Below are 71,840 nucleotides of genomic sequence, written 5' to 3' on the forward strand. Positions count from 1 at the left end.
AGCGAAGTGAACTTCCTTGGACACATAGTGACAGCAGAAGGGATCCGAGTAGACCCTGCTAAAGTTGAAGTCGTGCAACGTTGGCAGTCGCCCAATGAAATTCGGAGTTTCCTAGGACTCGCGGGCTACTACCGCAGATTCATTGAAGGATTCTCTAAGATAGCAAGACCAATGACTCAACAGCTCAAGAAAGGAGTTAAAGTCAATTGGACCCCAGAATGCGAAGCAAGCTTCCGGTTGCCTAAGGAAAAGTTGACCACAACGCCAGTTCTAGCCGTGCTAGAAGTGGGAGTCGACTATGTGGTGTACACAGATGCATCGAAGGTCGGACCCGGGTGCGTGCTGATGTAGAAGGGCAAGGTGATTGTATACGCGTCACGTCAGTTAGGGCCGCACGAGTTGAACTAGCAGCAGTGGTACACGCTTTGACGATTTGGAGACATCATCTCTATGGAGTTCGATGTGAGATATTCACAGATCATAAGAGTCTCAAATACTTCTTTGAGCAGAAGGATTTGAACATAAGGCAGCGCAGATAGCTAGAATTAGTCAAGGACTACGACTGCGGTATAAATTACCACCAAGGCAAGGCCAATGTGGTAGCAGATGCCTTGAGCAGAAAGACTACACCTCAAGTGACTACTTTCCTCACACAAGAGGAGGAGCTTATCCGGGAATTCACCAAAATGCGACTGGAGATAGTAAGAGCCCCGGAAACAGTGGATAGCAGAATTTCCACCTTGGTCATAAAACCAGATTTAAGAGCCAGAGTCATCGACGCCCAGAGACGCGATGAGGCCCTAGAAAAGTTCCGTCTCAAAGTGAGGACCGGCAAAGGAGACAGTTACCGCGAAGAGTCGGATAACGCTCTCACTTTCGAAGGAAGACTATGCATGCCCAACAATGAGGCACTGATAAGTCGTATTCTAGGCCTTGGTTACGGGTCAGTATGATGTGCTTAATTGATTATATTTGCAAAACAGTTGTTTAAAGTGTGCAGGTTAAGCATTCTAGCCAGTAGGGAAGTTTCGGAATGTTCAGGTGAAGAAGGCGCCAGCATGATCTCATACTGGTCAGTATTCGTGCTAAAACGGCTTGAGATGGAGAAGACGGATAGCTGGGACGGATTACCCACAATTAAGGGCAAAGAAGTCAAATTGCAATGAGGATTTACCCTAAAATCAAGGGTAGCCTCCCTATAAAAGGAAGCCAAATTGGAGAGAGACGGGGATACATATTCACTCATTCACCACCATCTTTAGGTAGAAAGTCCTCTCGGTAGTTTCAGTCTTTCAGCCGTGTCCCGCTTCTTGCCTCGCCGTAGCCATGATCACTTGACGTTCAGATGTTCCCAGAATTCCAGTCATCGTCCATTCCAGCCAGCAAGATCGTAGTTTAGAGTCTCATCGCCCGGAGTGGCAAAACACTTTTACATTGCTTTCGTAGTTTTAAATTTCTCGCTTTCCTTACGTTGGATCTTGTTTGCCTTTGGATATTTTTCTGCTTTTGAAGTACTTTGTTGAAGATCCGAACGTGTTTATGCTATGAAGTTGATTTCCGTTTCGTTTATTGTGGTGTTTCTTTATTCCCTTGCCTAGTTAGCTTAGATCTAAAGTTTCTCGGTGTTTAAAGTGCTTAATCTCTCAATTCCGTTTACGTAACAAATTTCTTTAGGATAGATAAACAAGTACTGTTTGATCGGAAAGTAGATCGTTGCATGCAAAGCTTAGTTTTAATTTCTGAATCGTTCTTTCATGTTGACCAGTATGCAGAAGTCCAGTTTAAGTGTTTGATTTCAGATTTGATTCCTTAGTTTTGGATCTGTGTTTGTGAGTTGTTAATCTGAGTTTTCCGTGTTGAAGCTGGAATTGTTATCTGAATTTTGGAAGTGTTTGTTGAAGAAGATGATGTCTATTTCAATTGGAGGGGACCACTTACTTTTCGAGATGCTTTTGCTTTTGTCCTTCACTTTTAGTTAAGCCCTGTCAGCCTAGTCATCAAACTTCCACTACACTCTGAATATTCTGTTTAGCCCAAAATAGAAACCCGTACCTTCCAAATATTTTTTCTGTTACAAAATTGTCTCTCCATTCCACGTACACAGTTACATTCCAAATGTTTTCCTTACCGTCCGACCAGTAGAACACCTCCTTTAAGTTCCAGTCTAGGTAGAAACTCAACCCAAGCGTGGTAGCTAACCAAATCTTCCGATTGTCACCGCGGTAGTTTAAGAACGCACCATCTCTGTGGGATTCGACCCTTACCATCACTATACTGATCAGTAGAAGTGGGTTGAGGAATTTTTGAAACCAAGGTCTAGGTTAGTTAGGATCTCTATCCTGATCAGTAGGATATATCCTTGCTTGAACGACACCTACGCACCTTAGGACCTTTCAGGCACTTAGGAACGAGATCATGAGTGAAGCTCATGAGACGCCCTACACTGCCCATCCTGGAAGTACAAAGATGTATCAGGACTTGAAGAAGCAATTTTGGTGGGATGGCATGAAGAGAAGCATAGCATCGTTTGTAGAAAGATGCCTGGCTTGCCAGCAAGTGAAGGCTTTACATCAACGACGCTATGAGAAGTTGCAGCCTCTCGAGATTCCATAATGGAAATGGGAGCATAGAGCAATGGATTTTGTGACAGGATTGCCAAAATCACAGCGAGGAAACATTGCCATCTGGGTGATTGTAGATCGCCTAACCAAAAGTGTTCATTTCATACCAATTCGTATCACATATAGATCAGACAAGTTGGCACAGATTTATGTGCAAGAGATCGTGCGCCTGCATGGTGTACCAGTAACGATCACTTCAAATCGAGATTCAAAATTTACTTCCAGATTTTGGATAAGCCTACAGCGAGAGTCAACACTCAGCTGAATTTCAGCACAACATTCCATCCACAGACGGAAGGACAATCCAAAAGGACGATTCGGACATTAGAAGATATGTTAAGAACCGTAGTGCTCTACGTGGAGTAAGCTGGGAGCCAGTACTTCCACTTATAGAGTTTGCCTACAATAATAGCTACCAGGCAACCATCAATGTGGCCCCATATGAGGCACTCTAGGGGAAGAAGTGTAGATCACCGCTTTACTAGGATGAAGTTAGTGAGAGAAGCATTCTCGGACCAGACTCGGTAGAGGAAATGATAGAAATTGTCCTACAGATCCGAGAGAGAATCAAAGAAGCTCAAGATAGACAAAAATCCTATGCAGATGCCCGCAGAACGGATTTACAGTTCAAAGGAGAAGACAAATTCTTCCTGAAAGTATCCTCATCGAAAGGGATAGCCAGATTTGGCGTCAAGGGTAAGCTGAAACCGCGTTTTATCGGACCTTATGGGATCCTAGAAACAGTCGGCCCTGTGGCGTACAGATTAGCACTCCCGCCAAGCTTCGGGAATATCCACAACGTGTTTCATATATCACAGTTGAGGAAGTACGTGTTCGACCCCAAGCACATAGTACACCAAGAAGAGATGGTGTTAGAACTAGATTTGAGCTATGAAGAAAAGGCAGAAGCAATTCTGGACATAAAAGTTAAAAAGTTCAGAAATAAAAGTATTGTAACAGTTAAAGTCCTATGGAAGCATCACGGCCGCGAGGAGGCGACGTGGGAGCTCGAGGACCAGATGAAAGAGAAGTACCCACAGCTTTTTGCCTAACCGAGACAAAATTTCGGAACGAAATTTTTGTTAAGGGGGGTAGAATGTAATAGCCGAGACTTAGATTATCGAGAGTTATGGAATAACATGCGAGAAATTTTATTAAAGAATGAAGGAGTATTTTTATTTCTTGAATAAGAGTATAAATACAATGTCAGAACTTTAAAGCTATTAAATTACAAATGTTGGCAAAAGAAAATATTGGAAATAAGCTTTTCCTACACTATTACAACATGTGACTTCAAGTAGAAACACCGTCTTGATACAACCGAGAACTACTAATTTCGGGCCTCTTCAACAAAAGATTTCAGCCCAGATTTCTCAACAGTCGTTGGGCCGAACTGGAAGGGGTGCAGCCATAGGGAATATGCCCCCGCGTGGCTGTCAAACACAAACAAGATTAGACCGAAATGAATAAGGAAAAGGGGAAGCATCACCTTATGTAGAGGGGACCGAGAACCCAGCTAAAATGAGAAAGAAACGAATACAGAAAAGTACCTTACATTTCAGTTCAACAACCCTTACTCCAGATAGTACCTGCTAGAATCCCACAAAAGTCCAGTGAAAATGCAACAAGAAAAACAAAGAGAACAAAGGCTCTGCAGTAAAGCAACGACTGGGGGGGTACAATGGCACATTTAATTCACGAGTATGCAGCCTATAAACTGCAAGGAGATCAACCAACATGGAGCAGCCTTAGGGCCTTTTTCCAGCCAAGCAACAAGTAGTTGCAGCTTTCAGTTATAACACCATCCTATAAATACCACTCCCTTGGTTCCACTTCCTCCCACCACAACATATCTGCTCAGTCACATTGCAAATTGTAAGGTGAGGGAGGATTTGAAGCTAGGAGTTGGAGCCGAGGAGCTAATCAGAAGTATCAGGAAGCTACAGTCAGCAGCGAAGGTAAACCCAATCTTTTCGGAACTCAGTTTGAACACCATATCATCAACTTAGGGTTTAGAGCTTTTTTTTAGGCCAACATCATTCAAAATGGACAGCATGATAGGGTAAGGTGAAGTAGTGAAACCTCCACATACCCCTGCTCAGCTAGCTCAGATATTGCATAAGAAATAGAAGCTTATCGTTCACACGATGATAGAACTACCATATACCAACGCTAGATCAGTATCATCAAAAACTAATTAAGAATTTGGCCAAAACACAAACTCTGCTCAGTTTAAGATGTTACTAGGTCTTGAACGAACTTTTAATAGAACAAATCAAAGAAACCGGAATGAGGGGAGGAATGGAGACTTAGCTCTGGCCGACAAGAACGGAGCTGCAATCGGGTATCCGAAGCACGCGCCGAAGGCCCAGAAGGAGACCGCGTGGTCAGATGTCGTACCGAGTGCGCGACGACGGCTACACGACCGACCGCGGCCAGGCTCGACGGCGATACTCCCTTGCTTGCTCCGATGGCGCTGAGTCGCCGAGAGGGAGACAGTCTCGCCACAGCGAAGACGGCTGGAGAAAGCAGCAAGCCGGCGGCTCACCCTGACGACGGTGGTGGCGTTGCGTTTGAACGCGAAAAAGCGCGAACCGTGAGCAACGGAGGGAGTGCGAGGTGAGGAAAGAGGCGCAACAGAGGAGCGCTACCACAGCGGTCTCCGACGATGTCGCTGCTCCTTCCCGGCGATCGAGCCTCCATCTCAACCTAGAAATCGAGCTAGGGTTTGTCTTCCCCCAATTTTGGGAATTTTGTGTAAGTTGGAAGAAAAGAGAAGAGAAAGAGGGGAGAGAAAAGCAATAGGCGGATAGGAGTATATTTGGGCCTCACCAAATTATGGTGTTGGGTCTGAATTATTTAAGAAGGAGTAGTATTTGGGCCCTAGTATTTTAAACTGGGCCACATCAGGAAAATAAAAAAAAGAGTATGAAGAAGAGAGTTGGGCCGAAAATTAAATAGTCTGGGCCAGAAGAATTAATCCCTATCCGGGCCTAAGAACTTACTTCTTGGATTAATATTTTAGTGAGAGCCTTTTTATTAAATTAGTTTCAAGAGTATAATGGGATTAATTTCCTAAGCCACGGAAGAAAAGAAATATTAAGCCGTGTGAGATGATATTCGAAAAAATATTTTAAAGCGGACTTTATTAGTCACAGAAAGTATTTTCTCAAAATACTTAAGACAATGCGGGAAATGCTAATACCCGAACAGTTCGGCCAGTTCCGCATAATTTAAATCGCCGATTTAATTAAAGAATTTAGATCTCTAAGATTTAGAGAGAAAGAGATAAAATAAAAGAGCACACGCTTAGGCATGCATGCATGCAATATAAGCAATTATTTAAAGTCTAATTTAAGTATATTAAATTTTGTAAAGGACCGTCGTCGCTCGACGCGTAGTCTCAGGACAGGAAGCACCAGTTTTGCAAGAGTTTAAGCAATTGAGGTGGGCTTTCTCTTCTTTCTTTTAAAGCGTGTTTTATGTGAAAACATGATTATTTGAATGAGTTGTCTTGCCATGTTTTGTGTATGATTACCTATCTGTTGGCTATGCCAACCAATTAAATCGAATACGGGTCCCAGTAGGTCAGTAAATCGTACTCGGACTAGTGTACACATACGGACCGTGAGCTAGCGCCAGGTTGGCCGGTCCAGGGGTCGTGAGCTAGCGCCAGGTTGGCCGGCCCTGGGATTGTGGAATGTGGCCACATTCCCGATTCACGCATGGAGATATGGTATATCATCAGAAGTTTAAAAGACTGCAGTCTATTTTTCAGAAAGAAATAACAGTTTTAGTGACCGGGACTTATTTTCAGAAAAACCCCGTGTTCACTCAGCTTGGCTGACAACTAAAAGAAAACAGTTTTCGGCATAAGCTCACTGAGTATATCAAGTACTCAGCCCCGCATATTGTTTTCCTTAATGTGCAGGTTGATCAGTCGAGGCAGAGGAGGTGTTGGGACAGAAGACTAAATAAGTAGAAGGATAGCTGGTGTAGTATGTCTTCATACATATTACATCTGTCTTGGAACTCTTCCGTTGCGCAAATTTAGAACTTGCTTTTAGCAAAGACAATTGTTCCATAATTACTCTGATCTAGTAGGATTTGTACCCTCAACACGTTTCAGACAATGTTTCCTTTGATTTAAGCATCATATGATGAGTTGAGACAGTTTCAGTAAGTTCTGGTCGCGATATAGCTACACTTTCTTTGACTAGGGAGATGTGGTCGTGACAAAGAGGAAGCCATCTCGTTGCACGATCTTCGAAATCAAAGACAAAGACGAAGCCGATTTGGAGAGCCACGATCTTCACTACCTTCCGCTCACATACCCTTTTCGGAAGCACACCAGTGGAATGCACAGCTGCTAATGGACTGCTTCTTTTTCACCCCGAAAGAGATTATACTGATAATCATGTTTACATATGCAATCCTCTCACTCGTGAATATATTGGGCTCGTCTATGAAATTGTCATCTAGTTAATGAAAGAATACGGATTTGAGGAAACTTGGACCATAGAGTACAAGTTAAGTTATATTGATTTTTATATCAATCGAAGTTGGGTTTATCCTTTCAAAGATGGCGACATTTTGATGTTGCTGCATAGACGACGACTCATCTACTACTCCAACAAAACAAGAACAACTCAACAAGTAGCAGGGTTTTACTTTACCTTTGCCATAACCTTCACGCATATCCTTTTCTCACTAAAGAGTTTCGAATTCGAAAATGTGATCTCATTCTAAATCGCAGTGCTAGTCTACATTTGTGTTTTGTCGTTACCTAGTCGTGTTCGCGTACAAGGTTTCTTTATTACGGGTTTTCCGGCTGGGCCTTGTAGGCTTTTTTTGTCAGTCCTCTCAATTAATGGAAATTGACTTATTTTTAGGCCATCCACAACGCTGTCTCTATACCGTCTCTTAAACCGTCTCTTAACTACTATTTGAGCACTATTTGAGGGCCCCACTGTCCTTTTTTCCTCCATCTCTTAACTAAGAGACGGAACCTGCAACGCTCCGTCTCTTAACCGTCTCTATACCGTCTCTTAATTACTATTCATTCAATTTAATTTATATTTTTTTTAAAACCCAATTCAATTTAAACAAACACACTTTATTAAAATTAAAACAATATTACAACTTAACATTAAAAAAAACGAAGACATAATTAAAATTCTAAAAAAATAAAAATGACATAATTTAATCTTCTCCGCCAAAGTGTCGTGGGGGTGGTGCGGCTTCCTCCGCCTCTCGTCGTCGATCTTCTTCGAGTGATTGTTCCATTAATTGGCGCATTTGCTCAAAAGGATCCATTTGTTTGAGTTGATTGAAGATGGAAATTGGAGTGATAGAGAGGATTTGAGAGGAATAGATGTGTGTTTGTGTTTGAAATGAGTATGGAATAGAATTATTTATAGAGTAAAAAAATTAAAAATTTAAAAAATGAAAATAAATATTTAACGGTAATATTACCGTTTGAAAAAAAAAAAAAATTTTTTATTAAAAATCGATTTTTTTTTAAAAAAAATGAATTATTGCGTCATCAGTGACGACGCCCACTCGCGGGCCAGCGAGTGGGCGTCACGCACGCATGGGGACGTGCCACGTGTCTCGGGCGCGTGGCGAGACAGCTCGTCTCGTGTCTCTCCGAGACGAGCTACGCGACGAGACGGTCGCGAGCTGGAGACGAGATGGGCGCTGCAACGCGTCTCGCGGGGGTCTCGTCTCTCCGAGACGAGACGCGAGCCCGGCGCGAGACGCGTTGTGGATGGTCTTATAGATGTACAAAAAATTAACGGGTGTGCTGATACATGGCATTGCCTTACCTTCGCCATGATTTTCACTCCTAACCTTTTCTTTCTAAAGAGTTTCAAATTAGAGAATCGGATCTCGTTCTAAATCATAAAATGTCAGCTTAAGATAATCTACATACTAATAAAATAATTAAAAAGATAATGGAGATTTCTTTTCCGTACACTAACAGGAAAGATTTAAACCAATAAAGGAAAGGTATCTAGCCATCATAGATTCATAATTAGATTTATTAAATCCCCAATTCTTATTCACAGCTGCTCTGCCTCTACTACTTGTGTATGAGTTCTCCACTAATGGGGCGTGATTTCTTCCAAATTCTGCCATCAGAATTAACGTCCAACATTCTCTCGCGCCTCCCATTCCGAAGCATTGCAATCAGCAAATGCGTTTGCAAATCATGGCTCGATCCCGACTATTTCGAAATAAAACCCCCTCCCGCCCTAGTTTGCTTGAAGAGTAACCAATCTCGTTGCACGATTTTCGAGATCAAAGACAAAGACGAAGCCGATTTGGAGAGCCATGATCTTCACTACATTCCTCTCACGGATTTCAATATCCCTTTCAGAATCAGTGCAATGGAATGTACCGCTGCTAATGGAATTGCTTCTTCTATACTCGTATACCTATAATCCTGAAACTCTTCGCGTATGCAATCCTCTCACTCGTGAATATATCGTGCTCTGCTGTCCTAAGCAACACACCTTATTTGATTATATGGTTGCTTTTTGTGTGAGCAAAATAAGTGGGCAATATAAGGTGGTCTGCTTCTGTCGGGCCTCCTCTGAATACGACTATTTTCAAGTATACACCATCGGAACAGGAATATGGAGGCTAGTTGAACCCGGCGCCGCTTATGGTTTCATATTGTTTCATTATGGACACGTGGAATATAATGGCAACCTCCATTATATTGTAACTGATTTTGTTCAACCCTCCTTTCTGTTTTGTTGTTTCGATGTCGAAACAGAATGTTTTAGCATCTTCTCTCCTCCTCCAGCTCTAACTCCAGCTCTTCTTGTAGATGGAGACGAGAGGTTTTATTTTGAATTGACTGTTTTTAGGGACTATCTATGTATTTGTTACGTACAGGACTATGAAATTATCATCTGGTTGATGAAAGAATACCGAGTTGAGGAATCTTGGACCATAGAATACAAGTTGAGTACTATTGGTTTTGAATTTGATCGTGGTTCGGTTGGAAATTTTGTTTATCCTATCAAAGTTTTCAAAGATGGCGACATTTTGATGCTGTTGAATGGAGATCGGTTCATCTTCTACTCCAACAAGACAAAAACTATTCAACGAGTAGGTATGTTAATGATGCAAATGCAGGGTATTTCTTTAATGCCATGATTTTCACTCCCTGCCTTGTCTCACTAAAGAGTTTGGAATTCAAGAATGTGATCTCATTTTAAATTATAATGTTAGTCTACATTTGTGTTTTGTCGTTATTTGGTTGTGTTCGTGTCCAAGGATTCTTTTTTGTTCGGTTTTCAGGCTTGGCCTTATTGTGTCGGCCCAGCACGCACTATATGGCAGGCCTTGCTAGTATATAACTCCTTATTTACATTATACTCCCTCCCTTTTCTAACAAACATGAATTTTTGAAATAAATCAAGTTTTAATACGAAATTAAGAAAGTATGGGCACTCACAATAGCGTTGATCTTTAGCCCCTAGAGGGTCCTTACTGGTTTCATCGGGTCAAGCATCGAGTGGAAGTGGCATCAGGCAGCAATGGTGGTGCTGGCACTGATGGTGATGGTGTGTTTATAGCTTCGTTGTCGTTGCTGTTGGGGTTTACAGCGGAAGATCTATTCAAGATGATTGTTTGATTTACATCTAAACATTTATATTTGATATAATAACATCCGCAATTAATTCATATAATCACATAATGGGTCCCATTATTCACAAATCCAGTCTTAAAGACCGAACTAGAGACCAAATTTGGGCCCTTAGATCTTAAATTTGATGGATAAGATTAGACAATTAAGAGTTATTTTTCGTAGTTCATTGCATACATAATTTACTTCAACGCGGGGGTATTTACGTCAATTTGTAATTAGGGTAAAAAATTTGAGTTCACAGATTACAAAAAATTAACTCATTCACATTCCATCTCCTTCCCCTTCTTCTCTAAAAACCTCTCTGAAAAAGCAACGATTCTTCATCTTCATCCATCATCTCCGGCTGATTCAACTGAAATCAACGACAATCATCCCCAATTCAGCATCTCCATCGGTCGATTCAACATCTAAATCCGCCGATTCAGCATCTTCATCTTCGCGGTACAGACGTCGTCGCCGGCATGAGACAGCATGTGCTGTCGCCAGACTCTCACGGCTGTCGCACCCCTTCAACGCCGTCACCTCACCATAGCCGCTGTCAGTGAACCATTGTTGCAGATTTGTCGTCGCTGCCACCGTCGATTTGCGCTCAGAGTTTTCTTACTCCATCGTTGTCTATGTCCGCTCGAAGCTACATCATAGTCATCTCCTTCGCGCTAGCTCTGCTCACTGTGTCGCTAATGGTTGACACACGCAAATCGTCGACCGAAGGTGAAGGACGCCTATTACATTTTGGCCGTACGTCTGGTTCAGGTAATACACATTTGATTTTTTGGCTTTGATTTTTTTTAGGAGAGATTACTTCAACATTTGATTGTTGCATAAATCGATTATTTTAGGATAGATTACTTCACATTACTTCTCTGATATTTAAGAGAAATATATCAAAAAGTATGGCTACAGAAATCATCGATTTAGTTCATTTCATGAGGATATTATTTCATTTCATGAGGTTATTACATCATTTCATGAGGCTATTAATTTAGTGTTTGATTTTTCATTTTTTTCGAATTTATGTGGTTAATGTCTGCTTCTGGCTCATTTCTGGACTCATTTGAATTTTGTGGCATAAAATGATATGCATCTTCTAAATGTGATTTATTACTTTATAATTTGGAAACATTGCTTCATAATTCAGATTTCAAAGCACAATACTTTAGCCGCTGATTTTAATGGTTGACACAAAAAAATTGTTGATGGAAGATGGACGACGGTGATTGCGTTCTGGCAGAACGTCTGCCTCAAATAATACACTCTTTTGAAGCTTTATAGTTTTTGAAATTCTAATTTATTTCATCTGTTTTTAATTTGGTTTCTGATTTTCGTCCAATTATTTCATAAAGCATAGCGGAGGAAGGTCAACGTAGGCGTCAAATATACTCGTAGGTCAGTAGCTAAATCACAACCGGTGGATAAATCAAAACACAAGAAAAGTCCGTTTGATGTTCAGTACTGCAAGCCAAATAAATCCATTGCCAGAAGGTAAAAATAAATTTATGACCTAGTCCTAATTCATGAGATGAAGTTAACTGTGTTGTATGAATTTTATTAACTGTGTTATATGCATATTTTGTGAAGAAATAACAGTTGAATGAACTAACTAACCTATTTGATGAAGTAATATAAACTAACGTGTTTTGTATGCATATTTTGCTAGGAAATAAGATTGAATGAACTAACTAACCAATTTGATGAAGTAATAACCTAATGAAATGAAGTAATATAAACTGACTTGTTTTGTATGCATATTTTGCTTTATAATTACATTGAATGAACTAAATAACTTATTTCATGAAGTAATAACCACATGAAATGAAGTAATATAAACTGACATGTTTTGTATGTACATTTAGCTGGGAAGTATACTTGTAATGAACTAAAGAACCTAATGATAATGTTACAAACTATTTTAATGATGATATAAACTATGTTTCGAATGTTGAATTGTGGTTATGTGTTTCTTATATATAGGTGAAGATAACACAGGGGAAAATCCTCTAACTCACAACGGGGTGAAAAATCAAATGGGAGGAGAGGGATTAAGAGTTTCGGAAGATGTAGTTGAGGCATGGTGACATGGTGATGAGGACATTTGTGCAATCACTTGATGGGCCGTCCCCACGCCCTAACAAATGGGCGGTGCCCAGAATCACGGCTCAGCCCATTGAGATGGGTTGGTGTGTCAAATTTGGATGATTTCTTGTATTGGACAAGTTTGTAATTTTTTTTTTTTTTCAAATGGAGAGTTTGTATTTGGTTATGGGGTTTATACAATGAGGATGGTGTGGTTTACCAACTTTCTCCTACAGTGGAAATAGTTGACTATTTTGGAGAAAATTCAAATGATTTTATTCATGCACAGTAGTTTAATGAATAATAAACTACTACAATGATGTAATGAATCTCATGGGATGAACAATAAATACTAATAAATATTTGATTACTAAAACACTTCACACAATCTATTCAATTTAAAGTTTGTCAAAAATTTAAACAAATTCAAATTCAGAGTGTAATGAAGTAATAAAACACATGGAATAAAGTAAATAAATACAGTAATGAAGTACGAAACCTTTTTACAAAATTTGAATTACTTCATTCCAATAGTTAATTACTTCATTCCAATAGATTATTACTTCATTCCACTTTGAATTTGAATTTGTTTAACCTTTTTACAAAATTTAAAGCGAATAGACTGTTTGAAGTGTTTTCAGTTTATTACTTCATCCAGTAGATTAATTACTTCATTCCAATAGATTATTACTTCATTCCACTTTGAATTTGAATTTGTTTAACTTTTTTACAAAATTTAAAGCGAATAGTAATAACTTAGTCAATGAAGTAAAACAGAAAATGAAGTAATAACTTAGTCAATGAAGTAATAAGAAAGTTAAATAATGAAGTACTTAATAATATAACTGAATGAAGTAATAATCTAACTGAAAGAAGTAATATCCTAGTTGAATGAAGTAATAATCTAACTGAATGAAGTAATAATCTAACTGAATGAAGTAATAATCTAACTGCAAGAAGTAATAATCTAACTGAATGAAGTAATAATCTAACTGAAAGAAGTAATATCCTCGTTGAATGAAGTAATAATCTAACGGAAAGAAGTAATATCCTAGTTGAATGAAGTAATATAGAAATCTAAATATTGGCAATATCCTAGTTGAATGAAGTAATATAGAAATCTAACTATTGGCGATTTCCACACTTGTTCTTCTCGAATTGGAAATGCCTTCAATCAACCGCGACGATTGAGGAAGACAACGCTGCTCTGCAGCTTGTTCCTCTTCTCAATTTTGTATGTATCGTGCTTGTGTGTGTGTGTGTCCGTGTTCCAAGTGCAATTTACATAGCTGTTGTATCAGTAAAAAAAGAAGAAGATGATGCCTTTAATAAGTCAGATTTGGTTGCATAAAGGTTCAGCTCTTAATCAAAACAGAAGATTTCCAAATTCAGCAGTAAAAAAAATGCACAAGTCATGCATGAACTAGCTAAATCTGCAAATTGAAGTACACACGCAGCTCATTATCCACAAACAAACACATAAACACAATAAACAACAAATCAACAACACAATCCCCAAATTCGACCAGATCGAAGCCAGAAGCAGTACAGAGTAATTGAAATCCGATGCGGTTTCTACAAATTGTCACAAACAATCACATCATTACTAATTTTACAAGCACCGATGCCAATTTTTCTCATATTACTTATTATCACAAACAATCACATCATTACTAATTTTTCACAAACAATCTGATTTTCGGCGAAGCGCTTGGAGGCGAGCAAATTAAGGGATTGGTAGGGGTAGTCTCTGTCTGGAATGACGGAGAGAAACTCTTGGCTGACGACACCAATGACTTCAATTATGGCGACAGAAGGGCAAAAGATGGAGACGACGGGGCAATTGATGACGACACTAGTGACTCCGATTCAGGCAGATCGCGATTGAGGCAATTGAGGTAACAAAATTGTCCGGTGATGGAGATCAATGAAGATTGAAGAAGATTACGAGAAGGAGATCGGTGAAGACGAAGGAGATTGCAAGAAGGAGATCGATGAAGATTGAATGAGAGATCGGCGATTGAAGAATTGAGAGATAGGAGTAAACACGTATTTTATGTTTCATAATATATTGATTTCCCAAAATACCCTTCAGCAAGTTTTTTTGGGATAAAATAATGAAATAATGGTAAATTAATCCTAACCACAAGATTAAGAAAATGGATGGACAATATTTGGTCTCTAGTTCGGTCTTTAAAAAAGTTCGACATTGATCACAACCCATCACATAATTAATCAATATATGTATTTACACGTAAAGCGTAAACTGGATTCAATCACCACTTCATGATCTTTGATCTTGATCTCGACCACAAATCTTTAGATCTCGACAACGGAATCTTGACCCCTCCTGAAGTGAACAAATAAGCAAGTAATCCCTCTCTTCCATTCAAGATCCCACCCAAGATGTTAACTTTTTAGTTATGAAAATAAATCTCTTTTTCCTCGTTAAAATATTCTAACTACTTTTTCCTCTCTACTTATTCTCCATAACAATTCCTTCTAAAATCTCGTGTCACTCAAGAATGTGGGATGAAGTGAGTTATTATTAATCTTTGTGTTTATTACTCCCTCCGTCCCAACTAAGATGACACGCTTTCCTTTTTGTTCCAACAAAGGTGACAGAAACATTTGACGTCTCCATCCAAAATGGACTAAATTCGTACCGTTTTCATTTGTTCAGGATGCAATAATTCAAAAGATAATGTTCTGGACTAAAATTGTAAAATGATCATATGTTTAGGACCACAAATGGCCTTTAGTCGTCAAAAAACTAACGGTCGATGCTTACCGCACAGTGGCATAACCGTTAGTTTTTTTACAGAACCGTTAATAAAAAGACCTCTCCGACAAGTAGTTCATTTGTTATGGATCTATTTTTCAAAAAGTAAATATTTTGGACCAAATTCGTATTTTGGTCATATGTGTACGACCAAAATTAACCTTTATTCTTAGATAATATCATGTAAATGATTTTTATATTATAATAATAATGAAACTAAAATAGCAATTATTATTATCATTATTTTCAAATACTATAATATATTTATACCTAAAACCTATAAGTATTGCAAGTAATATACTCCTTTAATAAAGCCCTAATTCTCATTCACAGAAATAAACGCTGCTCTGCCGCTTCTATTCACGACTAATGGGGCGTAATTTTTTACAAATTTTGCCATCAGAAATCATCACCAACATCCTCTCACGCCTCCCATTCCGAAGCGTTGCAATCAGCAAATGCGTTTGCAAATCATGGCTCAATCTGCTCAATTCCGATTATTTCGATATAAAATTCCCGCCCGCCCTAGTTACCTTGAAGATGAACTTATCTCGTTGCAAGATATTCGAAATCGAAGAAAAAGACGGAGCCGATTTGGAGAGCCACGATCTTCACTACGTTCCGCTCACGGATTTCGATAAGTACTTAATTCGTATTTAATTATATATTATTTTATGAAATAAATTTTCTTAAATTAATATAAACATTATCTATTTTAATACATGAAATATTAAATTATTTATCTAGACTAACTAATATTAAATATATATATATATCTGAATATATTTACTAAATATTAGTATTATTTATATTTATACATCACTAATTATCTATAAGGTTTAATGTTTTGTGATATATTATTAATTGTAAATCATTTACTAAATTTAATATATTTTTATATATATTTGCTACAGTAAAACGGTTAGACCGGTAGTTCGACCGGTTGGACCGGTCGAACCGTGAACCAATAACGCCGCCGGTTCGCTTGCCGGTCCGGTTTTTAAAACATTGGATGGTTGGACACATTTTCCATTAATAATATTTGAATATCTTTTTTTATTTCATATTTTACTAATTTCGTTTTAAAATATATAGGTCCCCATAGTCCTAAATTGGTCTAAACTCGCTACTTAATTCAAATTTGAGGTTTACATATACTCTCTCCGTTCATGAAAAATATAGCACATTTGCTATTTTTGGTTGTCCATGAAAAATAGAGTACACTTAAAAAAAAATTCAGCAACTTCTCTCTTACTTTTTTCCCTTCTCTATAGACCACACATTCCACTAACACTAGTTCTCTTTTATTTTTTTCATTCTCTCTTACTTTACCAATTCTATATTAAAACTCATGTCATTCACAATGTGTCCTATTTTTTATGGACGGAGGGAGTATTATTTTGTATTTATAATTTATACTAAAATTTAGTGTGCATATAGTATAATAGATTATAAGTGAAAATACCTATTGAATGTTTTTTAAATCATTAAGTACTACACATATTTATAGTAATATTTAGATAATGAGTAAAGGTCAATTTTAGTGCAAAACATAGGATCAAAATATGAATTTTGTCCAAAACATTCACTTTTTTGAAAAACAGGTCCATAATAAATGAAAATGTAAAATGTTGACGAAGTAGTCCTTTTTTTTAAAGTTCTGTCGAAAAAAGACTAAAGGTCATTTGTGGTCCTAAACATATGACGATCTTACAATTTTGGTCGAAAACATTATTTTTTGAATTATTGCATCTGAACAAATGAAAACGGACCGGATTTAGTCCATTTTGGATGGAGCCATCAACTTTTTAACTGTCAACGACAATTAAATAAATTTTGACTGGATTAACAACTTTTAATTAAAATATTTAAGACCACAACTGGCCTTTAGTCTTGTTTTTAACAAAACAATAACAAATTTAGGTTGTACTAGTATTTAAAGAAAATTGAAGGGTCTCCTACTTCATATTCTAATTAAAAGTTGTTAATCTAGTCAAAATTCACTTAATGGTCGTTGACCGTTAAAAATTTGACGGCTCCATAAAAAATGGACTAAATTCGTACTGTTTTCATTTGTTCAGGATGCAATAATTCTAAGGTAATGTTCTGGACTAAAATTGTAAAACGGTCATATGTTTAGGACCACAAATGGCCTTTGGTCGTAAAAAAACTAACGGTCAATGCTTACCTCACAGTGGCATAACCGTTAGTTTTTTTACGGAACCGTTAATAAAAAGACCTCTCCGACAAGTAGTTCATTTGTTATGGATCTGTTTTTCAAAAAGTAAAAGTTTTGGACCAAATACGTATTTTGGTCATATGTGTACGACCAAAATTAACCTTTACAATAAGATAATATCATGTAAATGATTTTTATATTATAATACTAATGAAACTAATAATAGCAATTATTATTATTATCATTATTTTCAAATACTATAATATATCTATACCTAAAATCTATAAGTATTGCAAGTAGTATACTCCTTTAATAAAGCCCTAATTCTTATTCACAGAAATAAACGCTGCTCTGCCGCTTCTATTCTCCACTAATGGGGCGTAATTTCTTCCAAATTTTGCCATCAGAAATCACCACCAACATCCTCTCACGCCTCCCATTCCGAAGCGTTGCAATCAGCAAATGCGTTTGCAAATCATGGCTCAATCTGCTCAATTCCGATTATTTTGATATAAAATTCCCGCCCGCCCTAGTTACCTTGAAGATGAACTTATCTCGTTGCAAGATATTCGAAATCGAAGACAAAGACGAAGCCGATTTGGAGAGCCACGATCTTCACTACGTTCCGCTCACGGATTTCGATATCCCTCACAGAAGCAGAAAAATGAGAGTTACCGCTGCTGATGGCTTGCTTCTTCTATACTCGTATATCGATGATCCTGAAACTCTTAACGTATGCAATCCTCTCACTCGTGAATATATCGTGCTCTGCAGGCCTAAGGATAACACCTTATTTGATTGTATGTTTGCTTTTTGTGTGAGCAAAATAAGTGGGCGGTATAAGGTGGTCTGTATCTGTCGGACCTTCTATGAATCCGACTATTTTCTAGTATACACCCTCGGAACAGGAATATGGAGGCCCGTTGAAACCAGCGCTGCTTATGCTTTCATATTATATCATTATGGACAAGTAGGATATAATGGAAACCTCCATTATATTGTAACTGATTTAGTTCAACACTCCTTTCAGCTGTGTGGTTTCGATGCAGAAACAGAATGTTTTAGCATCTTCTCTCCTCCTCCAGCTATAGCTCTTCCTATAGATGGAGATGTGGGGTTTTATTTTGAAATGACTGTTTATAGGGACTGTCTGTGTTAAGGACTTTCTCCCCTAACGCTGAATTGCCGATGATAATCGGCGATCGAGAACAGATAAACGGACGTCCCGGGCTCTCCCCGAGATCAGCTCCAACTATGGTTTTGCGGAAAATAAAGTAAACTATAAAATTGAGGGAAAATAATATGTTATTTCTTCATTGAATGGGGAGGATACAATGACACATATTTATAAGACTCCTAACTTAATAAACAAGAAAATAAAGATACTAAAATATATGGAAAGATATGCTAAGTCAATACTAAACCAAATAAGATAAATAATAATAATTGTCTCGTATCAACTCCCCCACGGTTGAAATCCACCTTGTCCTCAAGGTGGAAACCACGAAACAAGAAGGCGATCCAGCTCCGAAATTTGGCAACCATGAAACACTTCAAGAAGCTCTATCCCTAGGCTTGGAAGTTGCCCATACAATTGCACGACATCTGCTGGTGCAATCATCAATCTCAATCCACAAAAATTCAAGTCAGCCCCACTAATTACAACCACTCCATTAGCACCCATGAGACCATAGTACACGCAATAGGTCTTAGCTCCAACTACGGGCAATATTAGAATACTCCATATCTCCTTAAATATATTCTTTATTGATGCACAAATAATACTACGGCTAACAAGACGCATCCCCTCTGTCAAGTCCTTGCTGCAAAGATGAAAAATTTCCTCATCAAGTTCCATGACTGCCCCCTTAGCAACGAAACCTCCAGCCTGGTTCAACTCTACTCCTCTGTCAAGGTGCAACGTTGACAACATTACATTGGCATTAAAAGGTTCAACTCCAATAATTTTCACTTGTTTATGTACCCACTGAACATAGGCTTCAATCTTCTTCCAATCCCGAGCAAAGTTTCGTGAGATACTTCCTCCTGGATCAAAAATGTTGAGAAGAAACTTGGGAAGAGCAATTTCCACTTGAAGTCCCTGTCTACAATTAGAATGACAATATTTTTCATAATTCCCTCGGGAGATAGGATCTGCACCTGGAAGTTGAGCCAGCATGGAGGACATATAGGATTGATTTGCAAATATCTTATTCGCATCATCCGGGTTTGATTGATCACCTTGACCATCTTGCACAGACAATTGAAGAGCAAGTTGCAGATCATGGTCATCAGCAGATGCATCGGACATGTCAGTATCCCTCACAGCAACTGTGGAAGAAGAATCATCCATGGACATAGCTAGGGCTTGCTGTAACAATGCATTCTCATCATCCGTTAGATCATGGGTCTTTTTTTCGGGTTCAGAAGTTTCAGGGATCACATTCTCAGTCATGGTTACATCCTGTGAAGTGGATTGCTCTCCTTTTTCCCCCTTTCCAGCTTTTTCTGCCGCCTTCTTTGCAGCCACTTCTTGTCTTGCCCTCTCCTCTTCCATCGCCGCAAAATCGACATTCGCCGCAACCACCCCCACAGTCATCGGCTGAAACTGTTCCTCAATTTCCACCGCCCCTATCTTCTGATTCTCATCGACATGAACCCTAATCGCCGGCAAATTCGCCGCCTCAGATCCATCGAAACGGGGGGCTTTCATCTTCTTCCCTCGGTAATGATCAAAACGAGGTTGATCCGCCATACGACTGACCTCCTGTCTGCTCCATGCATTATCCCACTCCGTCGCAAGTCGCCCCGGCTGATCGACGACCCTATGCGCGGGGTTATCCCAGGCCGTGAATCGGCGCCCCCGAAACCCCTCAACACCAGCGCCGTAACGATCACACGGCTGCCGCTCAGGTCTCAGCGCATGAATCGCGTTTCTGGCAGAATGGTCGACGAAGCCAAGCTGCTGATGTGAAGCGACGCACGCCGCTGGAGACATGATCGGGTGATGCCTCGCCGTGTCGCCTCGCCCCCTCTGCCACTCCTCGTAGGGCGGCTGAGGCTTGTCCAGCCTATGCGCCGGGTTGTCCCAAGCTGTTGGGCGTCTCCCCCGAACTCCCTCGCCTCCGGAGCCGTAACGATCGGACGCTAACAAATCAGAATTCACCCGCTGCTGTGTAACCCTAGACGCGGCGAACCCGACATGTGGCTGCGACGCCACTGTTGTGGTTTCCAACACCACCGGACGGTGTCTCCATGCGTCGCCTCTCCCTCGCAGCCCATCGTCATAAGGCGGGTCAGGATCGGGCCTAGGCGGCGGCTGAGCGATGACTTGCCGCCTCTCCAACGCGTCGAAACGCGCTTCCAAACGCGCCAACGACGCCAACAAGTGCTCACACGCCAGCAACGTGGAATCCAGCGCTCCACTCGCCGGCGGAAACTGCTCCAGATCGCGGATTACTCCGGCGCACGTCTCAACGATCGATTCTGTGCGGCTCCCCGCACAAGTCGTCATGGAAAATCTGAGACTCTCAATGAAAGCACCACTTGTTAAGGACTTTCTCCCCTAACGCTGAATTGCCGATGATAATCGGCGATCGAGAACAGATAAACGGACGTCCCAGGCTCTCCCCGAGATCAGCTCCAACTATGGTTTTGCGGAAAATAAAGTAAACTATAAAATTGAGGGAAAATAATATGTTATTTCTTCATTGAATGGGGAGGATACAATGACACATATTTATAAGACTCCTAACTTAATAAACAAGAAAATAAAGATACTAAAATATATGGAAAGATATGCTAAATCAATACTAAACCAAATAAGATAAATAATAATAATTGTCTCGTATCAGTCTGTGTATTTGTTACATAAAGGACTGTGAAATCATCATCTGGTTGATGAAAGAATATCGAGTTGAGGAATCTTGGACCATAGAGTACAAGTTGAGTACTATTGGTTTTGATTTTTATTCTGGTCGGGTTGTAAATTTTGTTCATCCTATCAAAGTTTTCAAAGATGGCGACATTTTGATGTTGTTGAACGGATATCGGTTCATCTTCTACTCCAACAAGACAAAAACTATCCAACGAGTAGGTATGTTTAAAGAAGCAAATGCAAGGTATTTCTTTAGTGACATGATTTTCACTCCTAGCCTTTTCTCACTAAAGAGTTTCGAATCCGAGAATGTTTTCTCTTTCTAAATCGTAATGTTAGTCTACATTTGTGTTTTGTCATTATTTGGTTGTGTTCGTGTCAAACAAATTCTTCATTGTGCGGTTTCCAGGCTTGGCCTTATTGTGTCGGCCCAACACGCACTATATATTTACATTATAAATGTAAACTTCTTAGCTAAACATATGGAAATTTGTAAATGTATATGTCAAAAAATCGAAAATTTATTTTCAATGATGGCAATAATATTTCACAATTTAAAACTCGCAAGTTCAATTTTATTTTTATGGCTCTCCATTCCAAACGCTAGATCATCCCTCCAGATATCTACTCTTTCCGTTCTCAAACAATAATTTCCTTTGTCATTTTGATCTATCACACAAAACAATAATTTCCGTTGTCAAACAATAATTTCCTTTGTCATTTTGATTTATCACACAAAACTATTCAACTTCCACTTTCGATGATAGTATTGTGTAAATAATTTTTGTATACTAATAATGAAACTAACAGTAGTAATTATTATCATTATTATTTTTAAATATAATATATTTATGTCTAAAATCAATAAATATTGCAAGTAATAATTTTTAAAAGTGCGTTTGCAAACCATGGCATTGGTCTACCTCCATCAAAATTTTTTTCTCTTTTTTGAAAAGTGGATTAATAATTGTTATTAAACTTCACCTATTGAATAAAGGAGAAATATCAAATATATTAGTGTTGATCTGTGCTTCATCATTACCTACCACTATCAAATTGAATGTTATGTCTATGAATATTGAATATGGACCTATGGACTCCTTTGTACATAATAATAATAATAATAATGTTGAGAAATAATTGTTGCGTGGTTAGTTGGTTGCTATGCAGTATTAATATGACGATTGCTGGTATGCTCAACTATTTTGAAAATATCTAACTCCATAGAGTATTTTTCTATTTTTCACAATAGTACGACAAATAATGTAAATTATTAATTCTTTCCATCCATCTCATACTTTCTTCGTTCACGACTTAACGATCTATTTTATCATTTTGAGAGGTCCACGATTTAAAGATTGATTTTACCTTTTTCCACTTTTTGTAAGTGAACCACATACTTTTCTTTCCGCAGTTAAACAATTTTTAAAATCCGTATCGATTCAAAATGACTCTTTAAATGATGAAAGGAGACAGTACTATCTTAATTATTTGTAATCATGTGTCATATTTAATTTTTTTTTATCTAAATCTCAATATGTGATCCAATCTATAAAAGGGTAGGAAAGACTCAATTCCTATTCACTAAATAGACACATCGCTTCCGTTTCCACTTCTTTTTTCTTTGTGTTTGAGCAGTGATTCAGTCTAAATCTGATGGAGATTAATTTGTTCACAAATCTACCATTGTAAATTGTTAGAAGATCACACGGAATCAGCACCAAATCAACGGAGATTATTTAGGAGAATATTAGGCTACAATTAGAAGATAGCAATAATGATATTTTTAGGTTTACCTTATTTGTAAATAGCTTAGCCTATTTAACCGTGTATCATCTTTGTGAATAATCAATCAACAAGAATACCTTTATCCCATTGAGTTTTAACATGGCATCAGAGCAAGTTTTCGAACTTGGCTCAGAGAAGTCTCATCATAGCCGATAATACCTTTCCCGACCCTTTTTTGGCCAGAAGTTAGCCACCCGAAATACCTTTCCCGACCTGTTTTCCGACCAGAATCAAGCCAGAATTCCGACCTAAATCAAATATGTCAGACACAGAAGATACCAAGAATGGTGATACAAAAGGCACATATCAGACCGTGAACCTCAGGAATAGCAAGAGTATCACAGTACCGTTCAAGTTGAACGGCAGGAACTACCCGCTATGGGCACGACTAATCAAAGTAAAGATTGGAGGCAGAGGTGCATACCCGTACATAAAAAACGATCCCCCAGAAGTGGGGAGCAAAGGATATGATGAATGGGAGGAGAACAACCTCGTGGTGTTCTCGTGGATTGTCGATAACATTGAAAACGACATAATTGCAGACTTTGCACACCACCAAACGGCGAAAGCATTGTGGGACAACCTCGCCGTGACGTTCGAAAGCAAGGCCGACCGATATGTCATCTATGACCTGGAGGAAAAGGCAATCAACATCAAACAAGGTAATATGGACCTTGAAACATACTACAGGAAGATCCACGGATTGTGGATTAACATAGACCGAAGCCAGAAACAACCAATAAGCTGTTGTGACAAGGGGATTGAGCAATTCAGAAACTACTCAAGCTCCAAGAGACTCATCAAGTTCCTGACCGGATTGAACCAAGAATACGATTCGATCCGACGGGAAATTCTGAAGGAGGATCCTGCGCCATCAGTGGAAGCGGCATATGGGTGGGTGAAGACGGAGGCGGCTCGACTGAGAATCATGCCACCGACGTCGTCCTCACCCACCGGCGGAACCGAATCATCATTTGGCGAAATCGGACAGGGGCTTATCACACAGAACCAACGACCGTCGCAACGGAGTAACGCGACACCGACACGACCCTCCGCCACCAGCCGACCGGGAAACAGGGTCGACACATCAAAACTTTGGTGCTCCCATTGCGGAAGACAGAAGCACACTTGGGAAAACTGCTTCAAACGGATCGGATATCCGGAGTGGTGGGAAGAACGACAGAAAGCCAAGGGTTTCCCAGCCCAGGCAAAACTCGTCATTGGAGTGAACGGAGAAGGAACTCCTCGGCGAATGGAAGCCGGGAATCATGGGGAACAACTGGAACCGGAACCGGGGTGCGACAAGAGTCTCCATCGGTCGGCGACAACGTGAGGGGAGCCGGGAATTTCGCCGAATGGACGGAAATCGGTGGAGGCGAGGTAATTGACCTATGGACTCCTTTGTACATAATAATAATAATAATAATAATGTTGAGAAATAATTGTTGCGTGGTTAGTTGGTTGCTATGCAGTATTAATTTGACGACCGCTGGTATGCTCAACTATTTTGAAAATATCCAACTCCATAGAGTATTTTTCTATTTTCACAATAGTACCACAAATAATGTAAATTATTAATTCTTTTCATCCATCTCATACTTTCTTCGTTCATGATTTAACGACCTATTTTATCATTCTGAGAGGTCCACGATTTAAAGATTAATTTTACCTTTTTCCATTTTTTTAAGTGAACCTCATATTTTTCTTTCCAAAGTCAAATAATTTTTAAAATCCATATCCATTCAAAATGACTTTAAATGATGAAAAGAGAGAGTACTATCTTAATTATTTGTAATAATGTGTCATATTTAATTTTATTTTTTTTATCTAAATCCGAATATGTGATCCAATCTATAAAAGGGGTAGGAAAGACTCAATTCCTATTCACAAAATATACACATCTCTTCCGTTTCCACTTCTTTTTTCTTTGTGTTTGAGCAGTGATTCAGTCTAAATCTGATGGAGATTAATTTGTTCACAAATCTACCATTGCAAATAACAGCCAACATCATCTCACTGCTCCCTATCCGAAGTGTTGCCATTAGCAAATGCGTTTGCAAACCATGGCTCAGTCTGCTCGAATCCGATGATTTTCTCAAATCCAAAACCAAAACACCACCCGCCCTAGCCTGCTTGATGCCGGTGAAGTGGAACTCAACTCGGTGCAAGATTTTTGAAATCGAAGACGAAGCTGATCTAGAGAGCCATGATCTTCACTACATTTCGCTCAAAGATTTCGATATCCCTCACGCATACTTTGAATCAATGGAAGCTATCACTGCCAATGGATTGCTTCTTCTGTACAGCTCTCTATGTTTCAATTATCAACAAAGTAAAGGCACTCTTCATTTATACAATCTGATCACTCGAGAATATACCGAGCTCTGCTTTCACAAGAAAGACCTATCGTTTCTTTCGTTGAGTTATGGATTTGGCGTGAGGAAAATAAGTGAGCAATATAAGGTGGTCTGTATCAATGATACCAACTGTCGTTATCATGTATACACCCTCAGAACAGGAACATGGAGGCCCCTTGAGAGTAATGGCAGGCTCTACTGGAGAGTATATGATGTGACTCGAAACATTTCGATTTGTGAGTTGAAACAGAATGTTTTAGCATCTTCTCCTTTCCTCCAGCGGGAGATGATGTTATAGATGGGGATTTGTCTGTTTTTGAGTGACTGCATGTGTCATTCTGATACGAACAGCTCAACAAGGCAAGGGAGAGGAGCGACAGAGGAGGAAGAAGTGCCGTCGGAGGAGGCAACAACGGCGACTGCCAAGAAGTCCGGAAGACGAGGGGCACAGAAGAGGACCCCGGGAAATACCGAGGCAAGATCGTTGAGGCCAAGAGATCGGATCAAGCCTCCGCAGAAGCTGGCGAATTACGTCGCCAAGTAGCGACGTAATTGAGTAGAAGATCCTCTGTTTTTATTTCTTATTTTTTTGGTTTATTTCCTTTTCCGTAGTTAGTTTTAATTTATCAATTGATTTATTGTAATTGCGTCGGGCGTTTTATAAGCCCCGTTCGGGTTTTCTTCGTTGATTCTTTCCCGGACGTATAGGTTAGGTCGAATCAATCATAGGGTCTTAGTATAAATAGGGCCAGTTGCTTCAATTATTGGATCATCAAAATATATCAAATATTCTGGCCCAACGCTTGTGCAACAAGAAACGCAAACCTAATTGCTGACGACGAGCCTCTCGCTCGCGTACAGCCTCCCTCACCGGCAACTCACCGCCGACCCTGATCTCCGGGGCGCCGGTTAAGTCCCGGACGTGTTTCTTGCTCGTGAAATTATTGACGTTAGGAGTTCGATCCTAACACATTCTTACATGTGTTATGGCGAAATTGTCATCTGATTGATGAAGGAATACCAAGTCGAGGAATCATGGACTATTCTGTGCAAGTTGAGTACTGCTAGTTTCGAATGGTGTGTTTATCTACTCCAACAAGACAAAAACTATTCAATATGTTGGTATGTTTAAGGATGCATCTGCAAAGGATTCTGTTACGAACCTGATTTTCACTCCTAGCCTTTATTGAGCATAAGGACTCCACCGAATTTGGAGAAGAACCTAGAATTTAGTAGATGACAATTAACTAGAATAATCTAGTTGAATACATAGTCTTAAGAAATAGGAATTAGGAATATAAAATTAGAATAGTTAGAAGACTAGAATTCTCTAGTTTGGTGAAGTCAGTTCTTAACCGACATAGATTGCATATAAATAGGCATTAGGTGTTTAGTAGTAATGTGTACACAAATAGAGAGCTAAGTGTGCGTGGAGTATGTACGAGAGTTAGTGTGCGAGGTGTGTCCTCGGGTGTCTTGTGAGGTGTGTCCTCCAATAGTGTATTTTAGGGTGTGTCCTCCAAGAGTGTTGTAGTGTTGTGTAGTTGGTGTTTCGTACACCATTGTGTCGAGCATAATAAATTTGTGTTTTTTATAATCGATCCCGGAGTACCGCTGATACCCAAAAGCCTTGTCTCTCGCAGGAATTTCGGATTCGGAAATGTGATCTTGTTTTAGTACATAATTTGAGTCTACATTTGTGTTGGTGTAGATTTGAGGTTCTATGATTTTAGTGTTCTTGATTTGCCTTATCATGTTGCTATTCCGTAGGCCAAGCCGCCCCTCTAGCGAGGGTTTGGAATGTCAAAACAGAAACTTCTCATTTATGTTGGGACAGGAGAGTATTTTTTATATGGAATTAGTTGGGACAGGAGAGTATTTTTTATATGGTATTAAAGGAGGCCAGGTACACTAAATTAATGAATGATCTAGTAAAAGCAATGATTTAAAAAGCAATGATATGAATGAAATATATCAAGCTACAAAATCACAATTATATTTCGCGTTTTTTTAGTTTAATTTTTAGGTTTCGCGTTATCAATTTTAGATTGGGATCTAAACTTCCTTGAATGATTTTTAGGTTTCGCGTTATCAATTTTTAGGTTTCGCGTTATCAATTATCCAAACTTTAAAATTCCTAAAGATTTTTCTTGTGAGACATGCGTTTTGGCCAAGAGCCACAGACAATCTTTTAAACCTTCCAATACCCATGTGAAATTTATATTTGAACTTGTGCATGCTGATGTGTGGGGTCCTGCGCCCGTTATTGGGGGAAAGGGATTTAGATATTTTGTTACTTTCATTAATGACTGCACTAGGATGACTTGGGTTTATTTTTTGAAACACAAATCTGAAGTTGCCGATAAATTTGCCCTTTTCTTCCAAATGATTCAAACCCAGTTCCACACCACCATAAAAGTCCTTCGGTCAGATAATGGGAGGGAATTTGTCAATAGTGATATGTTGGAATTTTTTAAGAAAAATGGTCTAATTCACCAAACCTCATGTGCCTATACACCCGAACAAAATGGGGTCGCTGAGAGAAAGAATAGAACAATCCTAGAAGTAACCCGGGCCATTATGATTGACTTCAAGATCCCAACCTTTCTTTGGCCAGAAGCCGTGGCAACCTCCATCTATCTCATAAACCGATTGCCCACAAAAATCCTCAACAAAAGAACACCCCTTAATATCCTCTCCCAACAAGCCAAAATACCCGAATCTCATAGCATGTTACCTAAAGTGTTCGGATGTACAGTCTATGTCCATATTCCCAAGCATGAAAGAACAAAATTTTCTCCGTGTGCTACTAAATGTGTTTTTGTGGGATATGGGATAAACCAGAAAGGTTACCGATGCTTTGACCCAAGCACCAAAAAGATTATCACCACTATAAACTGTACCTTCTCGGAAAATGAGTTCTTCTACCCTCACCACCTTGGCAGCCAGGGGGAGCAAAATCCTGAAACTAATCATGGGGACTGCCTAAGTTGGTTTGTGTCACCTCCAAGTCCTTCAATTGCGGAACCTCCAGAGACTATAGCGGTCGCTGCCGCCGAGCACGCCTCTCCACCAGGGTCTCCTCAACCACCTCAAGATCAACCTCAACCGATATCCCAGGTATCTCCTATACCAATGTCTGAAGGAAAAACTGTAGTTGATACTAACACCGCAGAAGAAGAAGAGGAGGAGGAAGAAGATAATACTATTGATAGTGACACTGGGAAGTATGTCCTTCCCAATCGGAGTACTCGTGGCATACCTCCAAAACGATACTCTCCCGAGAAGATCGGTACAAAAAGCAGATATGGAGTTGCAAATTTTGTTCAAGGAAATTTGAGCAAGATGGCACGTGCATTTGAAGCGGCGCTATATGAGGAAGAGGAAATTCCCCAAACTGCCAAAGAGGCAATGAAACACAGGCATTGGAGAGAGGCCATGTTTACAAAGATGAAGGCATTGATGAAAAACAACACATGGGTGAAAGGAAAACTGCCAGAAGGAGTCAAGGCCGTAGGGTGCAGATGGGTGTTCACTATCAAGCGAAGACCAGATGGTTCAGTCGAGAGGTATAAGGCACGACTGGTAGCAAAGGGATACACTCAAACATACGGAGTTGATTACGCCGAGACTTTCTCCCCAGTAGCAAAGATCAACACAGTCAGGGTACTATTCTCAATCGCGGCAAACAAAGACTGGCCACTCCACCAGTTCGACGTGACGAATGCTTTTCTACATGGTGAACTGCCTAAACCAATCTTCATGATTCCTCCCCCAGGATTCGGAAATGAATTTCAGCCTGGAGAAGTGTGCAAGCTCCAGAAGACGTTGTATGGACTCAAGCAATCTCCAAGGGCTTGGTTTAGTCGATTCACCGAGGTGATGAAAAAATATGACTACAAGCAGAGCAACTCAGATCACACATTATTCATCAAGAAGAAGAACGGGAAAATCACGTGTCTCATCGTATATGTTGACGACATGATCATCACAGGAGACGATGAAGAGGAGATCGGTGAATTGAGGAAGAACTTGTTCAAAGAATTTGAGATGAAGGATTTAGGTCCTCTTAAGTATTTTTTGGGGATTGAAGTTCTGAGGTCAAAAAGGGGGATCTTCATTAATCAGAGAAAGTATATCCTCGATCTTTAAGCAGAAATAGGAATGGTAGACTGTAGACCGGCAGACACTCCAATGGTACAGAATCACGGACTACAGATAGTGGAAGGAGCAAAGCTCACAGACAGGGGGAGATATCAGAGGCTGGTAGGGAAGCTTATTTACCTGTCTCACACTAGACCTGACATAGCATATGCTGTGGGAGTAGTAAGCCAGTTCATGCACTCACCACAAGAAGATCATCGGGAGGCAGCTATCCGAATTGTGCGATACTTGAAGGGTACTGCGGAGCATGGAGTGTTATTCGAGAAACATGGGCACTTGGTAATCAACGGCTTCACTGATGCAGATTGGGCAGGAAACCCAAATGACAGAAAATCCACGGCAGGGTACTTTACGTTGGTAGGAGAAAATCTGGTCACTTGGAGGAGCAAGAAGCAAAAGGTGGTCGCACTCTCAAGTGCAGAAGCTGAATTCCGTGGAATCAAAAGTGGCCTCACTGAGATACTGTGGCTAAGGAAACTCATGATAGAACTTGACCTATATGTACCAAGACCGTGTAGACTGTTCTGCGACAACAAGGCTGCGATTAGCATCTCCGAAAATCCAGTTCAGCACGATAGAACTAAACATGTGGAAGTAGATAGACACTTCATCAAAGAGAAGATTGAAGCCCAGATTGTTGAATTTCCATATGTGAAGTCGGAAGATCAGTTGGCCGACATTCTGACCAAGGCAGTAAGTTCCAGATCATTCAAGGAAGTATTAAGCAAGTTGAGTATCGGAAACCCCGTTACTTAACTTGAGGGGGAGTGTTGGAAAGAAATCACACAATCAATGTGATTGATTCCAAATTGATTACATTCCTTAACTAGAATAGAATCACCAATGATCTAGTTACCATATGTAGCATTTGTATATTCTATAAACATGTAACCCTAGCACATATTGGATCAATCAATGAAATTACCTCCTCTAGATTCCCTTAAACGTTTCTTCAGTTTATTTAAGCTTCTCTTTTATATTTTTGTAATTTTATAAATGCCAAATAATCTCTTTATTAAAGCCCTAGTTCTTTTACACCGAATAAACGATGCTCTGTCGCTTCTTCTACGTGTGTTAGAGTTCTCTATTAATGGGGCGTGATTTCTTCCAAATTCTGCCATCAGAGCTCACCACCACCATCCTCTCCCGACTCCCTCTCCGAAGCGTTGCAATCAGCAAATGCGTTTGCCGTTTGCAAATCATGGCTCAATCTGGTCGATTCCGATGATTTCGAACTAAAAATAAAAACCCCACCCGCCCTAGTTTGCTTGAAAACGGTGAAAACAAACCCAACTCGGTGCACGATTTTCGAACTTGAAGACAAAGACGAAGCCGATTTGGAGAGCCACGATCTTCACTACGTTCCGCTCACAGATTTCGATACCCCTCACGGAAACACACCAATAGGATGTACGGCTGCTAATGGATTGCTTCTTCTATACCCAAGCCCACGTGATTATAAAACTCTGGTTTACATATGCATTCCACTCACTCGCAAATATATCGTGCTCGCCCGTCCCTACGGACACACCATACTTAAATATTGTTTTAGTTTTGATTTTTGTGTGAGCAAATTAAGTGGACAGTATAAGGTGGTCTATGTTTGTAGGGCCTGTACAACCCACTCTTTTCAAGTATACACCCTTGGAACAGGAAAATGGAGGCGCGTTGAAACCGGCGCTGCTTCCGGCTTCAGATTTTCTTCTAATTTGCAGGTTGAATGTAATAACAACCTCCATTGGACACTGTTTAGTTCTGTTCAACCCTACTTTCAGATTTGTGGTTTTGATGTTGAAACTGAAGGCTTTAGCATCTTCTCTCCTCCTCCTGCTCTTTGTATAGATGAAGTTGTGAAGTTCACTGTTTTTTTTTAAGGACTGTCTGTGTTTTTTGTTACACACGGGACTATGAAATTGTCATGTGGCTGATGAAAGAATACCAGGTTGAGGAGTCTTGGACTATAGAATACAAGTTGAGTACAATTGGTTTTGATATGAATAGAGCTTGGGTTTATCCTATCAAAGTTTTTAAAGATGGCGACATTTTGATGCCGCAGAAAAGTTGGCAACATCGGTGGCTCGTCTACTATTCCAACTAGACAAAAACTACTCAACAAGTAAGTATATTTAATGATGCAGATGTGTGGCGTTACCTTACCTTTGCAATGATTTTCACTCCTAGCCTTCTATCACTAAAGAGTTTTGGATTCGAGAATGTGATCTCATTCTAAATTATAATGTTGTCATCTGTTCGGGTTCACGTACAAGGTTTTTCTATTGCGTGGTTTTTCGGGTTTGGCCTTATCGTGTCGGCCCAAAACGCACTATATGGAGAGCCTAGCTAGTAATGACTCAATATTTATATTTTAATTCTTCCGTTCCACTCGAAGTGATATATTTTGATTTTTTGAATGTCTCAAACACATTTCCTAAGAACAAAATAAAATTACATACAATCACGTCCCGAATAGAAAATATTTCACTTAGAGTTGGATGGAGGGTGTATGTCATGATGATCCACATACTTTATCCATCTCTTACATGATTAATTATCTCTTCTACTTCTTGAACCTTGAGGCCTATCCTATTGATGTAGGAGCATTATGTTTCTAACTCTTGTTCATAGTCTATTCTCAAAATAACCGTGCAATTTAATGTCAATACAATTTGTGGAATTCAATCTATTTATCTTCATGAAGAGGAATTATTTAATGGACTTAAAAATCAACAAGAAATAAATCTTCAAATATGAGAAGTAATCCTGAGATATCTACATGCTTGTGAAAATAATTTTACGAGATAATGGACTTCCCAATCTTGATCTCTCACGGCTCCCTATCCGAAGTGTTGTCATTAGCAAATGTGTTTGCAAACCATGGCTCAATGTGCTCGAGTCCGATGATTTTGTCAAATCCAAATTCAAAACCCCACCCGCGCTAGCCTGCTTGATGCTGGTGAGGTTGAACTCAACTCGGTGCACGATTTTTGAAATCGAAGACGAAGCAGATATGGAAAGCCATGATCTTCACTACTTTTCGCTCACAGATTTCGACATCCCTCACGCATACTTTGAATCATTGAAAGCTATCACTGCTAATGGATTACTTCTTCTCTACCGCTCTTTTTTTATGAATTATCCACAAAATAAAGGTACTCTTCATTTATACAATCCAATCACTTGTGAATATACCGAGCTCTGCTCTCCTGAGAAAGACCTATCGTTTCTTTCGTTGAGTTATGGATTGGTGTGAGCAATATAAGGTGGTCTGTATCAATGATACCAACCGTCGTTATCATGTATACACCCTTGTGTTAAATTCTCTACCACATCGACTTGGTGAAGATCTCTTCTAATCTATATATAAGTATGGACAACCCTCCCCTTATGAGGCCTTTTAAGGGGTGAGTGGCCCATTTCTAATATGGTATCAGAGCGGGCCCAAGTCGATGATGGTTTTCTCTTTATCTCTTATCTACCTCACGAGTGGAAGACCTATATCCTTTCCGACCCACATCGATGATGGTTTCTCTTGCATTGCCTACACACGTGATGGAAGACCGATGTCCTTTCCGGCCCACACGTGAGGGGGCGTGTTAAATTCTCTACCACATCGACTTGGTGAAGATCCCTTCTAATCTATATATAAGTATGGATAACCCTCCCCCTTATGAGGCCTTTTAAGGGGTGAGTGGCTCATTTCTAATACCTTAGAACAAGAACATGGAGGCCCCTTGAAGCCGGCGCGGCTTTGGGTTTTGGATTTAGTCGCGGGCAACGCATTCTATGTAATGGCAGCCTCTACTGGAGAGTATATGCTCTGACTCAAACCTTTCATGTTTCGATTTGTGGTTTTGATGTTGAAACAGAATGTTTTAGCATCTTCTCCTTTCCTCCTGCGGAAGATGATGTTTTAGATGGGGATTTGTCTGTTTTGAGTGACTGCTTGTGTTATTCTTACATGTGTTATGGCGAAATTGTCATCATGAAGGAATACAAAGTCGAGAAATCTTGGACCATTGAGTATTAGTTGAGTACTACTAGTTTTGACTTTGATTTTGATTGGGATTCTAGTTTTGAATGGTGTGTTTATCCAATTAAACTTTTCAAAGAAGGCGACATTCTGATATTGCTGGAAAAACGTTGGCTCGTCTACTACTCCTGCAAGACAAACTAATCAGTATGTTGGAATGTTTAAGGATGCATCTGCAAAGGATTCTACAAACCTGATTTTCACTCCTAGCCTTGTCTCTCTCAAGAATTTCGGATTTGGAAATGTGATCTTGTTTTAGGGCATAATTTTAGTCTACATTTGTGTGTTGGTGTAGATTTGAGGTTCTATGATTTCTTTGTCTTTTAGTGTTCGCGTTTTGCCTATCATGTTGACCCAACACAAACTGTATGCCGGGCCTGGCTAGTATCCTTATTTTGGTATGTTTTCCATGTCCTAATCTACATGAATTACTTCTGTTTTCACATAGCTTGGGCTTGAATATGAAGATATGAAAAACAGAAGATAAAAGTGATCGAGCTGAAGTTTCTATGTTTTTTAACTAAGATGTGTTGATCTCAGCTAGTTATTAATTCAACATAGCAGATGCAATATTATTTGTCATTGGACAATATATTTCTAAAAGAAAAGGAAAATATTGCATCAAGTTATAACAATGACAACATATATTATAAGTACATAACTTGCACCATTGTGATTCAATTATACACAATAGAGGAGTTATAAGTTGACTTATTACATGAAGAAGAACATTGAATTGTTGTAACAAATGGAAAAATTTTAGGAGGATGTTGAAAACCGTCATTCTTGTACCATGTTGATTTTGTGATGATCACGACTCGTCTAATGCTAATCCACTCCCGTACGTATGAGGATTTTTATAGAGTGAATAGCCACTCCTGCTATCTCAAGTAACTTTCAGTGGCGGATCCAGAACTTTTGATTGCTATCTTAAGTAACTTTCAGTGGCGGATCCAAAACTTTTAATTTCGGGGTGCGGATAAATTTTTACATAAAATAATACCGTTACTCAGAAATCATCTTTTACATTATTTTGGGGAATATGGTGAAAATGTAAACAATATTGATCATCATTTAACAAAACAAGAAAATTAAATTGGTGTCCGAACGTGACCTAAGCATAAAAAGTATTGCAACACAACTGGACCATTGTGCCAACTTTTATATTAGCTACTCGCAAATACTAATAATTACAAAAATTTGGAGATACAACCGTACCCCCGTACCCCTTGTACTTAATTGGCTCTACCAGTGCTAACTTCTCTTTCCTATTTTATTCTTTTATCTCTCGTACTTGTCCTCTTTACCCCTTTATTCTATTCATTTTCTCTTTCTTACTTTACTCTGTCTTTCTTTTTCCTTATATCATGTTCTCTCTTACTTAGAATTGGGACATCAAAACAGAAAGTCTCATTTAAGTTGGGATGGGAGAGTATTTTTATATGGTATTAAAACCGGCCACGTACACTAAATGAAGGATCTACTAAAAGGAATGATTTAAAAAGCAATGATATGAAGGAAATATATCATAAAAAATCAATTTAATGTTTTGCGTTTTTTCTAGTTTAATTTTTAGGTTTCGAGTTATCTATTTTAGATTTTTAATTTAACTTCTCTTTTATGGTTGTAATATGCCACATAAAGTTTTAATATGCCACATCAGCTTTGATTTTTAATTTAGAAGAAAAATTAGAATAACTTAAAGTTCATGTATTTATATTCAAAAAATAAAATTTAAGAAAAAAAACCGAAAATATTGAAAGTTTTTATTTACATGCAAATAATCCTTTTATAAATGCCAAATAGTCTTTTTATAAAAGCCCTACTTCTTGTTCACAGAATAAACGCTGCTGTGTGGGGCGTGATTTCTTCCAAACTCTGCCATCAGAGTTAACAACCAACATCTTCTCCCTATTCCCTCTCCGAATCGTTGCAATCAGCAAATGCGTTTGCAAATCATGGCTCAATCTGCTCGATTCCAACGATTTCGAACTAAAAACCCCACCCGCACCCGCCCTAGTTTGCTTGAACACGGTGGAGACGAACCCAACTCAGTGCACGATTTTCGAACTTGAAGACAAAGACGAATCCGATTTGGAAAGCCACGATCTTCACTACGTTCCGCTCACAGGTTTCGATATCCATCACGGAAGAACACCAATGGAATGTACAGCTGCTAATGGATTGCTTCTTCTATACCCAAGTCCATCTGATCATGAAACTCCGGTTTACATATGCAATCCGCTCACTCGCAAATATATCGTGCTCTCCCATCCTGAGGGTCCTAAGGCACACACGTCACTTAAATATTGGTTTACTTTTAATTTTTGCGTGAGCAAAATAAGTGGACAATATAAGGTGGTCTGCATTGGTCGGGCCTATACATTCCACATTTTTCAAGTATACACCCTTGAAACAGGAACATGGAGGCACGTTGAAACCGGCGCCTGCTTCTGGTTTCAGATATTCTTATAATGAACAAACCTCCATTGGGTACTATCTAGTTCGGTTAAACCCTACTTTCGGATTTGTGGTTTTCATGTTGAAACTGAATGTTTTAGCATCTTCTCGCCTCCTCCCGCTCTCCCTATAGATAGAATTGTGAAGTTCACTATGAAATTGTCGTGTGGCTGATGAGAGAATATCAAGTTGAGTACAATTGGTTTTGATATAGATAGAGCTTGGGTTTATCCTATCAAAATGATACGACCCTACGTCGTATCCCGTTTCTCCGGCGTCCTAGCGAAGGATCGGCGGTAGCAAAGAACCGGCTGTGCGCGGGAATTCCTCTCCGTCGGGCAGCGCGAGATCTTAGTGAAAGAGAATTTCTCAACACGTTGTTGGACACGTAACGATTTTATTGATTTACTGAATGGATCCAAATAATAACCATCTATCTCTATTTATAATACTCTAATACTATACCCTAACTTATTGACCAAGATAACAAATATATGGAAGGATTTGGTGAATCAAAAGATATAACTAAATAATGGGATATAGGATCGTATCAACTCTCCCCCGGTTAAAATCCACCTTGTCCTCGAGGTGGGAAACATAAACCAAAGACGAGAGTTGAAAGCAAAAGCTTTAGCGAGGCGTCTCCTCCTGGATCGAACACACGCCAAATAGGCAAACGTCTCCGGACATAGTAATCCCTCTCAAATTTCTGAACATTCGTGAAGACAACAGGTTTTACCGGCATGCTTAGCTCGATGTTAAATGTCTTTGTGGCTAGCAAGCACTTCATAAATCCTCCATGTGCCAGCTCCTTATCATTATCCGTCAGCATATTCATAGCATTCCAGAGAACATTGTCAATGTGCAGTGTCAAATCCTCAACTTGGAGATCCACTGCTTCCCTGTGCATAGCAAGAAATTCCCAATTTCGTTTACTAAAACGGACACAAATACCAGGGTCGAAAGCACACAAACGAATCAACGTGATCCTCTTAATTATATCATCTTCTTGAATACCAATCCCTGCTTCAAATTTCTCCCCTAGTTTACTCACTCCATCATCTGCTGACAAGTAACCAATGTCACTTCCATCATCAGCATCTACTTCCGCTTCACATTCTATATCCTCTTCATGGAATGCTTCCGGCAGCTGTGTCACCTTCTCTTTGTGCTTTTTCGACTGCTCGTGATTCTTCCATTGTTTATCACTCCTGAACTTCTGGCTACATGCTACACAGTAGAATTCGTTCTTCTTTTCCTCCAAGGCATCTTCGCTCTCATCCTCCTCCTCGAGCTCCTCTACTTTAGCCCACTCAGGTTCCTTCTGTCTCTCCAACTCTTTCTGCCCCTGCTTCTCCTCCTCTCCCTTTCTCTCCATCTCCAATTCCTTATGTGTTGGAACACGAAGATCATCAATCTTCCCATCATATGCCCCGACGAGCACTTGCCGCGGCGGATTGTCGGTCTTGACGATCACTTGTAGGGGCTCGTCTGGATAAGGAGAACAAACCTTGAGACTGGAAATATTGGGCAGACCACGCTGCTTCCCCGAATCAATAAACTTGCTGGACTGTTGAGGCGGGTGCGTGGCAACGGCAGACAACGGAGCTGTGCGGTGACTCAGACGTCGATCAGACTTCGAGGGCAGCAAGGTCTGAGGGCAGCGATTGTTGGGCGGATCCCCACGACTAGGCGGACCCAGTGGTGGCTGATCATAATCCGAATATCCACGCGATGGTTCCCAACAAGAGGGCTGCCACGACTGTGGTGGGTCGTAACAAGTGGCTGGCCGATTAAACTGCTGACCATACCCGCCTATTTGTTGACAATGTTGTTGATATCTTGGAGGGTCCCAACATGAACCCCTGTCATTTCTCCCCTCGCGACGATATCGATCTCTCTGCCTATCAAAATTGTGTCGCACATCTTCCAAAAATTCGTGCCACGTGACGCAGTCAATATTTGCACAATAATTAAACACCCACTCCGAAGCCGGGGGGTCGAACAACATAACCGCGTAGTGAAGGCGCTGAGCATCGGGTATCATCATATGATTAAAATAATACTGAACCCTGGGGATCCAGTTTGTCGCGTCGCTACCATCAAACCGAGGCGGCTTCATAGCGATCTGATTCTTATCAAACTCCGCAGCAGTCGATCGATAACGCTGGGGTGGATCCCAACACGACGTCTCGAATTGCTGCGGAAAACCACCGCCATGTGTACGAGCGAATCGATTTCCCGGTGCATCCCAGGCCGACGCACCCCTGGTCCTCTCTCCGCGACGTCTCCTGTCGTCCATAGACATATCGCGCATGCAAAAATTAGGGTGTCTGGCACGACCCCCTTTCTCGCTCGCTTTCTTTCGCCTAAATTCCTCATACTCCGCTTCATCTCCATCCTCAAACCCTAGAGGGGGTTCCGTCTCCCTCGGCACGATCGGATCCAGATACTCGAAGCGTCGATCCGCCTCCTCCCTCCATAGATCAAATTTATCCAACTTATCCAGTAATCGATCCAACTTCCCATTCATGTAATCGTCATGCATCGACTCGTCGTTCGGACGAATCTCCAAGTCTCCGTCATCTAACTGCGGGCGATGAGGGACCCCAAAATTGCGACGTTCAACGGGTAGTTGACGGCGCGGCACACCAGGCGTGAATGAGTCAGGGCGTGAAGAACCCCAGCCCATTCTACTGTTGTTACGTCTCATGAGCACACACGATGAAAGCACCAGATGATACGACCCTACGTCGTATCCCGTTTCTCCGGCGTCCTAGCGAAGGATCGGCGGTAGCAAAGAACCGGCTGTGCGCGGGAATTCCTCTCCGTCGGGCAGCGCGAGATCTTAGTGAAAGAGAATTTCTCAACACGTTGTTGGACACGTAACGATTTTATTGATTTACTGAATGGATCCAAATAATAACCATCTATCTCTATTTATAATACTCTAATACTATACCCTAACTTATTGACCAAGATAACAAATATATGGAAGGATTTGGTGAATCAAAAGATATAACTAAATAATGGGATATAGGATCGTATCACAAAATTTTTAAAGATGGCGACATTTTGATGCTGTTGAAGATATGGCAACATTGGCTTATCTACTATTCCAGCAAGACAAAAACTACTCAACAAATAGATATGTTTAATTATGCAGATGAATGGTGTTACCCTACCTTTGCAATGATTTTCACTCCTAGCCTTTTATCACTACTATTTTGGGGATCGAAATGTTCGGCAATGCTGATTCAGTCCTGCATACCTCGAGTTTTCCCTCTCTTGCGAGTTTTCGAATGGAGCATGTTAGCTATACTAGTAAAATTAATTCATGAGATTACCGCGTCATGAGTAATCTTCATTGAAAAAGTGAGTAATTGAACCAAAAACGTCGCCGTTTCATGGTATCATAGCCCCTGCTGTGTTTCCTCGACAACATAGATCCACGATAGATGATGATGTGGAGTTTAAATTTTTTTAACGTTTTGAATTAAATAGTAATAACATAAAATGATGTGGAGTTTAAATTTTTTTAACGTTTTGAATTAAATAGTAATAATATAAAATGACGTCGTTTTAATTGTCCCATAAAAAATATTTGAAAAAGTGAGTGATTGAACCAAAAAACGTCGCCGTTTTATGGCATCATAGCCCCTGTTGTGTTTCCTCGACAACAGAGATCCACGATGGATGATGACGTGGAGTTTAATTTTTTTACCGTTTGGAATTATATAGTAATGACATAAAATGACGTCGTTTTAATTTTCACCTAAAAAATAATTTTCTTTTTGCATTTAAGAATTTAAAAATAAAAAATAAGACAGTATAAAAGGTGATGCAAAGAACCCTAATTATCTTCTTTATTCACTTTATCCGAACGGCGGAATTCTACCAGAAATGGAGCTTGAATTCTTCACAAATCTACCATCAGATATGCCAACCAACATCCTAAATCTTCCGTCAGATATGACAATCAACATCCTATCACGACTCTCTTTACGAGAAATAGCAATCAGCAAATCCGTCTGCAAACCATGGCTCGATCTGATCGAGTCCAACGACATCGGCAAATCCAAAATCAAAACCGCATCTGCCCTAGTTCATTTCACGCCCTCAGCTCGATGCACGATTTTCGAAATTGAAGACGAAGACGAAGCTGATCTGGAGAGCCATGACCTTCACTACCATGCGCTCACTGATTTGGTGATCCCTCACCCAAACAGATCTTCAATGGAAGGTACCTCAGCTAATGAATTGCTTCTTCTCAACCCATCAACAACAAAAGGTATTCCTCTTTACGTATGTAATCCGATGACTCGTGAATATGCTGAGCTGTCGTACCCTCTTTACATCCCGGAGCGTCAGTTAAAATTTGGATTCGGTGTGAGCAAATTAAGTGGGGAGTATAAGGTGGTCTGCATAAACGCGGACAATGGTTTCAACACTCATTATGTATACACCCTCGGAACAGGAAAATGGAGGCGAATTGAAGCCGGGGCTGCTTCTGGTTACAAATTTTGGGCTCAACCTCTATTATGCAATCACAACCTCCATTGGACGGTAATGGATTTGTGGCATAACAATTCTATTTGTGGTTTTGACGTTGAAACAGAACGTTTTAGCATCTTCTCTTTTCCTTCTAATGGATATGGATTTGGGGATTTGTGTGTTTTGAGGGACCGCTTGTGTTATTGTTACAGTTTGGGTGAGGATTTTATCATATGGTGTATGAAGGAATACCAAGTTGAGGAATCTTGGACCGTAGAGTACAAGTTGAGTCCAATTGATTGGAGTTTTGATTGGAATTATATGCTTGTTGAGCCAATCAAACTTTTCAAAGATGGTGACATGTTGATGTTGCTGGACAAAAGTCGTCTCATCTACTATTCCTACAAGGCAGAAACTTTTGAATATGTGGATATGTTTAAGGATTTAGATGCGAACGATTTAGTCAGTCCCATGATTTTCAATCCTAGCCTTTTATCACTCAAAAATTTTGGATTTAAGAATGTGATCAAGTTTTAGTTCATAATTTTAGTCAACATTTGTGTGTTTGTGTCTAAGGTTTCTTTGTTGTGTAGTTTTTGGGTTCTAAGGTGTCTTTGTCGTTTAGTGTTTAGGTCTACCCTTGTTGTGTCAATCCGACTCACACAATATGTCGAGCCTAGCTAGCATATAGTTTTGAGTTATTGTCTATGATCTCGTTGTAGTTCATAATCTTAATCTACATGAAGCACTTCTATCGCCACATTACGAGTGCTTGAGCTAAAGTTTCTCTGTAGTTGAGTAAGGACTCAAACTTGGATCGATGGGCCAGGACTCTAGTGGTTTGGCAAATATCAGTTAAAGGTGGTGAATCATATGTTGGCACATTGTGTTGTATATCGATTCAAGGTGGTAAATCACCAAGGCATGTGATGAATTATAGTCCGCAACTATCCCATCCCTCCGTCGAATCAATAAGAGGTTCGTGGAGAATGAGAAGATCAAGGATGATGAGATTTGCTAGACTCTCATGCTTATTTACTTTCATTATTAGCTTTGCAGTATCCTTTGTTATAAGGAGTATAAGGATGATGAGATTTGCAAAACTTTCCTGATTATTTAGTACTATTACTTTTCATTAATTGCTTTGCAGTATCTTTTACTCTCCCTCCCCTGAAAAGTATGAATTGTTTCCTTTTTTTTGTCTGTCCCGGAAAATTATGAACTTTCTAATTTTAAAAACTATTTTCTCTCTACTGAGATTCATTCTCCACTAACAATATTTTTAAAACTTTTTCTTTTTATCTTTCTTACTTTTTCAATTATGCATTAAAACTTGTGTCGAACCAATTCATATTTTTCTAGGATGGACGGAGTATTAAGTAATAAGGATTTGCTTTGATGGCCTAATTTATTTAAACTATTATGTACACTTCTATAAAAGGATAAATTTGGAGGTTAGGAGGGGCATTTTGGAAAGTTTATTTGTAATCGGGGCTAACCGTAGGCCTTAGTGAGAGGATTATTAGGCACTTTCGGAGGATTGTCTCGGGCCTCTCCAATTAATTTTTCTTTAAGTAAATTCTACTCTCTTCGTTCCATATTTATAGAGTCATTTTACTATTTTGGAAAGTTTCAAGTTAATTGAGTCATTTATCTCTTACTTTTTTCTCTCTTCATCTCTCTTAATTTATTCTCTCTTACTTTTTTCACCATCCACTTAACACACTATTCTTAAACTAAGAGAGTAGTTCTTATTTTCCATTTTTACTATGTCTCGTTAGTTTTGTGTCAACCGCCTTTACTCCATATCAATTGGTGCGGTGATGTGGATCTGAGCATACTGAACGATGGATGAGATCAAGCTAGTGAGCTTCATAATCCCGTGAGATTATTTTCATTATTACGAAGATTGTTGAAGATTACTTTCAATTTGAGGAGTTGTTTCCTTATTTATTTTCCTTCTTAGATGGAGTTCGTAGGAGTCCTACAAATAGCTTCCTTTTTTTGGGAAGAGTAAATGAATTAAATTTGAAGGTCGCGCCACAGAGGACTCGAACCACTCGAACCTGTCTTAGACGTTAACCTCTCTACCGTTTAGCCAACTCATACACAATAGCTTCTCTTTATGTTGGCTAGATACCTCGAAAAATAAAGTAGGATGGTATAAACTGAAGGCTTCAGTGAGGGGATTGTTAGACCTCTTCGGAGTATTGTCTTAGGTTTCTTCGGACGATTATTAGGCCTCTTCCAGTGAGTTAAATTCTAGTTCTTATTTTCCATTTTTGCTATGTCTTGGTAGTCTTGTGTCAACCGCCTTTACTCCATATCAATTGGTGCGGGGAATGTGGATTTGAGCATAATGAACACTCGCAACACTGAACAATGACTCGATGGATGAGATCAAGCTAGTGATCTTCATAAGCCCTTGAGATTATTTTCATTATTACGAAGATTGTTGAAGATTACTTTCAATTTGAGGACTTGTTTCCTTATTTATTTTCTTCCTTACATGGAGTTCGTAGGAGTCTTATAAATAGCTTCCCTTTTTTTTGGGAAGAGTTAAATTTGAAGGTCGCGCCACATAGGACTCGAACCTGCTATAGTATTTACCTCTCTACTGTTTGGCCAAACTCGCATACACAATAACTTCTCTTTATATTGGCTAGATACCTCGAAAAATATAGTGTATAGGATGGTATAAACTGTAGGCTTCAGTGAGGGGATTATTAGGCCTCATCGAAGGTTTGTCTTAGGTTTCTATGGAGGATTGTTCTTCTTTTGAGTTTTAGTTGCAGTTATTGTGTTCAGATTTTCTCTATATTCGTTGTTTTGTTTTGTTGAATTGTCTTTACTCCGTACCAATGGTTACGGTGCATGATTGATTCTACTCGCCCTTTTGAAACATACTCGAATGACATGCTATTGTGCGCGGGAGGATTGGAGAAAGCAGTGTCGGAACTAAATGCCAAGTTCAATACCATAAATAACATGTTCGATGCTAGTGTTGGAGATTCATGCACCACACACTTATACAGCATGATCTATTGCACGTGGAGGATGTTTAACATTCATCACACTCCAACAACACTGACCCAACACTGGCATTAATACCCTTTAAGTTTATTTACTAATTATTTAAAATTAAAATATAATTAACTTGATATTATTTCACCCGCTAAATCTCTCTTTAGTGTAATAGTTAGGTAATTACTCCATCCGTCCCACTCAAGATGTCCACATTCTTGAGTGTCACGAGATTTTAGAAAATATTGTTAGGTGGAATAAAGTAGAGAGGAAAAAAGTAGTTGAATATTTGAATGGGGAGAGAGGAGAGATGATGTTATTTCGAAAACTGAAAAATGGTCATCTTGATTGAGATAAACAAAAAAAGAAAGATGGTTATTTTGAATAGAACGGAGGAGTACTGTACAGATTATGATCGGATCTCTCAGTTTATCCTCTCTAGTATATTACTCCACATTGTCATAATCCATTTTGTTGTCAATTTCTTCCAACTTTATCTAGTTCACTTCCCATCGAATGGGGCTCCAAATTTTAAAATATAAAAGGATTTTGAAAGTATTAAAAAAGAATAAATAGTGATGAGAAGAAGCCCTAATTCCTAAATCACAAAACACACACAGCTCTGCCGCGGCTACCATTTCTTCTTCAATCAGTGATTCAATCCATCAATGGAGCGTGATTACTCCACAAATCTACCATTACAAGTCACCACTAATATCCTCTCACGTCTCCCTCTCCGAAGCATTGCAATCAGCAAATGCGTTTGCAAACCATGGCGCAATCTCCTCGGCTCCCTCGATTTCGCCAAATCCCTTCTTTCCAGATCCCAAAACCCTCCCGTCCTAGCTTGCTTGATGCCGGCGAGGGCGCACGATAAGTTTGGCTCTACTCGCTGCAGAGTTTCCGAAATTGAAGAGGAATTCGGAGTCGTAGACGAAGAGGAACACGGAGATGAAGCAGAAGAAGACCAAAATCAAATTCAAAATCAAAATCAAAATCAAAATCAAAATCAAATTCTCCACGAAGAAGAAGAAAAAGAAGACGAAGAGGAACACAACGATGAAGACGATGCCCAATTTCAAAATCAAAATCAAAATTGCCATGAACTTCACTACAATCGCTTCTCTGATTTCGATATCCCCCTCGGAAAATCAGCACCAGTATCAATGGTAGGTATCGCAGCTAATGGATTGTTTCTTCTATACTCAGAGTTAGGGCATCCTGACATCCCTCTTTTTATATGGAATCCTCTCACTCGTGAATACATCAACCTCTGCTGCCCCAAACAATCCATTTCCTTTAATTTTATGCTGAGTTTTGGATTTGGTGCGAGTTGAATTAGTGGGCAATATAAGGTCGTCTGTATCAATCGCGACGGCTCTGCTCATCACGTATACACCCTCGGAACGGGAGCGTGGCGGCATGTTGAAGCAGGCCCTGCCTCTGGTTTCGGATTCAAATTAGATGGACGGATTGTGTGTAACGGAAACCTCCATTGGACTGTGTATGATTCCACTCGACCCTTGTTGATATGTGGTTTTGACGTTGAAACAGAATGTTCTAGCATCTTCTCTGGTCCTCCTGTCGTTGTAGATGAGCGTCTAGCTGTGGAGGTGAGTGTTTTGAGCGACTATCTGTGTGTTTCTTACGTGTGGGACAATGAAATTGTCATCTGGTTAATGAAGGAATACCGAGTCGAGCAATCTTGGACCATAGATTACAGGTTGAGTACTAATGGTTTTAATTTTGATTTTGGTTTTCGCAATGGAATGGAGTCTGTTTATCCTATCAAAGTTTTCAATGATGGTGACGTTTTGATGTTGATGGTGACGAACGACATTAACTTCTACAACAGAAAGAGGCGTCTCATCTACTACTCCAGCAAGACATATACTATTCAACAACTCGGTATGATTAATGAGCAACTCGGTACGATTGGGTCACTTGGTATGGTGCAGAGCAACACCGTACGATCGAGAATGTGTATGTAGGGAATCACATTACCCGTGCCATGATTTTTACTCCAGCCCTTCTCTCGCTAAAGAGATTTGGAATTGAGAATGTGATCTCATTCTAGTTCGTAATGTTAGTCTACATTTGTGTTTTGTCGTTAGCTGGTCGTGTTTGTCTCAAAGGTTTGGCTTTACCCGTGTCAACCCAACAAGCACTATATGCCACTGTTAGCTAGTAGTAGTATGTAAATTGTATGGTGCTTTCTGACACTATGTAATCTCTGTAACCTCGTTCTAGTATATATTAACCTATTTATAATTTTCGTTGTTGTCGTGTCGTGCCAACACAACTTAAATTTCATTGTTATGAGTTCATTTTTGTGTTTAATGTTTTCTTATTATAGGTGTTTGGGTTTTTATAAGGCCTATTTCATGCATCGGTTTAGGGGTAAAAAGTACGCTACTTGATCGGTTTATCGCTCAAAAGCAAGTGTTAATTGTGCACGAATGCCGCTTGACCAAGGCAACAAGGCCAAACTGATCAAGCAAGTACAACAAGCGAGAAAAGCTAAAAAACGGGGAGTTGATCAAGGGGAGTAAACAAGTCGTTAAGGAGGGGACCACTGGCTTCCAGAAGGACACGTGAGGCTAATGAGCTGGATGGTGCGCATCATTCTGTAAACAAGGACGACGTTCTAGAAGATGACACGTGCTGATACATGAGATGCAAGGACAGAGCTGAGTCATGAATCTGTTATTGAAAAGCGACGTCATTCTAGAAGGAAGGCACGTAGCAATCGATGAGTCGCTCGCTCACAGCGTGAGCGAATATCCTATGCCAAGATCGTTATTCAGCTGGAGATTGTGCGAAGTGCCTATAAATAGAGGATGTGCCACCACAATCGAGAGTTCTCTTTTTGAGCTTAGAGCTTTTACCATCTTCTTCCGTTTTCAGCTTTTATCTTCTTAGTTTAGTTTTAGTTTAGCTCAGTTCGAGAGATAGTTTAGATAGAGAAATGTTTAGTTAGAAAGGGCGACCGAAGGAAGCGCTACAGAATTCTCGATATCTGTCGGCGTTATCTCAAGTTTCCCTCTGAGGACCTCTCGGTTTTACTTGCTTTATTCTCCGAAGAGTTAGCTTAGTTTAAATCTCGCATTGTAGCTAAAGTTCGATCTTTTTACATTCCGCATGTTCGATGTACTGTTCTGAGTTTTTAGTATAAAATCGAGTTGTTTTGTTTTCGTTCTCGTGTTTACTGTTTTCAAGTTCAGTTTAGCTTTTTAATCTTTGACCAAGTGTTTAATCTTGTTGAGTGGCAAGGTGTTTCATGTTTTCCGTAGCATGCTTAGTTAGTTGAGTTCTTATTTTCAGCCTGTCGTCTACTTGATCCAGTAGTAATCAGTGACTTGATCCAGTAGATAGTTTACTTTGTGCCTAGTGTAAACTCAGTAGTTACAACTCCCAAAATTAAAGCGTGGCAGCAGCCATGCCCTATTCACTACGCACACACTCGATACACTCGCTTCTCTGTGGGATCGACCCCGAACTTGCCGTTTTACTATTAAAGTAGTGCAAATTGGGAGTTATATAAATTACATTGGTTGACTGGCGAGAGCGAGATCGCCTTGATCAAGTGGCAACGACATTTGCTAACTGATCCATCCGGTTCAGTTATCTTTCATATAGCTTGATCCACTCACTCGAATCCTAGCCCGCCGGGTTTGATCTTATCATGTTTTGTTGTCAATCCTGTTGCGCCTATAAAAGAAAATGGAGTGATTTTGTGTGGATGTACCAAATATGAACTGTTTTGGTCTATTGTCTATAATCTCACTCTATTTTATATTGTTAAATCGCTTTGTTGTCTTAATTTTACGAGATGTATTCGTGTTATTGTGTGGTGCTCGGATCACTGTCTTTGAAAGTTATTGGACTCAATTTTGTGGATGCACCAAAATTAAAAAGATGAACTATAATGTTTAGAAAGGAAGGACTTGTATAGTAAACAAACTCTTATCTTTGCTTATATGAGTTCAAGTTTTGGCATTTCACCATATAAAAATTGTTGATTAATAGAGCATTGAACTATTACTTGATGCATTGATGAGCATTGCAAGATCTAGCATCCATGCTTGATCAAGCATTTGATCGATGAGAATTGCGAAATACTTGATGCATGCATGAAGCACGATCGTGTTTGCTGAGCATTGCAAGATTGAGCATGGAAGTTCGATCAAGCATTTGAGCTTCAGGCACTGTGCAATACTTGATGCATGAAGATCGATTGAGCTTTGAATGGCGCGGGCATCGAGTGAAAGAGGCGTGGATTCGTAGCAGTTTGTTGTGCTTGTGGTGGTCGGGGCATATAGCTTGTTTTCTTTGTGGCGACGATATTGTGAAGAATGGTGGCCAGTGTTCATAACAAGTTGGGATTCTCAAAATGCGTTAACTTAAAGAAGGTATCATATTTGTGCTCTAATATTTTTTTTCTTTTTTCTAACAAACTTTAATACTCCTATATTTCCTCCAAATTAAATTAGTGTGCAATATATATCTTACATCTCAACAAACTTAAATATATTTCCTCCAAACTAAATAAGTATATACTCCTCTATAACATTAAAAATAAAATGTTTTCCTTTTTGGGTTGTCTATTAAAAATAAAACGTTTCCTAAAATAGAAATAACATTATCTCTAGTTTTCCCTCTCTTTTAATTTACTCTCCTCTTGAACTAATAAAGCAACACTACATAAAATCTCGTGTCGAAAAGCAAACGTTTCATATTTATTGGGACGCCGGAGTATATTTAATATTTCAACAAACTTTATTATATTTTCTCTATACTAAATCAATGCTCTAATATAGTAAGTTCCAACAAGTTTTAATATATTTCATTCAAACTAAATAAGTGCACCAATATACCATTTCTTATATTCAGACAAACATCAATATATTTTCTTCAAACTAAACTAGTACTTCAATGTATTTTTTATATTCCAACGAACTTTAATATATTGTTCTTTTTTTATAATATACTACTCCGTATAGTATTTCCTCTATTCTATATCAAGTAAGAGCATCTCCAATGGCGGACGTCCAGTCGGACATCCGCGACGGGCGACCGGGACGTCCGCCATTGTGGCGTGGAAGGTAGGATACGGACGTCCCGTAAGGACATCGGATGTCCTCGGACGTGTGTGGGTCGGACGTCCGAGTCGGACGTCCGGTATTAAATTTTTTTTTTTTAAACTCTATATATACGGCTAGTTGCCCGTCATTTCATTCACACCACTTGTGTTAACAAGGTTCTCTCTTCTTTTACTACAAATTTCATTTCTACTTAATGGAGAACGACAGAACCTCCCCCGGCACGAGCGAGTCGCTGACTCCGACGTTTCCCGCCGAACTGGAGGGAAACTCTAGCGGAAATGCGACAATGGTTCCGGCAATTTTATTATGTAATTTTTTTTCTTTTTTATTATGTAAATTTTTTTCTTTTTTTTATGTAATTTTTTTTAATGAAGCATTTGCAATTTTTCCGTATTCCGTGTCAAAATTATAATTCCGTTACGTATATTTGTGAATTTGTGATTTTTTTTTATTGCGGGAAGTCCTAGTGGGAAGGACGATGGGAAGGGCGGATTGTGAAGGGGATGTCCTAGTGACGTGGCAGTGGGATGGGAAGTCCTAGTGACGTGGCAGGAGGTGTTTTTGGGAAGTCCTAGTGGATGTCCGAGTGGGACATCCGCCCACTGGAGATGCTCTTTGTTTCATATTTTTTTTGTTCATATCTCATTAAGGTTACTATTTTTAGTCAAAAAGGTTGCAATTATCAACCCACGTCGATCAGTGGTCTCACACGCATAATAAAGTTGACGGCAAACCTGTGAATACATATTGATTCAATAATTCAATTAATTATAGACTATATTGACGTGTTTTTTCCCTTCCTTGTTTCTCATGCGTTAATTATAGACCATATTATGTGACATGTGAAAAACATGGCAGAAAACATGCTCACACACCATCTACTGTTGTGAGATACAAATTATTATGGGGATGGAAAATATATATATAATTAATACCCCCATGGCTTGATTCATTAGACCAACAACCTCATCACAATATATAGCAATTTAGTACTAACATTTTCATGGCCACCTCTTTCTTGTTGCCTTTGCAACTCATTCTTTTAATTACAATAAACATCTTCTTCATACTCACCTCATCTACACCACTAACCGATTTCACCACCGACCGAGATGCTCTTCTCGCGTTCAAAAGGGCCATTACTGTCGACACAAGTAGCGCGTTGAGCAAGAAATGGCTCACCAACACTTCCATCTGTGACTGGGCCGGCGTCTCGTGTGGAGTCAAACACCAAAGAGTCACAGCCATCGATCTCTCCTACTTCGGCCTCCATGGATACCTCTCTCCACATCTCGGAAACCTAACCTTTCTCCAATCCTTGGACGTCAGCTCCAACAATTTCGCAGGCGTCTTACCAGCTGAGCTGTCTAAACTACGCCGTCTGAAGCTAGTAAACGCAGCATGCAACAACTTCAGTGGAGAAATACCGAGAGGTATCCTTACAAACATGTCGGCATTGGAATATATTGATCTGAGGTTTAACAACCTATCGGGCGCTCTCCCAAGCGATATATGCAATAACACTCCGAAACTGAAGAGATTATCTCTCATAATGAATCAAATACACGGAAAATTTCCAAGGAGTATACACAAGTGCAGCAAGATGGAGGAGTTGAGCTTGTCTACGAATATGTTCGATGGAAACATACCAACCGAAGTTGGGAATCTTACCATGCTTACACTTCTATCTGTGTATGATAATGATATGCAAGGTAACTACACTAATCTACATATAATAAAATGGAGCTTTCATGCATATTGATTTAACTATTCTACTTAACTTCATTTTTCCATATTTTGATAGGAAATATTCCGTCTTCTATCTTCAACGTTTCGCGTTTGAAATTCATATACCTCGATGGAAATAAACTGTCTGGAAGCATACCCAAAAATTTGGATAATTTACTCAACCTACAAGTGTTGCGTCTAAGCGACAACAACTTAACAGGTGCGATCGAGGAACAACTTATATCTAGCTTGATCACACTTAGTTTTCTGTTTAAGTCAATATTATCTGATTTCTTGATTTATATTATAACAGACTCTTATTCACAGGAGAAATTCCAACCTCAATCACCAACGCTTCTCAGCTTGTTTTTATACAGATGAGCAGTAACTCGTTCATTGGTACCATCCCCGACTTGGGTAATTTAAGACAGCTGCGATTCCTTAGTCTACGGGAAAATAATCTGACTGGATTGGGATTTCTCTCTTCTTTTACAAACTGCCCAAATTTGAATGTCTTGCATATTACTAACAATCCGATGATGAATTGTATCCTTCCATCTTCCTTGGGAAACTTGTCTACTTCACTTCTCAGCTTTTCAGCATCTAACTGTAGCATCAGAGGTGTAATTCCTGCTGCAATTGGAAATTTGAGGAATTTGGTGATTTTGGATTTATCCAACAATCAACTCACAGGATCCATCCCCACTACATTTTCGATACGTTGTAGTCTTCAGTCACTCTACTTAAATGTTAACAAGTTAGAAGGATCATTACCGGAATCCCTTTCCAATTGTCGAAGTCTGCAGCTTCTTAATTTTGGAAACAACAGAATACAAGACACCTTTCCACTTTGGACGGGAAACCTCACTTATCTTCGAGTCCTCATATTGGCATCCAACAACTTCAGTGGTACCATTTCTTCTCTCGCTCCCCAGGCTACGCTTCCATTCCCTAAGCTGCAAGTTTTTGATATATCTCATAATGCATTCGTTGGCAATCTTCCCCACGGATATATTAGGAATTTCAAAGTGATGATGGATGTACAAGAGAATCATCGAGGAGAACAAGTTCACATTCCAATTTATACAAAGTCATTCATATTGACAGTGAAAGGTTGTGATCGACAATATACGAGAATTATGAAAACCTTCACAACAATCGACATGTCATCCAACAGATTCTCAGGCAGTATCCCAAACACCATTGGAAATCTGAATTCCTTGATACATCTGAATCTGTCTCACAATTGTCTCACAGGAGGTATACCTGCATCTCTTGGAAACGTGACAGAACTCGAGTCGTTGGACCTGTCTTCTAACCGATTGGAAGGGGAAATTCCAACGGAGCTAACAAAGCTCACATTTCTTGCTGCGATGAACCTTTCCATGAATAATCTTTCAGGGAAGATACCTCAATCCAATGGTCAGTTTTCCACATTTGAAAATACATCATATGTTGGGAATTATGGACTATGCGGATTTCCTTTATCACGAAAATGCGAAGGGCCTCCAGTGATGCTGCAAGAAGAAGATGATGATGATTATGGTATTCTAGAAGGATTCTGTTGGCAGGCGGTTGTTTCAGGTTATGGATGTGGATTAGTAATCGGTGCGATTATGGGTTGTCTGATTCTTGGGTATGGAAGGCCTAAATGGTTGGTGGAATGGAACTATAGATTTTACAGGATAAAGATGAGAAGCCATAGAAGAAATGTGGCTTAACATTTACCATAAAGAAGAAGAAGAAGAAGAAGAAGGTTGAGCTTCAATGTATATTTTACAGTATTGTTGTTTGCTTAACATTTATTTGCATGCTATGTTGAACTTTGTAAATGATGTTGTAAATGTAAGACTATAGAGAATATACGAGTGGAGTTTTGCTTCGTACACTCCACTGATTCTCTACAAAAATATTATCTTCATTTAGTAGATTTCCTTATGCATGTAGTAAGTACTACTCCTTAAATGGACAATTATGTGCTTAATATTCATGAATTTGGGCACGAAAATTATTTGCGGATGCACCACACCCTTAGTCCTTAGAGCATAACTAAAATATAATCTCTTTCCTTGATTAAAATACGAAAATTATATTCAACTTAATAATCACGATTTTATGGTAGTCATCAATTTCAATTTTGACTAGATATATGTTAGTAATATTTATTTATTTTAAAATAAACAACATTTTCAATTTGACTAGTATTGAATATATAGAATATCCTATTTTATATTATAATATAAATCTACAATATAGAATGATGTAAATAACAATATTTCTGGAAAAAAACACATATTTCACCATAAAATAGAACATGTAAAACAAAAATAAATGGAACATATTGTCACCTTATTTTCTTTTACTGTGTTTGAACATCAGAAACTCTGTCTCCATTAATGGAGCGAGATTTCTTCACAAATCTACCATCAGAGATCACCACTAACATCCTCTCACGTCTCCCTCTTCGGAGCGTTGCAATCAGCAAGTGCGTTTGCAAACCATGGCTCAATCTGCTCGAGTCCAACGATTTCGATTTCAAAACCCCACCCGCCCTAGCTCGCGTGACGTCAAACAATTGGTTGTCACATTGCATGATTTTCGAAATTGAAGACGAAGACGAAGCTGATCTGGAGAGCCATGACCCTCACTACAATCAGCTCACAGATTCCGTAATATATCACGGATCATCAATAGCGGGTGTTGCTGCTAATGGATCACTTCTTCTATTGGTTGTTGTAACCACATACTCAAATCCTACATGTTGTCTTCACATATGCAATCCGATCACTCGTAAATATGTCTACCTCGACTTGCCTGAGGCATACACTTGTTATTTGAGTTTTGGATTTGGTTTGAGCAAAATAAGCGGGCAATATAAGGTGGTCTGTATCAATACTTTCTCTGGATCCAATCATGTATACACCCTTGGAACACGAACATGGAGGCTCCTTGAAGATGGCGCTCCTTCTGGTTTCAATCTCCCTTCTATTACGGCACAATCTGCATGAAATGGCAACCCCCATTGGCCCTTACGTGATCCGAAGCAAAGAACATGGATTTGTGGGTTTGATGTTGAAACGGAAGCATCTTCTCTACTCCTCCTCCTCCTATATATGGACGTGGCCGTCTAAACGGGAAGTTGGCTGCTTTGAGGGACTGTCTCTGTTATTCATACACATGTGACGATGAAATTGTCATCTGGTTGATGAAGGAATACCAAGTCGAGGAATCTTGGACCTAGAGTACAAGTTGAGTACTGCTCGTTTTGGTTTTGGTAAGACTAAAATTCTTTATGTTTTTCCTATCAAAATTTTCAAAGATGGTGACATTTTGATGTTGCTGAACAGCAACCAGCTCATCTGCTACTCCAACAAGACAAGAACTACTCAAAAGGTTGATATGTTTAAGGATGCATCTAAAAAGTGTACCTTCGCCATGATTTTCACTCCTAGCCTTTTATCATTTGAGAGTTTTGGGATCAAGAATGTGTTGTCGTTCTAGTTGATAATATTAGTCTACATTTGTGAGTTCGTGTTTATATGAGTTGTGGTCATAACTCATATCTAAGGTTTCATTGTTTGTAGTGTTCGGGTTTGGCCTTGTCGTGTAGACCCGACACTAGCTAGCATATATATTTGAGATATCGTTTATAATCTCATTCTAGTTCATAATGTAGTCTACATTTGTGTTTTATTATTATTTGGTTGTATGTGTTGAATTTATGGTGTGGTGTTCGGGTTTGGCCTTATATCGAACATTCATGATATGTCATGGGCTAGCTAATGCTATATTGTGGGTTGTTGTCTATAATCCCGTGCTTTCATAATGTTAATCTGCATTTTATCAGTATTGAATCGTGTCAACACGAATTAAATTGTATTGTTATCATGTCGGTGTTTTATGAGACGTATTAATATTGTTTTTCCGATTATTAACAATTTTGAACCGAAAGCACCAATTCACAATTCGAGAACAATGGCACCCGAACCGTATCACCTGAAAAACGGGGTCAGGCCCAATAGCCCATTTATGACATTTCCAGTTTCAAAACCTGAGCCGCTGGTCTGTCCTGGGCCAAATTTACAGTTCCTTTCAGGTTTCTAATGTTAGTGAGCTGGCTTCAAATGTTTCTTACTTAACACTAGATCAATTCTTGAAAAAGTGGTCATTTAAATCACATTAAGAGCAATGATATGAGAGATAGCAAAGATAAATAGTGAGATCGAGAGTGCGAGTCGAGAGAGATGCAAATATATATAGAGACAGAGTCACATTAGGTTGAAATTAGCCCCAAAGTGCAAAGCAAAGACCTATTATAAGCCATTGGATCAGAAAATGGAGGGGCCTAGATCGGATTATACATGTATTATTATCATGGTCACTATGCAATGTCATCATAAGGGTGTTCATCTCAAAACATAAACTCAATAATATTATGTGCTTACCATCAGAGATTCATCCTTGAGCAGATGCTCCATGGCTCTTGTATCCATAAATCAAAGATGCTTTTGGTTCAATTTTATTCCTACACCAATTTTCTGCACAAAAAAAAATAATTGTCAGCCCGGAGCCATGGCATCCAAAGTGTATGAAACGATGTCGTTGGAATCAGATGGACGAAAAAGATATGAACTTCCATCTTATTGCAACTACATTGTTTCCTGAAGACAGTTTCTGTGTCGTAATAGTAAACAAGGCTTCATAATTACACTGGGATACTCGAGCATATTCGAACATATACGCATACATACCTAGATTAAGTTAAAAGCTCATAGCGATCCTCGGTGAAAGTTGGTTCCAGCTCCTTTCCGAAATTTCTCAGCGACAGAAAGCTCGGGGTGTGGAGAATTGCATTAACACAAATATGATTTCCACTACAAGCTTCAAACATCTCAATCTTCCTTATAGTTTTCATCTCGTCGGAGTAGTAAAACAGCAGGGATTCTTCATATTCCATCAGAACGTCACCATCTTCGAAAATTTTAATAGGGGAAACAATCATATAGTCTCCACAAACATCGAGATCTCTGTTGATGACATATTCCTTTGTCCAAGAAGTCTCATCCCCATATTCCCCCATCACCCAGATGATGATTTTTTCTTCAGATGAATTATCACAGAGGCATAGGCTACCCGCCAAAGCCGACAAGCTCCCAACAGACTCTCCATTGACCAGAGGGGGGTGAAAGAAGTTGCTGAAAAGCTCTGTTTCAAGATCGAAGCAACAAATTTGTGGTGGGGTGTTTGGATCTGCCACCAACTAGTGAAGATTTCCGTTTAGAAATATCCCAATCGTGTCGAACCGTATCGAAGCAGCGGGTGTGATGCTTCTCCATGTTCGAGTTCCAAGAGTGTACACCGCGCCATGAAGTTTGGTAAGCATAAATCTATACGAAGGCTCCGTTTCAAAATTACAGTCGTAGACAATCCTAACCACCTTATGTTGGCCAGTCGTTTTGGTCACTCGAAATCCATACGCGACTATATTAGATTACGATTGTGATAGATTTATTCCTGAAATCAAAATTACAGTCGTAGACAATCCTAACCACCTTGTGATAGATTTATTCCTTAAAAGATATTTCCTTATGGAATATGTTTCCTAGTTTGACTAGAATTAGGGTTCTCTAGTTACTTATAAATAGAGGTGCTCTCTCATTGTTAAATCATCCTGAAATTATATAGTGAAATCCCTGGCTTGGCATCGCCCCCAGACGTAGATACACATTGTATCGAACTGGGTAAACAACTTCTTGTGTTCATTCTCTTTCATATTCGTGATTGCCTGTGTTTATTTCCCAACAACTGGTATCAAGAGCCTATGGTTTAAGAGGCAGAAATCACGATGGGGATCGACGAGAAAATTGCTGTAGAGAAGTTCGATGGATCTGATTTCGGATTTTGGAAGATGCAGATTGAGGATTACCTGTACGGTAAAGATCTCTGGAAGCCTTTAAAAACCAAACCCGAAAAGATGGAACATGAGGAGTGGGAGCTGCTGGACAGAAAAGCGATGAGCGCGATTAAGCTATCGTTGTCCAAGGATGTGGCTTATCACACGACTGCAGCAAAGTCGACAAAGGAGATGATAAAGATCTTGGAGGACATGTATCAGAAACCATCAACGGCAAACAAGGTACATCTGATTAGACGATTGTTTAATTTTAGAATGCAAGAGGGAAAGCTGGTGCAACAACATCTCAACGAGTTCAACATGATTACTTCGCAACTGAACTCGGTTAATATAAAATTCGATGATGAAATTCGTGCCCTGATTTTGCTATCGTCTCTGCCTGAGAGTTGGGCTGGCACAGTGACAGCAGTTACTGCTGCAGAGACAAAACTAACAGTTGACAGAGTAAGAGATCTGACGATTGGTGAGGAAGTTCGCTGGAGAGAATCAGGATCTTCTACTTCGGGATCAGCACTGAATACAGAGCAGAGAGGCAGATCGAAGGGAAAGCAAAATCGTGGAAGATCAAATTCCAGAGGAATGAGTCAATCCAAGAAGGATTTGGATAAAGTTAAATGCTGGAATTGTGATGAGTTTGGGCATTTTAGAAATCAATGTGAGACACCGAAGAAGTATAAGAATAAGGATCAGAAGGACAAGAAGACAGCAAACGCTACCATGTCTGATGACGATGGCGAGGCGTTGGTCTTGAGCGTCAGTAGTCCGATGGAATCGTGGGTATTGGATTCTGGGGCGTCGTTTCACTCCTGTAGCAATGTGGAGATAATGGAAGACTACATTTCTAGCGATTTTGGGAAGGTACATCTGGCTGATGACGAGCCCTTAGATATCGTGGGAAAGGGAAACGTGAAAGTAGTGACGTCCAATGGATCCGTAATAAAACTGAATTGAGTCAGACACATTCCTAGATTGCAGAGAAGTTTGATTTCGATTGGGCAGCTTGATGCAGAAGGGTACACCGTGACGTTTGGCTGCAACAATTGGAAGATTACCAAGGGAGCTATGATAGTAGCTCGAGGTAAGAAGGAGGGTACGTTGTATACCACAACTAACTCCAAAGATTGCATTGATATTGCAAGTGAGGCAAATAATGCAGATTTGTGGCACTGTCGTCTTGGCCACATGAACGAGAAAGGGATAAAGATAATGTGCTCAAGAGGTTTACTGCCTGGCTTGAAAACTGTTGAAGTTGGCCTGTGCGAGGATTGCGTGTTTGGGAAACAGAAAAGGGTGAGTTTCTCAAGAGGAGGCAGAAAATTGAAGACACAGAAGTTGGAGATGGTCCACACTAATCTATGGGGACCAGCACCTGTGAAGTCCCTAGGAGGCTCTGAATATTATATGACTTTCATCGACAACTCTACTCGAAAGCTATGGGTTTATTTTCTGAAGAGTAAATCCGATGCGTTTGACGCTTTCAGGAAATGGAAAGCCCTTGTTGAAACTGAAACCGGGATGAAGGTGAAGTGTCTAAGATCCGATAATGGAGGAGAATATGAACTTGCAAAGTTCAAGGAATTCTGCGCCGAGAATGGAATCCGCATGGAGAAAACTGTGAAATGAACTCCACAGCAGAATGGAATCGCAGAGCGCATGAACAGAACGTTGAATGAGCGAGCAAGATGCATGAGGTTGAAAAGTGGATTGCCAAAGAGTTTTTGGGCAGATGCAGTCAACACAGTTGCATTCCTAATTAATAGAGGTCCATCAGTTCCCTTGGAGTTTCGGATACCCGAGGAGGTTTGGACAGGAAAAGAGGTAAATCTATCTTTCCTACGCATCTTTGGTTGTGTTGCTTATGCTCATGTTAGTTCCGTTGAGAGAAGTAAGTTGGATGCTAAATCTATTAAGTGTACGTTCATTGGTTATGGAGGCGATGAGTTCGGTTATAGACTCTGGGATGAGCAGAACCGTAAGGTTATTCGCAGTAGAGATGTCATCTTCAATGAACAGGTATTGTACAATGATAGATTGGAGGCGTCAAGTCCCAGCAGTTCTGAGCCACAAGTGGTCGAGCTAGACATCTCAAACTCGAGTGGGAGCAAGGAGAGTCAGAATGCTGAAGAGGTGCTTGAAGAAGAACCAAGCACTCCACCACCGACTATTCCGCTGCCTAAATCGACTAGAGAGCGACGTGCACCTGATAGGTACTCGCCCTCTAATTTCTATTTGTTACTTACTGATGGTGGTGAGCCCGAGTGTTATGCAGAGGCAGGAGAAGGCCCTGATAAACGAAGGTGGAAAATTGCCATGGATGACGAGTTTGCCTCTCTTCTCCTAAATGGCACATGGGAGCTTGTGGAACTTCCTAAAGGGAAAAAGGCATTGCATTGCAAGTGGGTCTATCGAATCAAAGGTGAAGCTGATGGTAGCAAGCGCTACAAGGCTAGGCTGGTTGTCAAGGGATTTGAGCAACGATACGGTATTGATTATACAGATGTGTTCACTCCTGTTGTGAAACTAACTACTATTCGTTTAGTGTTGAGTATGGTAGTTGCAGAAAATCTATTGTTACATCAGATGGATGTAAAGACGGCATTCCTTCATGGTGATTTGGAGGATGAGTTGTACATGACACAGCCTAAAGGATTCATAGTAAAAGGAATGGAAAACCTTGTATGCAAGTTGAAGAAGAGCTTGTATGGTTTAAAGCAAGCTCCAAAGCAGTGGTACAAGAAGTTTGATGGATTCATGATGGAGATTGGCTATAAAAGATGCTACGCTGACCATTGTTGTTACTACAAGAGGTTTGACAAGAGCTATCTTATTCTGTTATTATATGTTGATCGCAGGAGGTGATCAAAAGGAGATGGATAAGTTGAAAAGGCAATTGTCTGAACGATTCTCCATGAAAGATCTTGGAGAGGCTAATCAAAATTTGGGCATGAGAATCGAGCGTGACAAGGCGGCAGGAAAATTGTATCTTTCGCAAGCTGCTTACATTGGTAAGGTTTTGGAAGGATTCAACATGGATAATTCGAAGCCAGTAAGTGTGCCTTTGGGCAGTCACTTTAAGCTGTCGAAGAAGGAGTCGCCGAGTATAAAAGAAGAACGTGTTGAAATGAAGAAAATTCCTCATGCTTCAGCAATTGGCAGTATTATGTATGCAATGGTGTGTACGAGGCCTGATATTGCACAAACAGTGGGAGTAGTGAGCCGGTTCATGGGTGATCCGGGCAAGCAACATTGGGAAACAGTTAAATGGATCCTTCGATACTTGAGAGGTACTACAGAAAGCGTCTTATGTTTCAATGGCAAGAATGTCGAGCTGGCAGGTTATGTGGATGCAGACTTGGCGTCCAATGATCTTGATGGGAGAAGAAGCACAACCGGGTATGTATTTACTTATGGTGGTACTGCTATTTCATGGACCTCTAAGTTGCAGAAGACTGTTGCTTTGTCTACTACGGAGGCTGAATATGTAGCTGCGACAGAGGCAAGCAAGGAGATGGTGTGGTTGCAGAGTTTCTTAGATGAACTTGGGAAGGAGAACAAGATTAGCATACTCTACAGTGATAGTCAGAGTGCTATTTTCTTGGCGAAGAATCCAGCGTTTCATTCTAGGACAAAGCATGTGGAGTTGAAATATCATTACATCCGACACCTAGTGGAGATGAAAATCCTGCAACTTGTGAAGATACTTGGAAGTGAGAATCCTGCAGACATGTTTACTAAGGTGGTGACCTTAGAGAAATTGAAGCTATGCATAGCTTCAATTGGCCTTGGAACTTGAAGAGAAGGTTAGGCGATGCTAAGCGGATGAAGGGATGAGATCACGAGGAAATGGTTGTTTAGGAGTTGTTAGTCTCCAAGTGGGAGATTGTTAATTATGGAGCCTAAAATATCTCCTACCATGTTTAGGATTTGTTTCCTTGAAGTATATTTCCTTGTGATAGATTTATTTCTTAAAAGATATTTCCTTATGGAATATGTTTCCTAGTTTGACTAGAATTAGGGCTCTCTAGTTACTTATAAATAGATGTGCTCCCTCATTGTTAAATCATCCTGAAATTATATAGTGAAATCCCTGGCTTGGCATCGCCCCCAGACGTAGATACACATTGTATCGAACTGGGTAAACAACTTCTTGTGTTCATTCTCTTTCATATTCGTGATTGCCTGTGTTTATTTCCCAACATACGAGTGGAGAGAATCTAGATGCGGAGCACGAAGCTTGATAAAGCGTCGTGTTATAGGGTTGCATACGTAAAGATCATAAGGTCGGCGGCCGGTCAGAAAAAGCAACCCATTAGCTGAACCCCGTATCAGTGAAGCGTGAGGGAAAACAAACTTGGTGACCGAGCTGTAGCGGAGATGATGGCGTTCAAGATCAAGCTTGTCTTCAAATTTCGTACGAGTTAGACTCCAGATTAGACCGAACAACAGCCATCCCCGGGACTGACTTAGAAAGATGTAACTTGACAAACTCGCGTGTAACACCCCGACTTTTTGTTTATTCTCCAAAGGACGTCGTTACGCATCTGAAAATTTTTTCGCCTTTATTTATTTGTCGAGAGAAGTATTTCACTTTTTGAGCCAAACAATTATTCTTTCCTATCCCAATTTGAAACCCAATTGTCATGAGCTCAAAACTTTTTAATTCTTCCTTCTTTGAGCCCAAAATTAATCCTCTTAATTCTAATCTAAGGACATCTATCACTATTCAATATCAAATCTACGGTAGTTATCTCAAATCTCTCCAACCACCAAATCCATCAATATCTATCAGTTTTGCCTATATATATATCCAATTAATCCCACGATCTTTCTACACATAAATTCAATCCATTCCAAAAAAAAAAACAGAGAGTTAGAAATTTAGAGGAAGAGAGGGAGAAGAGAAACGAAGTTTGGGAAGAGATTGGCGCTCGGGCTGAAGAAGCAGACAACAGCTACGTGGACGACGACGACGGCGGAGTTCTGACCATGAAAAGAGAGAGAGTTTTGGGAGGGGAAGAAGAATAAGTCTTCGACAGAACTGTTGCCCACGAAATCTTTCCGAACAGAAGTAGCAGCCGGACGAGGATGAGAGGCGTTTTTTTTATGGCGGGTGACAGGACGAGCGGTGATGAGAATTACAACGGCAGCCGGAGGAAGACTGCGGGCTGGACGGTAGAAATTCTCGGATAAAACATCGAAGGGGCGGCGCTGAAGCCATCGTGATTCGGGCAGAGGCTGCGGCGGACAGCAGCAGCAGTCGCGGTTGCTCATGACGGACAGCAGCTATAAGGACGGAAGCGGCCGGAGTGGAGGTGGCGACGGGAAGAGCTGGCCAAGAACAGAGGAGAGTTGGCGATGGCGGCGTGACATCGAACGGGCCTGAGCAGCAACGTTATTGGACAGACGGAGGAGCTGCGAAGTGATGAAGTGGAGACGACGCCGGCGGTCTCACACCGGAGACGACAGCGGCTGTTCGGTGGTGGCGGCAGCCCCATGTGGAGGAGCTGTAAAACAGTAGAAGAGTGAGCAGAGAGAGAGAAAGACGACAGGTTGTGTTTGAATTGAGAAGAGGATTTCAATCCCTAGAATTTCACGTAAGGTGAGAAAAGTGGAAGTTTTGGGCCCTTTTCTTTATTTAAATGATTGGGCCATGTGAATTAGTCTTAAGTGTTGGGCAATGTGTTTTAATTAAGGGAATGGATTACATTAAATTAATGGGTGATGTCATGCACGCTTTTGAGAACGGAATGAAACACAAGTTAAAGCTTTAAACAAACGAGTTGGGCTTTTCTATCCTACCTTATTTGTGGGCTTACTTTTAAATTTACGCAATATCTTTCAAGTATGAGTTATGAGCTTAAATTCCAAATATATTGTGTCATGTCGTATTTTGTTTTTGTGGATGTGCCTATCTAATCGCCCTAGTGGGGAGTGAGTCCCTACTAGAAGTTATGAGTTTAATCGAATTCGGGTTTGTCTACGGAGTGAGTCTCTATTCAAGCTAGTGTACACAGAGGGGATCGTGCGCTATCTTTCGAGTTGGCCGGTCCGGTGATCGAGAATGTGGCCACGTTCTCGTTTCACATATGAGGTTCAGATATGGTACGAGGAGAGAGAAAAATGGGCTGCGCGGCCATACTTTTGAGCGAGAAAATGTTTTGATGACTTGGTCTTTTATAAAACCCCGAGGTCACTCAATGGTGGCATGATATACTGTTTTTATAAAATTGTTTTTGCATTTGTCCACTGAGTGCATCAAGTACTCAGCCCTGCATTTCTTTTTAAAAAATGTGCAGGTTGAGCGGTGACGAGTGCGGTGGGTGTTGAGCATAAAAGTGAAGAATGTCTATCAAATGTCTTGAATATGTTGTGTCTTCATACATAGTATTATTCTACTCTCGAAATGCTTCCGCAAAATATTGTTTCTTTTGAGTTCGTGTATTGTTGAGATATTTCCATTTGGAGTTGTTTATTGTTGAAATGATACTCAGATTTTATTCAAGCTATTCCCATTCGTTCGAGCTATGGTAGAGTTGTGTTGATTTCTCCCTTTCTTCCCCGCTTCTTTAACTCTCCCCTAGTCGCGATCAACCATGTTTTCTATCCTTAGAAAATGCGGGCGTGACATCGCGAGTGTCGAGTAGCTTAAGCCATGATTTGCAAACACACTTGCAACGAATAACATCTCTAGGGGGAGTCGTGACAGGATATTGATAGCGATTTCTAACTGTAAATTCGCAAAGAATCCCCTCGTCATTTCAAGATTTTTTAGAGGGAATTTCCGGAGATTAAATGGTCAGAGTATCCAGATTACTGCAGTCTGCAAAATTTATCCCAATTTCTTCATCATTTCTCAAGCCATATCAGAATGTTAATCGAGTAAATTCAACATTATGAAATCAATTTCTGCACAGTTAAAACCTTTTACTAATGAATTTCTAGTAATTTCATCGAATCAATTTCAAACTCCAAAACCTTTGTAGCTAGGATAGGGCTTTCACTAGATATGAAATCAAAATTTGGGGGTAATTTCTGCACAGTCATTTCTCACAAAACCAAAAAGAAAAAGGCAATCGACTAAAAGAATCAAAGCATATAACTAGCCGAGCAAAATTACCTGCTATGCCGTGAATTCAGATGGCCGATGAGTTACCGTGGCGCTGCTGTTGTGACTGCTGATGGAGTGGTAATGCCTACTTTTTCTTTTTTCAGAAACAAATACACAAATTCCTTTCAATAAGTAAAAAGAAATTGGGGTGTCGAAATGAGTACTCGCAGGTATCCGAACCCGATTATGTGGGTACCTGAACCCGATCCAATCTCGGCATGTATAGTTATATGGGGTATCCCGATACCCGCATCGGGTATCCCGCATCCGCAGTTGCGGGTACCCAAACCCGTTGGTGTAATTTTACATGTTTGTAATTCCAGAATGGATTTTGGGATTGTTGCTATACTATGATTTCGTATTTGTGTTTTTATACTTGGTTATGTTTGCATAATTTCCAACTATTAACTATGCACAAATGTGATGATTTCTAATCTCTTACTTACTGATAATATGATTAGAATGAGAAAAATAAAAGAAATACTCATCTAAAGAAAAGAAATACCACCTTAATTAGAAGACAAGTCAGAGAGGAGATACAGTAAGGAATAAAGTTTATCGGACATCATATATTTGAAACTAATTAACTAAAATAAAAATTTTGATAAAAATACCGGGTATTATCGGGATTATTGGATATATCCGTAAAATTTTAAAATACAATACCCGATCTCGCCTCGTTTCCCGTTGTCACCGGTAGTGGGTACCCGATACTCGCCGAGTATCGGGTCGGGTGGGAATTACTCATTACCCACTATCCGTTTCGACGCCCCTAAAAAGAAATAAGTATTTACTAATTAAATTATTAATAAAATACAACGTCAAAACAAAATGAAAAGAATGGAGTACTCACTGCAACCCACAATAAGTGATTTATTATTTTATTTTCCTTTTATTATTTTATTTTCCTTTTACAGAAGTCTAACTTAAAATGACTCAATTTTATTTTTAATAAAAAATAAATTAGAAAATTGTGAGGAGTGGATTAAATTACACTAGTATTAAAATGGGAGAGAGCATAAAAATTGATAGACAAGCTATTAATGTCATTTTTAAGATTAAATTTTGAACATAAAATCTGTTTTGCTTCAATTGATAAAAATTTTAACCTACATAGAAAATAAAGTTGAGCATAACTTCAGTTGGAATAGAGACAGAGCAACTGAACCCAGTGGCAGCAACATGAACATCCCATACAAATCAAGAAAATCTCTCACCTCTCATCATCAATTGGAATAGGAGACAAAATATGGAGGACTCGGCCCTATGCATATTTAAAAGCACACGATCCGATTGATCGTTGCGTCTTCTCTGCTTCCTTTTTTACCTTTCGCGTGCCTCATTGGTCGTTGCAAGTGCCTCCAAGCGACATTGCTCTTTCAACTTTGCTGCATCTTCCTCTCGCCTCGTTTCGTCTGCTTCCCTTATTGACTCGATCTCATCCCCTTGATTAATCGGGTCCTCAACGCCACGGAGCTCAGGTTTTGAATTCCACAGTTCCATAACACATTGCACTCCAAGAAGTATTTGCTCTGCAATTTCAGTTACTTAATTATAATGAGGCAATTTATCATTATTTTTCATCCAAAAAGAAGATCCAAAACTTCTCCTTGACATAGTTTAGCAAGAAATTATGCAACTAGCTATGCATTTATCAGTTCCATGATCATTTGATCTATTTTACTACCAAATCGACACAATATATATAGGAGTGTGATCAAATCCGAACACATTTTTATTGCAATTCATTTTTATAGCAATTCACTCATTCTACAAAACTGCAGTTATCAGGAGTAGTACCTGATGCCATGGAAAATGACGTTCAAGCGCGACCAGAAGAGTAGATCAACTCTGCAAGTCAAGAAGCAGCGGTTTCTTCACTAAAAGGAGCAACACAACAAGTAGTTGCTTTAGGGGACGTGAGAGTTAAGGAGGTGGAAGCAATTCCTTAGATCGAGGATGGCTCGATTGCTCACCGACAATAAAAACCAAGACGCACATTTCCTTCACCAGTAATCACCACAAGAGCATTCTCCATCCTTAAAATGATGAAACCTCTTCACATCTCTTACGATAATCTCTCTACTCTCAGCTTTCGACATGAACTTGATTGCATTGTGGCAGTCCCCACAGATACGCAGGTTCTTGAAGACTCTAATGGTAGCTTCACGAGGAAGCTTCAGGAGTCCATAAACGACCGCCAACTTCTCACTATGAGTGGATAACGACTGTTCCTTTTGTTCCGAGACTATATCGTGCAATACATACTTAGTATCCGGAACATATCCCAATTCCCTTAACCTTAACACGAACTCCTCCAGGTATCTATACACTTGATGAATCTCAGGATGCACAGCATCGTCAACCAAAAATACGTGAACCTTCTTCTCAACGTCAATCCAGCTACACCCTGGCTCCTTCTTCACTCCTCGATCCCTCATAAATTTACGGACTGTGGCAACACTATCCCACCGCCCTGCAGCGGCAAACATATTCGCCAAAAGGATATATGTGCCATCATGCTTCGGAATCATGTCAAAGAGTTTTTCAGCAGCACGGACGCCTAACTCCATGTTTCCATGAAGACGGCAGCCAGAAAGTAAAGCCTCCCAAATTTGTGATCCAGGCTCAAAAGGCATGGTCTGGATCACATTTTGAGCTTCAGTTAATCTCCCAGACCGAGCCAACAAATCAACGAGTCGTACGTAATGGTCTTCACACGGAGTTATTCCATACACTTCCTTCATGGATTCGAAGTATTTCTTTCCTTCATCAACTAAACCGGCATGACTACAAGCAGAGAGGACCGTGAGGAATGTTATTCTATCAGGCAAAATGCGTTCTTCCAGCATCTCTTCGTATAACTCTGTTGCTTTGGCCCCATGTCCGTGTTGACCAAGCGCTGCTATCATTGCATTCCACGACACAGAGTCCAGACAGGGCATGGTGCGAAATGCTTTGTACGCAGCATCAAGAGCACCACATCTTGCATACATAGTTATAAGAGCATTTCCTGCTGAAAGGCTCGAGTCAAAGCCAAGTCGGATAAGCTGGCCGTGGATCTGACGCCCTTGTTCCAAAGATGCAAGCACAGCACAAGAGGTAATGGCGCCTGAAAACGCATAGTCGCACGGCTCAAGCCCACAAGACTTCATCCTATTGAAAAGTTTCAGAGCTTCTTCGCCTAAGCCATGTTGTGCTAACCCTGATATCATAACTGTCCACGATAAAACGTTTTTCTCATACATCTCGTCAAAAATGGCTTTCGCCTCGTCAATTTCCCCCACACTGACATAAGCTGATAACATCGCATTCCATGAAACAAGATCCTTGGTACAAGCGGCATCAAAAATGTTTCTTGCTTGGTGAACTTTACCACACTTCCAATATAAAGTGATCAAGGCGTTGGTCACCGAAACCATGAAATCCGTTGGGGGTTTTGCCTCTATCCGCAGAATGTATGCATGAATTTGCTTACCATGAAGAATCAAGCTCGAATCAGCACAAGCGCTCAACACGTTGGTGTAGGTAAAATCATCGTATTTAACCCCTAAAGACTGCATTTTTCTGAACATCTCAAAGACTTTCGCTACCAACCCCTCTTGTACATATCCCGAAATCATAGAATTCCACGCCACCACCAAATCTTGATCCATTGAGTCAAAAACTTCTCTAGCAGCATCAAGATCTTTGTTTCTCACATACCCTGTGATCATCGTTGTCCACGATAGCTCATCCTTTACCGGCATCTCATCAAACAGTTTCCTCGCAGAGGCAAAAAGCGAAGAAGAAGACACAAAGGGCGAAAACGCACACTTGACATAAGCAGATAAGAGTGCATTCAAAACAGAAGTAACAAAACCGCAGCCTGATTTGAGCACAACGCAATGCATCTGGTCGCATTGCTCCTCGCGAGTGGCTATAAGGGCCAAAGCCGCGAGCGTGCTTGTGAAAGTGAAACAGTCGGGTCCGAACCTCTTCCGCCTCATCTCACTGAAGAGACGAACGGCAGCGTGGCCGTCGTTGCTATGGCAATAGCAAGCGATCATGGCATTGTAGCAGACCGTGTCTCGGATTCTCAGTGGGGTTTTCTCGAATATCTCTTTGGCCAAATTGGGGCTCCCAGAAGCAGAATATGATGCAATCATAGTGGTTCTTGCAACAATGTCTGGTTCGGTCATTTCATCGAACAGTTTCTCTGCGTAGCTCAAACGACAGGATTTGCAGTAAATGTCAATCAAACGGTTACGAATGTGGCCGCGTGGCACGAATCCAGAAGCAATCATGTGGGCATGGATGCCGGCGGCGATATGGCGGCCGGAATGGCCGCGTTGGTGGCATAGAAGAAGCTTGGCGGCGTAGTTATTGGCCAAGGCACTGATATCCACTGTTTGCCGGAGTATTTGAATGGAATATACAGCTTTTGCGGCGGACATCAGGATAGCCGAAATTCTTGGAGATTTAAACGCTCGAAATCATGAATCCGGCGGCAAGGCAGCAGCGTGGTGGCTTGGTTAAAAAGTTTTTGGAATAAATATTCATTTCTAAAAAATTATGAATACTGCTAGTTTTTTTTCTAACATATCAAAAGCCCAACTAATTTTATTTTCAATGCAATCTATTCTTTTCATCTCATAAAAATAAAAATTTTGTGACTATCCTGGATTTAAATATAAATATGATAGAGTAATAAAGAGATTTTGTGAAAAAATATTGAAGACGGAATGAGTATCAATTTTATTATTGCTTTATCTGTGATTATCAATCACTAAATTTTAAATTAATTTTTTATTATGATTTATTCAAAATGAACTCTTAATAGTGTATGATTATATTGGGCCTTTTTATTTACGTGGAATGGACCTTGACGAAAGTAAATAATGGAACTTTCTTTAACAACTGCAATATTGATGTTAATTGGGCCAACAACTGATTCTTTTCGGGCCAATTCTTTTTGGGCTCTCATTTAAATTAATTTGGGAAATCAGCAAGCACCTATGACCCTAAAAGATTATAAGTTTTGTATATTTTGTTTTGTTTTAGACATTAACTAGGTGTGTCTTCTTATGTTATAAAATAAAGGAACCACCATGATATGGACATTCTATTATCTCCGTAACGTGTCGATTCATTACTCTCTCCGTCCGTTAAATGTTGTCCAATTTTGTCATTTCGTTCCATCAGTGAAATGTTGTTGACTTTACTTTTTTTCTATTTTTGGTAAATGAACTCCACTTTTCACTAACTCATTGCATTGCATTTTATTTTAAAACTACTTTTACTATTTTTTTTTAATTCACTTTTCTTCATTTTTTCTTAAAACTCAGGATAAATCAAATGTTGACAATATTTCACTGACGGAGGGGAATACCTTTCATGTTTTGCTGTATTAAGAAATTTGATTTATTTTTTAAAAAATTAATGAGCAACACATCATATATGCAAATGGACTGTAAACTATCCTTATTATATGGAGCATAATATGAGTGCCAATATATTCAGGCAAAGTCGGATTATATTAAATTAAATTAAATTATTATATACTACTACTGTGTTAAATAAAAGCGCTTTTTATATTTATCAGCGATTCTTCTTCGCCGACTTTATTTCACCCATCCCTCTTTCTCGTCTCTCTCAACACAGCATCGAAATGGAAGTTCAATCGGGTGGCCGGAATTCATCATCAGCTCCGTCGAATAACGGAGATCGTCGGAATCCGATTCGGTATGCTCACTGCAGCTGTTTCAGGCGGTGTTGTCGCTGTTTTTGCTGCTTCTATTCTTTTCCTTAGTCTCTGTTTTTTTATGATCATCGTTCATCAGCTGTTCTTGAGCACGATGTGATGTACAAATCTTTACTGCTTCTCACTTTCTTTACTCTCTATGTAGTATTATTGTGTATGTATTGCGTATTTTGGGACTTTTTTTTTGGATTTGTTTGCTCTTCTCTTCTCTATAAAGCTATATTTATTTTACTTTTTATTTATAATTATGTTTGATTTATATGATTAAATCTCATAATATAATTTTAGATTTTTAGATGAATAGTGATATGATAATCAATTATACGCAATCTCCTCATGCTAAATATTTTCACTATTTAATTTTAATTTATATCTTGTTAATTCGGATTGTCGACTGCAACAGACGTTTGATATTGTCCTCTTTGGATTAATTCTGCATGGATTTGTTTTTTTTATCACTCTCAAAATGAGTCAAATTAATTGGGATTGGACTGGAATCAATGTGGGATGAGTTTGTACTTAACAAACCTAATAGTATAAAATTACAAATAAGTTAATGTGTTCAGATAATATTTTATCAGACCAAAAAAGATTAGCTTTTGTGAAAGTGCTTAACAAAACATACAGAAACTAGTTACGTGGCAACAAAAATTGACTTAAATTGATGGCGTAACGTATAGAAATACTAGTAGAAGTAATAATTTTGTGATGTTTATCAGTTTATCACTTATTTTACTTGCAAGAGTGTTGATTAATTTTGTGATGTTTATCAATTCTTTTGACTTAATAGAGTGTTGATTGATTATGATATTTTAATTTTAAAAATGTGGTAAGACTAGAAAAGTAGTTGCCTCCAATCTTTTCTAGAATTCACTAGGGCATATCAAAGCACACCAGCAACCAACCGATGGATAAAGATCCGGTTGAATCTTTTAGGGGTAATTCTAATTTTATAAATATATTATTACTTAGTTATTTAAATTTGAGGATGATGACTTTGTAGCATATCATTTCTTTAGTTCTTTAAGGCTATAACTTATTAATTTTATATCAATGTTGTTCCTCTTAATTTAATGTAAGAATAATATCAAAAAAATTATCGAAAAAATTGTTGTTTTAAAAAAATTTGTTAAGTTTCGTTAGTTTATTTTAGTTTTTGTTTTGATTTCAAAAGAAATGTTGATAAGTAGATTATGAAATGTCTTCTTAGTTTTTTCAACATAAAAATAATCAACATAAAAAATCCTTAATAGATGTGGGTTGTGAATATCCTAAAATCACCTACTATTACCGTGCACTTTTTATCATGTTCTTCTTAACTCCATCCCTACAAAATGAACTAAAATTTGAGATCAAATACATGGCAAAGCAAATTATTACAAAAACACAATCAAGATAAAGGTTAGTTAGATTATGGAGTAATTTATAAACATGGTTTGATTGGTTTCCAAACCACCAACACAACATTGCAGTTATGATCCACAGTTGCCAAATTTTGACTCCACAATTATACTCCCAATTTTTTTTAAAAAAAATATTAAAACATTAATTCAAGTAGTGCATGAATTTCCGGCTAAGGGACAAAAAGCATGAGATCCGGTTTAGCAGGTGAAGAAAGTGACTCACAAAAAATCTTTTTTTTCATACTACTATAATGCTGCCCTCCACAATCCCACCCCAAAAAAGAGGAAGAAATTTGAAACATGACAACAAAAAAAATAGCCTTGTAATTGATGTGTGTTTCTTGTGTATGTGTGTGTGAGAGAAAAAGAGAGAGAGGAATTTCATCATCAAATCCATTGTGAACTGAAATACTTCTTTGTCCCATAATAATTGTCACTTTTTCCATTTCAGTTTATCTTATAATAATTATCACACTTCATTTTTACCATAAATGATAAGTAGGTCTCATATTTTACTAACTCACTTCACTTGCATTTTATTATAAAATTAATATAAAAAAGTAGATAACACATTCACTTTTTCCACCAGCTTTTTTTTATATTTCTTAAAATTCATGCTCGTAATAAAAGTGACGGGTATCGAGAGAGAGTAGACAAAAGCTTCGAGAGTGCTGAAAAATGAGAAATTGAATCTGTTTATTCCTACTGTCAAAACTCCACTTTCATCATTTTTATTCTACTGGAATTATCAGTGAATATCACACCTACCTAAGTGAAGTAAATTGATTTTAATTTATTTTTGAGGAATGGGGAAAAAAAGACAGCTACTTGTGGTAAAATAATGATCAAGATTTGACCTTTTTTGTCTCCTCTCCCTTGTTTGTGGTAATAAGAAGCTTCCATTCCACTTTTATCACTGCTCTCTTTTATGGGAAACAGAAACATAAACAGAGAAGAAGCTGCTTTTTGCTTGGTTCAAATCTGCTCTCTGTTTTATGGTCATTTCCAGCTCTACTTCCTTTCAAATTTTAAATTGAAGCCTCATTCTTTGAATTTGAATGACTGATGCTAAATGGTCATAATGTGGTCGACCATAAAGAGTTAATTTAGTCTATTTACATATATAAAAAAATTAGAATTACTGATATAAACTTATATGTGAGTGAATGGACTTGTGAGTTGATACTTATCTTTGAATTCCATTACGTAAAACACATTAATATCACGAATTACTGTATACGTTGAGCAACAATCAAGAAATGACAATAGTAATAAGTTGAGCAAAAACTACGAAAGAGCAACACTAACATGTTGAGCAACATAT

The 71,840-nt window shown here is 39.4% G+C and overlaps 7 protein-coding genes and 1 long non-coding RNA gene across 9 annotated transcripts; 5 read left to right on the forward strand and 3 right to left on the reverse strand.

The window, feature by feature from the left end:
* Positions 1–17,694: 17,694 nt before the first annotated feature.
* On the forward strand, positions 17,695–18,480 carry LOC121781355 (putative F-box protein At1g53370). Its single transcript, XM_042179098.1, has one exon. It carries the CDS (start codon positions 17,695–17,697, stop codon positions 18,478–18,480), a length of 786 nt encoding a protein of 261 aa, XP_042035032.1.
* A 23-nt stretch (positions 18,481–18,503) lies between these two features.
* Positions 18,504–20,711, reverse strand: LOC121781272. Its single transcript, XM_042179011.1, has one exon. It carries the CDS (start codon positions 20,317–20,319, stop codon positions 18,811–18,813), a length of 1,509 nt encoding a protein of 502 aa, XP_042034945.1. The 5' UTR covers positions 20,320–20,711; the 3' UTR covers positions 18,504–18,810.
* A 19,189-nt stretch (positions 20,712–39,900) lies between these two features.
* On the forward strand, positions 39,901–41,028 carry LOC121781356 (F-box protein At3g07870-like). The gene has a single exon (XM_042179099.1). The coding sequence runs from the start codon at positions 39,901–39,903 to the stop codon at positions 41,026–41,028; it is 1,128 nt and encodes a 375-aa protein (XP_042035033.1).
* Positions 41,029–44,574: 3,546 nt separating this feature from the next.
* On the forward strand, positions 44,575–45,506 carry LOC121781357. Its single transcript, XM_042179101.1, has 2 exons — positions 44,575–44,684; positions 44,858–45,506. The coding sequence occupies exons 1-2, from the start codon at positions 44,575–44,577 to the stop codon at positions 45,504–45,506; spliced, it is 759 nt and encodes a 252-aa protein (XP_042035035.1).
* A 4,087-nt stretch (positions 45,507–49,593) lies between these two features.
* Positions 49,594–52,251, forward strand: LOC121780886 (receptor-like protein 9DC3). The gene is made up of 3 exons (XM_042178536.1): positions 49,594–50,332; positions 50,425–50,568; positions 50,676–52,251. The coding sequence occupies exons 1-3, from the start codon at positions 49,624–49,626 to the stop codon at positions 52,067–52,069; spliced, it is 2,247 nt and encodes a 748-aa protein (XP_042034470.1). The 5' UTR covers positions 49,594–49,623; the 3' UTR covers positions 52,070–52,251.
* Positions 52,252–52,663: 412 nt separating this feature from the next.
* LOC121781358 (F-box protein At1g67130-like) lies at positions 52,664–54,406 on the forward strand. The gene is made up of 2 exons (XM_042179102.1): positions 52,664–53,350; positions 53,541–54,406. The coding sequence occupies exons 1-2, from the start codon at positions 52,745–52,747 to the stop codon at positions 53,847–53,849; spliced, it is 915 nt and encodes a 304-aa protein (XP_042035036.1). The 5' UTR covers positions 52,664–52,744; the 3' UTR covers positions 53,850–54,406.
* Positions 54,407–54,605: 199 nt separating this feature from the next.
* LOC121780887 lies at positions 54,606–56,006 on the reverse strand. Its single transcript, XR_006046110.1, has 2 exons — positions 55,100–56,006; positions 54,606–54,886 (listed from the first exon to the last, which is right to left on the reverse strand). It is a non-coding gene; the product is annotated as an uncharacterized LOC121780887 (long non-coding RNA).
* Positions 56,007–64,395: 8,389 nt separating this feature from the next.
* LOC121781906 (pentatricopeptide repeat-containing protein At1g25360-like) lies at positions 64,396–68,005 on the reverse strand. Of its 2 annotated transcripts, XM_042179614.1 has the most exons (3): positions 65,347–68,005; positions 65,171–65,221; positions 64,396–64,902 (listed from the first exon to the last, which is right to left on the reverse strand). In XM_042179614.1, exon 1 carries the CDS (start codon positions 67,804–67,806, stop codon positions 65,377–65,379), a length of 2,430 nt encoding a protein of 809 aa, XP_042035548.1. In that variant the 5' UTR covers positions 67,807–68,005; the 3' UTR covers positions 64,396–64,902; positions 65,171–65,221; positions 65,347–65,376. The 2 variants fall into 2 exon arrangements, with proteins under 2 accessions (XP_042035548.1, XP_042035547.1); XM_042179613.1 differs by having other exon boundaries at positions 65,171–68,004.
* Between the last annotated feature and the right edge of the window lie 3,835 nt (positions 68,006–71,840).

Source organism: Salvia splendens, chromosome 20, assembly GCF_004379255.2.
Source record: "Salvia splendens isolate huo1 chromosome 20, SspV2, whole genome shotgun sequence".
Lineage (NCBI taxonomy): Eukaryota > Viridiplantae > Streptophyta > Magnoliopsida > Lamiales > Lamiaceae > Salvia > Salvia splendens.

Excerpts from the sequence above, each read along its gene's own strand:
- LOC121781355 (XM_042179098.1), top strand. The coding sequence starts at position 17,695 with ATGGGGCGTAATTTCTTCCAAATTTTGCCATCAGAAATCACCACCAAC.
- LOC121781357 (XM_042179101.1), top strand. The coding sequence starts at position 44,575 with ATGAAGACGATGCCCAATTTCAAAATCAAAATCAAAATTGCCATGAAC. Across the intron at positions 44,685-44,857 it reads AATCAGCACCAGTATCAATG|TGGGCAATATAAGGTCGTCT; the intron begins GTAGGTATCGCA and ends GAGTTGAATTAG.
- LOC121781358 (XM_042179102.1), top strand. The coding sequence starts at position 52,745 with ATGGAGCGAGATTTCTTCACAAATCTACCATCAGAGATCACCACTAAC. Across the intron at positions 53,351-53,540 it reads CTTCTATTACGGCACAATCT|TGTCATCTGGTTGATGAAGG; the intron begins GCATGAAATGGC and ends TGACGATGAAAT.
- LOC121780886 (XM_042178536.1), top strand. The coding sequence starts at position 49,624 with ATGGCCACCTCTTTCTTGTTGCCTTTGCAACTCATTCTTTTAATTACA. Across the intron at positions 50,333-50,424 it reads GTATGATAATGATATGCAAG|GAAATATTCCGTCTTCTATC; the intron begins GTAACTACACTA and ends ATATTTTGATAG. Across the intron at positions 50,569-50,675 it reads AAGCGACAACAACTTAACAG|GAGAAATTCCAACCTCAATC; the intron begins GTGCGATCGAGG and ends TCTTATTCACAG.
- LOC121781906 (XM_042179614.1), bottom strand. The coding sequence starts at position 67,806 with ATGTCCGCCGCAAAAGCTGTATATTCCATTCAAATACTCCGGCAAACA.
- LOC121781272 (XM_042179011.1), bottom strand. The coding sequence starts at position 20,319 with ATGTCTCCAGCGGCGTGCGTCGCTTCACATCAGCAGCTTGGCTTCGTC.
- LOC121781356 (XM_042179099.1), top strand. The coding sequence starts at position 39,901 with ATGGAGCTTGAATTCTTCACAAATCTACCATCAGATATGCCAACCAAC.